Raw genomic sequence first — 59,892 nt, 5'->3', positions numbered from 1 at the left:
GAGCAAGCGGGGCTGCTCTGGGATTTGAGAAGGGGCATAGAAGACACGGTCCAGTCTTTGCTTCATACTTCTCCCTGGACTTGAGCTTTAGAAAGTAACTTTAAAAAAATTTAAACAAACCTTAGCTTTCAAGGAGCCTTTGCATGCCGGTCACACACCTGGAAACTGCCTGGTAAACACCCTGCCTGGCCGCTTCATTTCCCTCTTTTTCCCTTTCCTAAGTGGCAGCTCAGAGTAACTCAATATTTATCCCAGGTCTAGAAGAGCACATTCGGAGATGGAAGGGTAATGTAGTGGTACAAGACTAATTCCATACAGGTGTGGTTGTGATTATGCAGTCAGATGCTTCTGCAAACAGGGCTGAAGGCTCTCAATATACATCCTGGCTTCAGACAAGAGATACAACAGGAAAATAGAGCTAGGAGACCACTCATATAAATAATCCACCCTGAGCGGACATAGAAGGGGTTTTGAAAACCAGAAATATAGGACAGAAGAGAGGTTCAGCTGATGAAGAATGTCATTGCCAATGCCTGAACTTCCTCCTGCTACTGTTTTTAAGATTGCTAGAGAAATGTGTGTTATAAATACAATAACGTGTGAATCCAGAGTATGTACGTCAATATAGTTGGTACGCAGACACCATGTATGCTAACATAATCCACAGAATATATTTGTCATACTCTGGGATGATATACACTTTGTGTCTATAAAATAACGTGATGTCTTTTCCATGCAGTTTTTAAAATGTGGCTATATTAATATCTGGATGCATTTTCCATATAATGATTTCATGTGTCCTTTGGAGTGTACACACCCATGTAGCTAAATGGATGCAGGATTGTATCTTCCCTGTGTAGGGTATATGCAAGTGTACTGTTTATATATGTAAATGAATTTTTACATGTGATGGGTATGCATGCCATGTGCAATCTTTTCTCAGGAAGCTGCTTTCTCATACAATAGACAAAAGTGTCTCCGTATGTATATTTTCTAGAGAAATGTATTTTCCATGTCCAGAATGTATATGTAATATCAATCTCTGTGCATTTTAGACTGTTTCAATATATTGGTTATATCGGCAGTATGGCCAAGCGTGCATTTTGGGGCACATTTTTTCCATGCTCCGAATGTGGACTATACATCTTTCACAGGGAGCTTTTCTGGCAAGAACTGCTGGTGTGTTCCATCCACACAGATGGGTCCCTGAAGGAAGTTCTCCACTCCGGGTCAGGGCAACCAACGAACTGAAGGCTTATCTCGGAGTCCCCTGGAAGCGACTCCCGCTCAGAGAGGCAAAATCACCTCCAGACAACCGGCTGGGTCACACTGGCTAAAGGTCCGCAGCGTTTGGTCTGGTCTCGACCAAGCCCAGTTCCTCGGCTCCGGTGCCAGGCTCCTTCGGGCGGCACCGGCGTTAGGAACCTGGGACAGAGCCGCTGGCGGTGAGGAGCCCGGCGACAGAGCGGCCGAGCCCGAGCGCTGTGGGGACGTCGCATGCCCAGCAGTGGGAGGGCGCTTAGGAGAAAGGCCTGATTCCCGCAGCCCGGCTGTGTCTCCGACTTGGGCCGTTCTTCGAGGTCACCCACAAACCCACGGGGCGTCCCCCAGGGCTGGGACTCAAGGCGGAGCGGCTGGGCGGGTCCAGGTCTCGGCAGCCTCCGCGGCTCCGGCCAGCAGGGGTCATCCGGTCCTTCGCGGGGGCCGGCAGCCCTCGGGCGGCGACCTAGAGCTGCTGGCGCCTTTGGGCAGGCGACTACGCGGGGCGGCGGGGCCGGGGCTGGGAGGGGCGCCGGGTTTCCTCTCCCCAGGACCCTGGAGCACCGGAGCGGGGACCGGACCGGGCGGGCGGGGAACTGGACCGAGGCCTCGGAACCCTGTCCACCCGGCCCGGGCACGGAGCTCTCCAGGCGCGGGTGCTCGGGGAGGGAGCGGACAGGCGCCGGCTTCGCCACCAGCGGCCAGCGGGCCTTTGTCTCGGGGCCTCCCCTGAGCGGCTCGATCGCGAGCTTAGTGCCGGCCGCCGCGGTGCGGGACGGCCGGTGACGGCGGGCCCCGGCCGCACGCTTCGCAGCTCGGTCTCCACGGAGGCAGACACGGAAGGACAGCCGCTGTGGGCGAACGCTCGGCGTATGCGCGGCTGCGGGATCCCGGGTGTGCAGCCCACCTCACGCTTAATTAGACCAGAATCTTCGGCGCTTCCGTGTGCCTGACGCGCAGAGAGGGTTAGGGGCTCCAAGGTGCATTTCCCGCACGGGTCCGGGGACTTAAAAGCCCTCCTGTTTTCCTGGTAACGGCGGGGAGGATGGGCGGGAGCTCCGGCCGGTCCGGAACCCAAGGTCCCGGGGGTTTGCTTTGTTAGAAGATCGGGGCCGACCGTCCCTGCTCCGCTCTGGTTTGAGCCATCGATCGCGCCGGGTTTCCGGCTGCATTAGCATCCACAGAACCCGGGCTGCCTAGCCCACCTCTCGCCCTCTCGATAGCGGCTTTAAATACCAATAGCTGTGTCTATGCAGGTAAAGTGGAGTAGAACTGGGTGGATAATCAGGGCCAACCAAATACACAACTCATCTGAATGGTGTAAGTTTATAAATATTATTTTCTACCTGAATTCTCCACATAACCCTCTCTTTTTCTTGTCGCTTGAAACCCAGTTAGAGACACTTTGTGCTTTGTCTTAAATCAGGGGAATAAATTGTAGTTTGGGGGCTTAAACCAGACAAATAATTGCAAAATAGATGCAATCTTTGCCCAGATCCAGAGCTCAGCTGTGCCCTGGATATTTGGGCTTGTGGCTCCAACTGTGACCTTCTCTTTGGCCAGGAGACCCAAGGACTTGCTATTCAGCCACTGAGAGGAAATTGTTTTTTCTTCTCCGACAGTTTCTCCAGTTTTTGAGTCTCAGGGCCTGCATAGGCAACACCCCAAAAGGAACTTTCTCTCTCAGATCTGCAGTGTCTCTGGGAATAAATCAAGAGAATAAATTAAAGGCCAGTTATTCCTGACCTCCTTAAATTCCCTCTTTCCTATTTAGCCAGAAATGCCTTCACTGTTAACTCTTCCTGTATAGATGCAGTTCAAGAAGAGGGTAGTCTCTTGCCTGGATTCACTGGGATTCATACTCTCCCCCCACCCCTTTATTCAGACTCCGGCACAGCCACCCAGTCCCTCCCCCCACTCAACACTGCCAGAAACTATCCAGTCCCCAGCCTCCCCTGCACTCTGTGGTCCCTTTAAATGAGTACCCTCAAATCTTGAGCTCTCCTTCCTGCTGAACCCCTCAGCTGGGGATTGGGGACAAAGGGAGGATAGGAATTGATCTAAATTGGCTACTTTTTCTAGTTGCAGGAGTAAGAAAAGGAGGGGAGAAAGAAAGCTTTCAGGGCAGTAGGCGTGGCTGGGAGGCTGGGCTTGGAGACTGCACTCAGTGGGGGCTCCTGCAATTCTTGGAGCAGGCCCAGGAGAGGGGGGGGGAGCTTGGAGGAGAGCCCTTGATTGGAGCCAGGCTGGCAGAAAGGGAAACTCCTTGGGGACCAGAAGCACAGGGGTGGATAGAGAGGAAGGCATCCCATCCCGAAAGAAGGGGTGAGGTGGAGGCGCAGAGAGCTCATGGGCTCAGCAGGGACTAGACTCTGGCCTGGGCCTGGACCTGGGCCTCTCTCTGGAACTGCCTGGAGTGGGTTGCTGGCTGACAGAGATGGAGCCTATTTCACCAAGTTCAAGTGGTTTTTAGTACCCTGTCTGGCCATCTTGCAGTGCCCAAAATGTACTCTTAGAGTGAAGCCACAGAGTTAGGGGGAAGTGTAGACCCACCAACCCCTGCCCCCTACCCCATGACATCACTGTCCCAGCAACAACTGGCTCTTGCTCCTCCCCCTCCCCTGGCTTCACTTCTTGGAGATCCACAGCTCAGACTTCCTTTTGGTGGTCGCAAAGGTAGTTTCAGTACCCCCCTCCTCCAGGCTGTCCACAGTATTTTTACAAGCCCACGACTCCTCAGATATCCCTCTCCTCCCACCCAATCTAACCTCCCCCAGTTTCCTCTCTGCTAGTAATTGCATGGGACTGGAGATGGCAGCTCATCAACAGATCTAGGTTGCTCATATATTTTTGTTGCCCCTGCAACCGCTCTTCCTTTATTATTATACATTTATTATTTTTATTATTCACCTGAGTTGGAGAAAATAAAGTGGGAAACAGCAAGGAGGCTGAGGAATCCTACTCTTTCTGGGTGGAAGAGACCATGTGTAGGGACCCAGTTTTAAAATTTTCTCTCAAAAAAATCACATCCTCATACAGTCATGTTTTAATTATTATTATTATTATTATTATTAATATGATGAAGCAACTCTGTACAAGAGCTATATAAAGGGAAAACGTGCTGAAGACAGACATTTAACTAGGAGGGCACACTGCAGAGAGCTGGGGAGGGAGGACGGGAAGGGCATCTACCCACAGGGATTACATGGGGTACTAGCTACAGACACAGAGAACAGAACAGATTGACAGAGAAGCTCACGGAAGTCAAGTTTAAAGCGACAGAAGAGAATATTGCATATCTTTGTCCCCTCACCCCATTTTGGAGTGTTCTGGTCTCTTCTCCATTAAGCTGTGAGAGTCAGGCTGGAGTGATGGAGCTCAAATCCAGCACCCCAGATCCCAAGAGGTCATAGGAGGGGCATTATGAAGGGGTATATGGGTGATCAGGCACAGAGGGGAGTGCCTTACACCCAGGGCCAGCCCACAGGAGAGTGTGCAGACAGCTGGCATGGTTGTGGTTTCTGCAAACTTGAAACAAGTTTATGTGGAGAGGGAAGTGTGGGAAGAGGGAAGAGTGTCAGGTGCCCAGTGGGAAATGGGGGCGTGTGATTGTACGGCCACTCTGCAGGGCAGTATTTGGGACCATGAGGCTGCCTGCTTGAAAGTACAGTCAGGAGAGCGGTGTGGGCCCAGTGGTGTACTGGGCAGCTGTGCCTTTATGTTTGCTCATGCCTCTGCACAATCTTATACAAGGACTTGAAGCTGCTGAGAGAGTTGGGGGGCTCTGGATCGCCTTTCCGGGGCGTGTAAAGAGAGACTCTCTCCAGGTGGGAAGAACTCCAAGCTAGGGGGCCAGTTTCACTCTGTCAACAGGCTGGGTTTAACTCCCATCAGTTCTGTTTCTCACCCTCCTGCTCCTGGCTAAGGTGGGTCAGCAGATGGGAGGTTGGAGGGCTCTCACCAAGAGGGATAAAAACATGTACAAGAAAGCAGACAGGCTCCATCACTGCTTCTCTTCAGAAGCCAGGCCGGGATCTACTGAGCTGGAGCTGGGGCCTGAAGGGGGCTTGTGAATAAAAGGCCCTCGGCTGGAGAATCCACTTTCAGGCCTCTGCTGTGGTCCTTGAATCGGGCAGCTCCCCAGCCTGGGGGCAGAGGCGGGGGATCCTGAGACAAAGGGTGACGTTGGGGAGCGGGTGGAGTGGAGGTGGGTAAAAGAGAGAAAGAAGTTGGGTGAGGGGGCCGATGCACTCCCCTCCTTCATTGTCACCAGCCTGGGAAACCCCGGGCTGAGCGGGGCTTGGGGGGGGGGTGCTCCGCGGCCGGTAGCCCCTTTAGGGGCAGATTCTGCTCCTGCCTCATAAATTATGCCGGTCCAGCCTCCGTTGGCCGGCCGTGACCATGAACGCCAGCAGGGAAGGGAGAATCTGCTGCGGCTGCCAGAAACCCCCGGGCCAGTCAATACCGAGCTTCGTAGCTCCTTTCACAGCTTCTTGGGCTTTCCCGAGGGCTGGGGGGTGGGGGTGGGGTCCCTGGGGTGGCTACTGAACCTGAGCATCGTCCACTCAGTGCTCCATTCCCCACTTGCGGCTTCCGGTCCGTGAGCTACGGCAGCAGGAAGAGGGGCTGCCAGCACACCTGTGAGCAAATGGCCTGGGCGTGGGGGTGCTGGGAAGAGGGCTGGGGACCAGGAGACCCTTTTGCGTAGCCCGCCCTAGAGGGGACCTTGGCTGATGATCGCCTTGTCCACAGCCGGCTCTGCCAATGCCTATGCCCATGCCTCTGCCCGCTCTGTGTCCAGGCCTGGAGGACCCAGACCCCAGAGGGCTTGGGCATTGGCGTTCACTCTGTTCTCCCAAACCACACTTCCCCCTAGGTCCCCCACTCCCTCCTGCCTTCCCAGAGCTACCCTGACCCCTTCAGCTCTCTCCGCCAATCCTCCACTCTGGCTCCCTCCTTTCAGCCTCTTCTAACCTCAACTGCTGCAAGTTTGGGGAGCCTTATTTCCACTGTCCTCACCCTTGCCTACTCCGACAGGCAGACAGACTTAAGACCATGGAAGGAAAGTGGTGGAGGGGGGGTGTCTGGGTCCCCTTTCCTCCAGATCCTCAGGCGGGAGGCCCGACACCCCAGTCCCATGTCCAACTAGCCCCTCCCCAGCCCCTCCCCGCTGCCTGCCGCTGTGGGCATCCTTTCTCCCTGGCTGGGTTCTGCCCTTCTCTCTGGGACCTGGCAGGGTCTGCTGAGGGTGTGTGGGAGGGAACCACAAACAAAACAGACAAGAGGACGTCCAGGGAGGACCTGCCAGAGATGCCTGGCGTTCTAAGCGGGGACTGTATCCCAGGCAGCGCCCCCTCTTGCTCTCTGCCAGGGACAGGCTCAGTCTGGGGCTGGCGCCCACATCTTGCTCCCCTAAAAGAAGGAGAGAGCTTGCTCCCTCAACAGAAGTCTTTTCTTTTTCATTCTGCGGTTCTGAAACCAGATCTTGACCTGCTGGTCACTAAGATTCAAGCGGTCTGAGAGTTCCCTCCGGCGCTGCCGTGTGATGAACTCGTTCACCAGAAACTCGCCCTCCAGCTCCGCCAGCTGCAACTTCGAATAGGGCTTGCGCTTCTTCCGTGAGCGGCTGTGGATCGGGTACCAGGGCGCGCCTGGGTGGAGATGAACCAGCAGGGTTGGCCAGAGGACCAAGAGGTGACAAGCTCAGCACCCTCGGTTCTTCCCCAGCCCCTTTCACCCTGGCCTAATGCCGGCCCCCAGACTCTTCCTCTCCTGTCTCCTGTCTTGGGAAGCCTCCCATCCCCACCAACGCCTCTGCCGCCTTCATCAATCTCTTTTCCCCCTTTCACTCTTTCTCCTTACCTCCCCATCCCTACCTCTCAGGGCAGTATCCCTGACCCTTCTATCTTCCTATCCTCTCACTTCTCCCCAATCCTCTTTTCCAACATACCCTGGCCCCTTCCTCTCACGCTCTCTAGGACGGGGAATCAGTTGGAACAGGCACGAGTGAGTGGCAAGAATAAACCGCATCCACTGGCCTTTCTTTACAAAAAAAAAAAAAAAATTGTAGGTAATGGGAGCCTGTGGGAAGGTGGAGGGAGAGGCCTGGGGAGGACAGGGACCAGACTCTCCATCTCCACCTCCCAGGCCTTGGGGAAGTCTGTCAGACTCCCGTTTCTCCGGAGCGCCCTGCCCCCTCCAGCTGCAGGCCTAGGAAAAAAGGAAATCTCACTAGTTCTTTTATGGGGATATTTACATGTTTATAGGGCGCCCCCCCCCTCCTTTTTTAAAAGAAGCGCTTCCTCACCACACAGTCTGTCCCCCCCGCAGGCGGCCCTAGCTCAGTCCTACACTGTCCGCCCGGGTCAGACGTCCCCGTCCTGAGAAGCCTCGCGAGTGGGCCGGGGTCCTTACCGCTGGCCGCGAGCCCGCCGCCGGGGTTTAAAGGCGATACCAAGCTGCCGGGGTCGCCCGCGCCGGCTCCCTTGTTGCCCTCGTTGAGCAGGGACGAACTGGAGTCGGATTCCAGCGACTGGCACGAGGGCGGGTCGTGCGGGGGTCCCGCGCCCCCGTCGCCACCGCCGCCGCCCGCCGCGTAGTCGTACTTGAAACCGAGCGCGGGCGGCCCCGACGGCTCCAGCGGCAGCAGCGCTGCCCCGGGCCCGACTCCCGGGCCGGGATCTCGCCCGCGCTCCTCACGCTTCAGGCCCCCGCCGCCGCCTTCGGCGCACGGCTCGCGGTAGTAACCCTTGCTGTCCTCCACGCGCGCCAGCTCGCACGTGCGGCCGAAGGGCGGGTTGAGCGACACCGGGCTGCCGAGATAGGGCTGCGGGTAGCCATTGCACGGCTCCGCCGACGGCCACGGCAGCGAGCACACGTTGTCGCGGCGCGGATAGGACAGCGAAGGCAGCCCGGGCAGCTGCGCCCCGGACGCGCGGAAGTTGGGGAAGTAGAAGGTGTCTCCCGTGTGGATGTTCACCAGCGGCCCCACAAACCCGGGATTCAGGAGATTATGCTCGCCCATTTCCGCGGGGCCCGACCGGCGGCTTCTACTTTATTGCTATCTGACATTAAACATAGTTAAACCTGCACCGGCTACCCATTGGCCGTCCAGCTCACGTGGGCGCCGCCGCCAGGGGGATGGGTGGGGACAGCGAATCCCCCCCACCCTGCACCAACTCCAACTTCCCCCTTCCCCAATCTGGGGGTGGGGTGGGAGAGCAGCAACGGCGGGGGCAGATTTATTCGCTCGCTTCTGGTTTTTAAAAAAATCGTATAAAACCTAACGCAGAGAGCGAGGCAATCGCCTGACACGGGGCAAGAGAGGAAAAAAAAAATCCACGGCAAAAATACCCGCACATACAGGCTTCTGCACTCTGCACACATACCCCCCCCCCAGATGTATAATCTTCTCACCAACAGCTGGCCGAGCAGCGCCCATCCCTCTTTAATTAGCTCCTTTATTAACTAAAACCGTTGGAATTTACAATATCTCCCCAATAAATTACTATTAGATATTGTGTCATATAAAGTTTACTGGCTGTTTAAGGAGACGGATGAGCCCTTTGGCTCGGGGTTTATTTACAGTAGAGGCGAAGTGGGGGTAAAGACAGGTTTCCCTGTCGCTGTCTCTCCCAGCCCTGCCGCTGCCACCGTGCCCCCCCTCCTCAGCTCTTTCTCTTCAGGAATTTGGGGCTCTCTCCTCCAGGAAGGACTCAGGGAGGATAACTAATGCCAGGTCATCCCCACTCTCCAGATGAAAGCCCCCCAGCTTCATACCTTCACTCACCATTACAGGAGGGATGCGGAAGGGAGGCAGAAGTAGCCGAAATAGGAAGCGCCCAGCTCAAGGAGGACTTGCCTGCCTGCTCTGAAAACTCTGGGGGCTGAACTACTCTTTCCCATGACTTCCGTAGGTCGGAGGGGCTTTTGGGCGAGGTGTCTTCCTGGAGTCTTTGCAGCAAGAGGCTAAGCTTCCAGCAGCACTTGGCTGGCGGGAGAGGCTCCTGATTCCCACTGCGGAGGAGTCACCCACGCCCCAGAACCAGCCCAGCCTGCCACTGGGACCATCAGATAACAGCACCCAGCCCAGCAGGTGTGCTGGCATTGAGGGAAAGAACTTCAGAGAATTATCTTGTTGAGGGGTTAAAATTATATTTATGGTGCTAACCTCAGAAGCTCTTTCCGCAGAAGGCTTGAGAACCCAACGCTCGCCATTGGTGAAATTAATCGACATCTGGAAACCACAATCCAATCTCAACCAAGCCCGCAGACAAAGCCAAGCAGATTAAAATGACAAAAGGAAACAAAAACCTTCAAAACAAGGTGTATTCTACTGGGGTTCAGAAGACAAAATACTCAGATTTCTATGTGATTATCTCAGGCTCCTATGCAAACCACGGCTTTAAGTAACACCAGGTGAGAGAAACGGTTCGGCCGAAGTCTAAATATGAGAACACACCAGAAGATTAGAGAAAATTAGAGACAAGAGAATCCGAGAGAATATGGGAGAAAGAAACCCATGTAGGTGAAAGTTAAATATCTGAGAATGAGCGGAAGCTACAAAAGCAGATCAAAGCAGGAGATTCTCATCTCCTTCTTTTTCTCTCTTCTGCAGGACACGGCAGAGAGAAATGCAGATTCTTTGAATTCCACAGCTCCCCCCGGCGATTTCATATCCCAAACCATAGCTGCTCATGCGGACAGATATGTGTCTGCGCGGGCGGCGCCCGGCCCAGCACAGCTCGCTGCTTGCAGCTCGTCACCCGCACCCCTCAGCCGTTTCCCTTTCCCAGCCCTGGCCAGCCAGGCTGCCTGGCCAGGTCCCTCCCGCCCCGGGAGCCTGGCCCCTCGCAGGGCCCGCTTGCCGAACGAACCAAGACCGAGCGGTGGGATGCCTGCTCTCCTGCAGTCATCCTCCAGTCAGAACCGTGAGAGCCCAGGCGCCAAGGAGCGAGCAGGGGACCGCCTGAAGTGGCCTTTTTTGTGCCTAATTGATTAAGGGGCTGCACGGCTACAGAGAGGAGCATCCCTCAGCTGCAAATTCCACGTCACATCATCTCCAATGTCTTCTTTATGCCCTCCTTTTCAAGATGCATTAATAAGCGTTACTGAAAATTTAATTTTTTATAAAATTTATTTGGGGTTGCTTTAGTCATTAAGATAAAGAGGGTGTGACTTTAATACTGTGGCTGTTTTCAGCCAGAACACTGGCGAGGTCTCCAAGGCCTCTTCGGCCGCTATTGTTGGTGTAGGAGATGCCGAGCTGAGTTTTGCCTTTGCCAGGGAATCCCTAGCCTTTTGGGGGTGGAGGCTCTCTTTCCCTCCCCATGACTCCAATCTCTGGACTTGGAAAGCTGGGAAGAAGGTCTTAGCCTTTCCCCATCCGTCCCTAGCTCAAAAGGCTCAGGCTCCGAGCTCTGCTCCCTGCCCTCCCAGCCAGGCCGCTGAGCATGCAGAGCGGCGGCCACGGAGCGGCAGATGCAACGCCGGGAAAATGAGGGTGGAGTGAGGGCTTCCTTCTTCCAGACATTCAGTTTCTCCCAGTCCAGTCTGGCCCCATCAAAAAAAAAAAAAAAAAAAAAAAAAAAAAGGTAGGGTGCTATTTTCCCCAGGTTTCCGACTCAGGACACTGGCGAACGCACAAACCCCTCTTCCTTCGATGCAGCCGACCTTGATTCCTCTCAGCGGGAGCTGCCGAGGACCTTCGGCCACATTCACATCACCAGTGTCCTGCTCCTCGAGGCTCACTATGAACCTAGGGGTTTTCAGGACCGAGGCAATCTAGGCGCCCAGCCTCCTCATGCACCACTGCGGTTCTGTGCGCCTTTAAGGCACCCGGTCCTTACCCCGACTCAGACTAACAGGCCACCCGCACTGCTCCCAGCCTGGGTCCCCGGGGCCGGCGGGAGGCTCGGGTGCAAAGCTTCAGATCGAAATCCAGCCTTGGCCAGAGCTGCTAGCCGGGAGCCAACTGGAACTAAGCGAGGAGAGTGAGTGGTACTCGCAGCAGCCGAAGGCGGTGGGCAGCCGCTTCCAGCCAGATTTAATCCGCCGGCACTTTGCAGCCCACAAGCAAAACTACGACGATGGCCAGACTCAGTCGCTGGAGCTTCAGAGCGAGCTGTGAGCCCACTCCTCCGCACATTCAACACATCACCAGGTTAGGAGAGGTGGACTGTCAGCTGGCCCCAGGGCCACAGCTTTCTCCTGAAGCCGGCCTGGCTCAACCATGCCCCACTCATTAACTCGGGGGAGGGGGGGGGGATTTAAAACTGAAGGCCAGGATGTGGTCCAAGCCTTTCCTTGAAGACCCACGGCAACCCTCCTGCTTCCTCGCATCCACCAGCTGGATGCACTGCCGCCTCTCTCCCGCACTGTCACAGCCCCGGTCCCTCCTGCATCTCGGCATCTTTGCAGCCTCTGTGCGTCACCGTCACCACCGAGCCAGGCAAAAGGAGTTATTGTAAATTCTACACCGGCCCTCAGGGGCAAAGCGGCTGTGGGTGGAGGCTTAAGCCACCTCGGAATGCCTGTGAGGGGCTGTGTTCAGGCTCCTCTGCCAACCTGAGGTTGAAATTGCTCCCCACAGTGTTTCTCCCTAGTCAGTCCAGAGGCCAAGGCGTCCCAGTTCAAGGTCACTGCCTAGTTTGCACTAAGCGGTTCGGCCAAATATGCAAATGAGGTAGGGCCTGGGCTCCTGCAAGGAGGTGATGGGAGCCAGATGGGCCGGTAGAAAAGCGCCCGACCTCTCCGCTCTACGTCGCTGCAAGCATTTCGGGCTCAGGGCAGGATTTTGTCGAGTTCAGACAAGGCTGATGGGTGGAGGAGGTAGGGGGCTCAGACTCCCGCTTCACCAGCTGATCCAGGGGTCAGAGCCCACCTGGCTCCCAGGCTTCTATTTCACAGGTGCCCAGGACTTAAGGAGAAGTCCTCACCCTGGTGCTGCCCTCCAGGGCTCTGCAGTCTGCAGCCTCAGGAGGGGGCTTATGAGAGGAATCTTGGGTGAGGGGGGCCAAGGCAGGCTTTCAGGCTCACACAGCAACTTGGGCTCAGGAGCATCCTTACCTCCTCCAAACCTTCTGTGGCTCCTCTGGCCCCCCTCCCACCCCAAGATCCCAGCCGACTGCCGCCCAGGAAATGGGGAAGGGGTAGGGGGTTCCCAGGTGGGAACATCTGGGAGACCGTCTCTCCACCACGGGTCACCCGAGCATCCCTAAATGAGCTATCTGCCCCCATGTTCACTATCTTTTCGGCGCGCTAATAGTTAAAAAGTTTCGCAGCTCTGACATTTTTCCCCTCCGCCAGCAGAGGATCTCCTCCGCCTAGTGAATTACTGAGTGTCAGGAAAGGTGTGGGGACCAAGTTTAACAACAACAACAAAAAGCACCCTCTCATCAAACGCCACACCTACCGCCCCTAGCAACGTAAGGGGAGCCCAGGGCCTCCTCTCCGTGGGCCTGGAAACTCAGTATGGGGTGAGGACTACCCAGAGTGCCCTCTGCCCCACAGCCAGCCGCTCCTTGTGACCAGGGCCTCTGGCCAGGCCTCGCTTTGGGGAGGGGCTGAGATCTGCTTGGGGTCTGCTCTGCCCAGCTACCCAACTGCTTCCCAAATCCAAGCCTCCAGTTTGAGGCACTGGGGGTGGGGGTGTGGAGGAGGAGGTGGGCGGATTGCGTGGGTGGGGGCAACAGCACCCCCCCACCCGAGGTGAGTGGGGGTGGGAGGATACACGCCAACCGCTAATCCGAGGCGGGGCTGGTAAGGTGGCAGTCCGCTTACCTTTGGAGGCAGACAAGGTTCAGAAGGGTGCAGGGTGTTCTCAGGCTCTGGGTCTCCCCCTCCCCAAGGCGGCTCGCAGACCCAGCCGAGGTATCCGAGGTATCCGTGGAGGGCGGGGTGGAGGAGGCGGAGGCAGCGACCAGCGGTAGGCGCGCGGGAGCCCGGCTGCCGAGCATCTCTGGAGAGGCCGCCTTTTATGGGCGTTATTAGCGCCCCTGTCTAGACTGGAGACGACACCTCTGTGTGTAAACAGAGGCGGTGGCTCTGGCGGGAAGGGGCATGGCGCGTCAAGGGGGCGAGCGGCCCTCCCCTTCTCTGGCCACCGGAAGATCAAGGCCTCTTCCACCCTCCCCCCTTGCCTGTGCTCCCTGTGATGTCAAGGTCAGAAAGACCTAGTCACGGTCAAGGCTAAAAGAGGAAGAGCCTGGTTGGTTGAGAAAAGGCTCTGGCCCCCTCCTCCTCCTCCCAGAAGCCCCTGGCTCCCCAGGGCCCCTCAGTCCTTCACCAGCCAGCGCAGGTCTGGATACACATCTGCCTGAACCAGCTACTTGGAGTTTTTTGAGGAGTGGGCTCCCGACACCATCCAAGTCAGACCCGGGGGGTAGTTCTCTTCTGAACAGAGCGGGGGCTGCCGCAGGGTCCCCAGCTCCAATTCTCCTCCCAGAGATGGAGATTGTCCCCAGGGCCGCCCCCGGCTTACACCCCCCCCACCCCCGGGCCTGCTGACCCAGCCGCCTGTGGATCAGCTTCAGGAGCAGATGGTCTGGGGACAGCCGTGGAGGGGTCTCCGGAGAACCCTCGCTCCCTCGGGTGGGTTCCCGGCTGTGGGACTGACTACCAGCTGAAAGGCCCCTTCTACTGGCCCTAGGTCTTAGGACTAAGATGTGGGCGAGGAATTGGACTCCCCCCCCAGCCTCCAGAAAAGATCTAACTGAGCGCTCCCCGGCCGCCTGGTAGAGGGACCTCCTCCAGATGGAGAGTCCTATGAAGAAGCTCCAGCTCACCCAGGGCTCCCAGCCCTGGCCATGGGGGCGGGGGTGGCAGGGGGACCCAGGAGTGCCGCTGGATCAGGAAAAAGATGTCGGAGGCCTCGGTCCCAGAAGAGAAGGGCTGTCCAATTCCGGGGGATGCCTCTGTGCTCACAGCCCTTCAGACCTTTTCTGTTCCCTTGCACCCGCATTTATTGCATCCCCTCTCTCACACAGACGCTAGGAGATGGGCCTCCGAAAGACAGGGGTTTTGTAGATTTGAATAAAGAAAAAAAAAACATACTTTACACCTGAGATGAGTGCCAGGTGACAACATTGCTACACATGCACATACACAAGCAGTAAATGATCTCCATAGGTCAGAGGCTCTACACACACACACACACACACACACACACACACACACACACACACACACCCCTTTACAGGAATACAGGAATGTCTCAGAGTTAGTTCCCCAATGAGAATGCAAACTCTTGGAGGAAGGAAAGATAAGGAACCAACACAATCAGGGAAAGAATCATACTTTGTCCAAGAATTGTCCCCCCCAAACACACACTCACACAGGCTTGTCCCCCTAAACACACACTCACCCGGGAGTTTCCATTCTCACGCTTGCTTACTTTTATGGGAGAGGCAGCTCCAAAATTGGTCCAGGCATGAGAATCCTCTGAAATCCATCCAGGTATATTTAATTCTGAGCACGAGGAACATCTTAAACTCCCTGGCACACCGGGGCTCACAGGGACTCAGAGGGACTGCAGTGCTTGCCCCAGTCACTGGTGTCCCAGTGCAACCCCAATGAGCCTGTACAAGCTTTCTTCTCTTTTCCACAGCTCCCTTCTGGGGCCTTAGGGGGGGTTCCTCCGGGTGGGGGTGGGAAAACTCCCACTCATTTGACTCCCTGTGGGCTTGGGGGTGGACATGGAAGGATGCCTCAGAGAACTCTAGAATCTTTCCGCACTGAGTCGCCAACTTCCACTGTGTCTCCAGCTGTGTCATAGGCTACTCCATGTACCCTCAAGTCAAGAGGAGTAGGGGTCCCTATCAAGGGAGGCCTGGGGCTCTTATCTACTCAGTTCCTTTATCTGACCAAACACACACATTTAATTTTCAGTTCTTTTCATCTCAGGGGAGACCCTGACTTAGAGAGAAGTTGGGGTGATGGTGAGTGGGGAGAGGGAGGGGAGTTGGAATTAAGAATAAGTTTTAATTCCTGGGAGATTCATCTAGTCCTTCCTAAATCTGTACCACCCAGCGTGTGATTCTTTGGTAGTTAACCCAGAAATGAAATGGAGTAGAACAGGACTCGTCCACATCAGTAGCAGAGCCTCAGCAGAGGGTGAAGTCCTCAGGCTCTTTGTCCCTCAGATTCTGTGTGTGTGTGGGTGTGTGTGTGGTACGTTGCATGTGTGCGTTGTGTTGCACACACCCCCAAACATTTCTTTAAACAAAATTTTAGGAACCTCGCATCAGGCAAAGGGAGAGCGGAGAACTCTGATTTCCAATCCAGTGCCTCCAGTCTTTGTCTCAGGAGAGGAAAAATATTATATATAAATAAAAATTGCTGCAGTAAAGATCTAATCTGAGATAACATTGTCTTAGGCTATATTGCTTTTTAAAAGTCTCTTAACCTGACAATTTAACGACCTCATTAACTCTGCCAGATAGGAAGATAGGCACAGGCAGATGCGACAGGGAAAACAAATTAGTGGCAGAGTCTACAGGGCTCCTGATTACTGGTGTTCCCAAGAATGCTGGAGAACAGAGGTGAGCTTGGCTTAGAATACTGGGGGCTCACGGGGTCCTAGCAGCCCCACGTCTTGCACGGGTTGGTGGGGAAAGAAAAGGCAGTTTGGGAATGTGGAGCTTGCAGTGAGTGGTCACCCAGAAGGGCAGGTTGTGGGGACCCCTTCCTAGTTCCAGTTCTGAAATGCCTGGAGGGATTTAGGACCCTCTGGAGGCAGTAAGGCCCCCCCGGAGTCGAAGGTTAGCACCTGCCACCACCCTCACCACTGCATCCAGCTCCCAGTAGGCACTCTGCTTCCTCAGCACCAGATCTGAGCCCTGACTGTGAACTGAAATGAACTCACTCACCTGCTCCTGGGCCTTTTCAGTCGATGGTTACCTCCTTCTTTCCCCAACATACACTCATCTATTTTGGGCATCAGGATGGGAAAAAGTTTTCTCCTGTCTAGAGAGTATCAACAATCGGAATAACTCACTGAAAAAACTTAAGTGGAGCAAAACATGAGTTTGGGATCTATGCAGCTGGTGGGGGGGGATGCTTCTCCTCTTCCCTGACCCATTCTGGCTGAGTCGGGGTGACAGAACCTGCCCTGAAGAGCCAGTGGATAGAAGGAGTTTCAGAAGGAATCAGAACAAAAAAATCAAGGCAAAAAAAAAAGAATTTTATTTTAAAAACAGGTCTGTGGGGTGTTATTTTTTTTTCCTTTTTGCATTCAGTACATTGTCATTCAGACATCACAATACTATATACAGATACACAATATTTTTTAAAAAGCCTATTTCTGATGACTTTCAAAAGAACACTGATTTGTAATGCGCCAGCAGGAAAGGAGAAGGTGACCCCAACTCCCCAGCACCAAGTTGGCCTTTGAGCAGGGAAATGCTGGGCAGCATCTACATTAGCTGGCTACTTGGGAGCCAGTTATTTTGGCCTCCTGGAGGAAAACTGCCTTCCTCTGGACAATGAGTAAAAGTGAAAGTGTGAGGCCTTCTCAGCTGCTGCCTGGATGGAGAAGCGGCTGGAGAGGGAATCTGCTGGGGGACCCGCTCTCCATCCCCTTGGAAGAGAAGCTCATCCTTTCCCTAGGAAAAACAAAAAACAAAACAAAACAAAACAAAACCACTCCGCTTCTGTGCCTGGCCTGATCCTCAGCCTCACTATAGAGAGAGAAAGAGAGAAGACGTATTTAGCAGCGTGGTGGGAGTTTCTGTCTTCCCGGGATTTCCGCATGTTGACTGAGAAGCAGAACCAACTGCTGGAGGAGGCCAGCACTGGCTCCAGAGAAACTCAGTCTCTTGGTTGAGAGAGGGGGCAGGGGTAGGTAGCTCCTTGGCCAGTTCCAGCTTTTGTTGAAACGGATAGGAAAGAAAGAAAACCTAAGCGCTGTCCGGTCTGTACTCCAATCACGATGCCAGATCCCTAATACTTATCATTCATATTAATGTGACTTTTAAAATATGCACAGAAAATCTTAACTGGGAAATCTTGCCTAACTAAGGAGTGCCAGGGACAGGGAGCAGAGGAGGGACTGGGAGGAAAGTAGGAGCTCGCCAGGTCCTGCACCTGGCCGCACCCTCAGAAGGGTCGTGTACCTGCCTGTGTAAAGGATGAGGCAAGAATGGGGTCCTTCAGCGTTCCCCAACTCTGCTTTGGCTGGAATCAGGCTCTTCGCTGCCACTGGGCTTTCTGGCAAGGCAGGTGGGTGTGGAGGGGGTTGAGGGTCAGAGGGAGAGGAGGCCACCGCCTGCCTCCCGCAGTCCACCCGGACCCACCTCCAAAGCAGTTGAGGGCGGCAGGTCCCATGTGCACAGGGGTGGTGGGGGGTTGAGGAGGGGGGTGGGGAGTAGAGGGCGACAGAGCGCACCCTCTGGTATTCTCAGCCTCCGGGAGCAGTTCCTCTTTCTGGTTAATATTAAATATTTGTCTGCACCCGAGGAGCGTCCTTCGGTGGGTTTGGATATGTTACAAATCGGCGACATAAATAGACGGGGCGGGCGGCCCAGGGGTGAGTCAGGTCGAGTGGAGATGAGGCGCTTTCGATTTGCTGACCACCTTCTTCTCTTTGACCCGCCGGTTCTGGAACCAAATGGTGACCTGGCGCTCCGAGAGGTTCGTGGTGGCCGAGATGCGCCGGCGCTTCTCTTTGGTGATGAACTTGCTGGCCGCATACTCCTTCTCTAGCTCCTTCAGCTGCACCTTGGTGTAGGGCACGCGTTTCTTGCGCCCGCGCCGGTAGCTGTTCACCTCGGGCTGTAGGGGGACCACGTCTGCGGGAAGAGACAGAAGGCGAGAGGTAGGAAGTGAGTCGCGCAAGGCGGGACCCAGGACCGGCGGACGAGGGGCCGTGAGGCTGCGCGGCTGCAGAGGCGCAAGGTTCTAGCAGGGACTCAAAGCGGGAGCGTGGACGGTCCCCAAATCCTTTGCACCCCTGTTATTAGCAAGGCCATGGCTAAGGTGAGGACGCTGGGGTATTGCTTCTGATGCAAATTTTAAAAGTCAGCAATCAAATTATATATGAATGCAATGTTTAAATATATATATGCAAAAAAACCCTCCCATGATGAAAATATCAAAATTTTAAATAAATATTTAAAATACATTCCATTTTTCCTTTGGCCTCAGCCTCCAATGTGGCTCTGCACAGCACTCCTTATTAGACTCCTCATTCCCTTAGAGGGGTCCCTCCAAATTCCACCTCGGTTTGCCAGCCTGCAAGACTGCAGGTATTCAGGACAATCTCTCCTTCCTGCAGTTAGATCATCTGAACATCGGTCAGTTTATACTCTGCTCCATTATCAGAGGAAGCTGTTCTTTGGTACCTTTGAGGGAGGGCAGGGCATGATGGGCAGAGAGACAGTTTCAATGAGCACAGACCACCCATGGGGGTGGGGGGGCCTCATGCCTTTGGTCACTGGCTCTACCCTAGAAGTCTGAGGCCAACAGCAACAGATAGAGAGAAGAAGAAAAGTGTCCAGGGGGAGGCAGACTGCTTGGGAGCCGATCTCTAGGAGACCCATGTTATGAGTCACTTAACAACATCCAAAGTGGGAAGTCCTAGTCCTGAGAGGTAGGGCATCAGGTCCCTAGAAGTGTGCCCACCAAGAGAGCCCTGCTTGGGTTAAAACCAGCTGTTCACATAAGTCTTCTGTAAAAAGAAATCAGCGCCCCTCCCGAGCCCCCGCCATTGTCCACTTGCCAAAATAGCAAATTCTGCTCCGATTCCCAGTCCTCTTCGTTCCTCCGAGGCTGAAGGAAACTGACTCCCTCTCACGCAGGAATCCTAATCCTAAACTCTAAATATCTTGTCATCCCACTACGAGTTCAATGTCTTTATGCTCTCAGAATATCACAGGATCTAAAGGCAGTGTGTCTCATATCCCCCCTTCCACGTCACCCTCCATGTCAATTAAAAGGGTCATAACAACACTTGCAAGGGGAAGCGGGGAACTAGGGAGAGTATCTGCATTAACTCCCTCCATTTTTTAAATGTAATTGACTTCTTCGTGCAGAAGCCCATGAGGAGCACTGACTATCTGGAGTTTCCCCTTTATCCTCACTGCCCTTCGGAAATGCAGGCACAGCCTAGAATGTCTTTGTTCACAAAGCTCTTCCGGAAATGCTTGTTCGCACCCCACCCCACCTTGATGGGACACCTTTCCTTATACCCTTTCTTTTGGGGGGCTGCTCTCTCCCAGGGACCCTCGTCTATGCAGGATGGGGAGAGGAGGGGTCACCATCAAATGCCGGGGAAAATAAAATGCACAGAAAAAAATAAGAGAGGGGGGAGGGTTCCAGTGGTCTGATTTGGCGCTCTTCATTTTCTCAGAAGAATTGTTGGCCTTGTCACTTTGCTCTGCCTGTGTAGGGATAGGCCAAGTTTTGTTTTGTTTTTAAAATCGGAAAAACAAAACCACTTCCCTTTAGCAGAACAGATCCTGGAGGTTAAAAAGGATTTTTTTGTATAAGATCATTGTTTTCAAAGTCTCTCAGTTCCCAAGTGTGTTTTTATTTTTACAGATCTAGCTGTGGTTCGAGACACTGATGATTCTAGAACAAGAGTAAAACCGAGAAGGTAAGTAAGGATACCATGAGGCTTTTTGTTTTAATCCTCAAAACTTTTTTTTTCAGTGTTATTTTATAAAACCCCATTTTACAAACTAAGGAATCTGAGGCGGAGGGTGGGTAAAATAAGTCCCAGAGCCAGATTTTAAACCCAGATTTTCTGGCTCAGCATAATGACACAGTAAAGTTCTAAAATGGAAACAGACCACCTGGTACAATTTAGCTTTAAAATACCTCCTTTCCCCTGGAAAGCAAATGGGATAAAAGTAGGTTTGGGTTCCTGAATGAACCAGATTATTCTCCCTGGGTTTTGTGGGTTTTTTTGTTTTTTTTGTTTTTTTCCCAACGTCACTTGACGGAAATGCTTACAATTACCTACCCAATTTTGGGTCTCCTAAACCTCAACTATCAATTTCCAATGAACCAACTCTAAAAAAGCAGTTTCAAAAACCAGGTAACTGGTCTAAATTGGTTATTTTTCTCTACCGGATGCCAAGGGTTGATGTGGCCAAGGATTTCGTGGATCAGACCAAACTGCTGGTTGTCGTGGCCTCCTGGGGATAGACCTTCAAAGAAGCCCCTTTTCCTTGTCTGCTTTCTTGTCTGAAAGAAAGTGGGATCTACAGATGTGGAAATATCTGGAAGCTTAGGCCTGTGCTGCCCAAAGTAAGCAGGCGACTGGGTGATTAATTTGACAATCAACCTTTCCTAAATCTCCCCTCAGAGCGCTAGAGTGCGCACGCGCGCACCCCCCCCCCCCCCATTTCATACCTGGGAACAGTAATAGGCGCTTTTGAGGAACAAGTAAAAATCAGATCAATGCTCAGCCACAGCTGTCTCTTGGGGTCCTGTGTACAGGTTCCTACTGGCCCCTCGCTCTTGACCACTGACTCTCGCACCAGGGCTCTGGGCTCTGAGGAGGACTTTGTTTATCTAGAAATCCTTGCTGCTCTTCTCAACCAAAATCCAAAGGCTTGTCAGTGGAGACTTCCAGCATGGCCCAAAGAGCCCATTATTTCCTTCTCTCTATGGCACTCTCCCCAGATCCTGTCTCTGTCTCTCCCTGTCTCCCCTCACCACCCCTGCCCCTTCTATCTGATTCTCTCTTGGAATTTTTGTCTCTCTGTGTCAAAATTAAAAAAAAAAAAATCTACACTCACTACAGGAAGGAAAAAAAAAACAAAACAAAACAGTGAAGCAAGGGTCTGTATAATTGCGTGAAGGAAGAAGCCACAACTCATCTTGGCCATAATTATCTAGATCTTTCTGAACAATTGCCTTCGTCTCCTGCACCAGCCCAGACTGCCACAGAGGAGGTTTCTCAGAGCCAGAGGCGCTGAAGAGAGACAGTAGTGTTTATGCCTAGATGCTGCCGAACAAACCACAATTGCATAGACAGAGTTATCTGGAAATCTCACTACTTCTAAAAGATCTCTGTGTGGGTAGAAAGATGGAGGGTGTCTGAAGATAATTTCTTTCTCATCTGCCTTTTGCCTGGACCTCTGCACTCACTGAGATACACTGGCCCAGATTCTGTTTCCACACAGGGAGTATGTGAGCACACAGCTGCTGAGACACACTGGGTTTTATATCCATTTCCATGCAGTAATTTGCAAGTGTATTAAATCTCAGTTGGGCTGTGTTTTTTTTGTTTTTTTTTTTTTTTTAATTTCAAAAATATTTTTCTCTAGGAGGCTGTGACCAAGAAGTATTTATTTTTAGCAAGTTTTCTTTCTGGGAACCCATTTATTTTGTTCAAAGGTATTTCTGAGCGAGCATCTCTTCAATCCCTCACTCCCACCCTGCTCCCCGCACATACATGGAGACACCAGAGCAGGTCCCTCTTGTCCCCTCTTCAGGACAAACCCACTGCCCATGGCTCTATACCTGCCCACGGTGGGCCTGGTGGGCATCTGCTCTTCTGCCCTTCAGCCCCTTAGTGTAGCCTGCTGACTGCGGGCTACTGGGCTACTAATGCTCCAGGAATTCCCGCTGGACCCCCATCCTAAGGTGCTTCCCGTTTGGGTCAGATGAGGAACTAAAGGACCATATCTCCACAGGACATTGTTGTTTATCTACATATGACTCTCCTGTCTTCTAAAGAAGTATTATTATATGTTTCATGTTAGGTAGGCAACAGAAATCATATTAACATCAAATTATTATAATCAATGCAGAGGAGGTAATGCATGATACCATGTACTAAAATTCAATCATCCATCTTCTGGCAGCCAGAAATGGGTCATCTAGTGTGGGTTCCACCTTGGTAGTCGGTTGCATTATCGTAAGTAATTTTATAACAATTACAAGAATGTTATTTGCTATACTTCTGAACATCATTTGGTATTTTTTTAATAATTAAATTTACCCCCTACCCTTGTCCCAACCCCAGATGCAGAGGAATTTTAGGCCCACCCTTAGGAGAGCTTCAGGGTCTATATTTCCCAGTGAAAATGTCTCTAGGTTCACTTGTAGAGCTGGGGGCCCTCTGGGCAGTATGGGGAGACATATAAGGCTGTTCATGCCCCTAGGACCCCGTAGGCATCAGAATGGAGCCAGTCAGCCCTCTCTCACTGAGTTCCGCTTAGAGCTGGAGCGGACTCAAGCTCTAGATTAGCTAGACCCTGAATCTTGCTTTCCCAACACAGGGCTGAATCCAAAGCTCCTGATGTGGTTTTGAGAAACCTGGAACTGATCTCTTTCCCTGGGAAGTGGTGGGGTTCCCCTCAGGTACAGAGGCACAGAGACAGCCTCAATTGGAAAGAGAACAGAATGCCCATGAATACCAGCCCTCCACCCATATACAAGACAGAAGGGTCTTCAGCCTGGGCCTGGACCTCAGATCCCCCCAAAACAGACCTTCCTTCCCCCAACCTCTTAGCCTCACTCCTCTCTTTCTGTCTCAGGCACGGGTAACTCTCCTTGTCCCCCACATTTGGTGAGGGGGTTGGCACTACGAGTACCCACAGGATTGGAGCTCAGGAAGGCAAAGAATTTTATATCCCAGGAGAGAGATGCTAATTCCCTTCTCTTCACACCCTATCCAGAGATTTTTAGCCCTCCTGCTCTTTTAACAATCAGGAAATTCATGGCCGAATTCTTAAAATAAAACAAGAAAATAAAAAAGATAACATCTTATATTTCTGTGGATTCCAGTAAATTAGACCCCAACTTAAAAAAAAAAACAAAAAAACAAAAACCGTCCACTGTCTGAAGGATCTTGGAAATTCAGGTAGATAATGTTTGGGGGTTGTCATTTTTTCCCCAGTTATTTGGGGGGGGGGGTGAGCGTTCTGTCCCTTTGGTTTTGGGTTCCAAGGCACCCGAGGCCCACTCCACCCCCATTCCTGGCCGGAAGCGGACTTAGGGGGGCCAAGCGCCGCGCATGAGCCTGGAGCCCGCTGGGGGAGGAGGAGGCGAGCTCCCGACTGGAGCGGAGCCGGCGGCCCGGCGCTCGGGCGCCTGTGATTGCTTCACTCTCCGCCCGGCAGCTCCAGGGAACGTGTCGGAGCAGATTTCTTCCCCGGCGCATTCCTCAGCGCAGCTCGCCCGGCCGGCTCCTTCGGCAGCCCAGCAGAGCCGGCGCGCCGGGGCCAGACGGCGGGGGTGGCTGGGGCGCGGAGCCCCGGGGCAGGCGGGGCGGGGAGGGATCCCTGGCGGCGGCGGCGGCGGCAACGGCGCTCAAGCCCCTTCCTTACCTGGGAAGGGAGACTTCCAGAGGTGGGCGGACTGCGACTGCTCCTTGGAGCAGTACACCTGACTGTCCCAGCCGTTGGAGAGAGCCCAGTGCTGATACCCTTCGACGGGGATGAGCGCGTCGTGACGCGGCTCCGGGTGCCCGCTGATCCCAGGCACCACCGACACGTCCAGGTAGCCAGGCATCGCCTGGTAGGAGCTTGCGAAGCTGGGATAGAAGGCGAACTCCTTGGCCCTGGAGGACAGGTCGTCACCGGGCAGGGCGCCCGACGGCTCGGGGTACTTATCGCCCGGGTGGTAGGCGCAAGGTTTTTGCTGCAGGTTCACGTTGTGCGACAGGCGGCAGCCGTAGTAGCTGCCACCGAACGGGTAGCCGTAGCCCAGGGTGGCGCTGGACGAGGTGGGGGGCGCCGGCGGCGGGGCACACTGGCGCGCCGCCTCCGGGGCCGGGATGTCCGTGTAGACTGCGCCCTGAGGGGCGCCCAGGGGAGCCGGCGGGCGGCCCAGCACCGGGTGCGGAAGTAGGTCGCGGCAGTGGCTGGCTGGGCAGCTGCTGCCCAGCCCGTCCATGCTCGGGGCTTTGCCGGGGCTCGCTCCGCTGCAGCCGCCCCCCGCTCCGCCCGCGCCGCCGCCGCTGCCGCTCTCCGCCGCGCTGTCCTCATAGACGTACATAAGGCTCTCCGGCCAGCGCGGATGCAGCAGCAGCGAAGTCGTCATGACATGATCTGCTCGAGCTTTTTAAAAACTCCACTTGCCAGAGGCTGCGAGCTAGGGAGACACCTCGCTCCCTTTTCCCCTCCCCCATCCCTCCTCCCTTCCCTCTCCACCCCTCCCCTCCTCCCTCCCTCTCCACCCCTCCCCTCCCTCTCCACCCCTCCCCTCCTCCCTTCCCTCTCCACCCCTCCCCTCCTCCCTTCCCTCTCCACCCCTCCCCTCCTCCCTTCCCTCTCCACCCCTCCCCTCCTCCTCCTCCCGGAGCTTCCACCTCGCTCCCCTCACACCCTCCACGCATGCGGGGACACTTCATTAAGAAATCACCGGCTCCATCCCTCCTCCCCTCTGCTACCCTCTCGCGCCCGAGTGACGCGGCATGCGCACGTGATGCCCCGGGTGGATCTCCTGGGGTTCCCACCCCCCAGAGGTGGGGCGGGGTGAAAGGGAAGAAGTCTTTGCTGATTGGCTCTCAGGAGGGGCAAAGAGGAGGGAGCTGGGAGATTTAAAGGGACAGGGCAACGCCCCCGGCAGGCCCGGGGGAGGGTGAGTAAGGAGGGGGAGGCTGGATTTGGCCGACGCAAAGGGGTCTGGAGCAACCTGGACAGTTACTGGGCGCCTCCCCCAAGGCTTAGGAGGTGGATGAGGCAGACCGATTCCTACCCAAAAAGATCGCTGTGACTGGATTGAGGCTTGGCGCTAAGGGTGGGGGAGACACCATCAGTTTTTTTTTTCTTAAAAAAAAAAAAAAACTAGAAAGCAGGCGGAAGCGCACAAGCAGTGCGTGCGGAGCCCTGGCTCTGGCCTTGGCTGACTCCCAGGGAGCTCTGGCTGGAAAGAACCCGACACCGAGCAGCGAGACTTTGACGCCGGGATTGTGTTTCCATTTCGACTTTCAGCCACTTTTCCCAAAGCCCTAATCGCCTGAGAGGGACACGCTTGTAGGCTCCGTGACTGCAGGTCTTCTTTCAGCGGAGCAGAGAGGGCAAAGAGAGAGGACCCAAGCACAAACACAAACATCACCGCTCGGAGAGCAGGATGCTCTCAATGAAAAAATGAGATAGAATAAAGGAGAGAAATGGGGGCAATAGCATGGACTGGTATTTCAATATACAATTAAACGCCTCGGAGGAAGGTTTTTCAAAGAAGTGGGAGGGGGGCACGGGGATTCAGTCCAAGAAAGCCTAGGACGGCTGGATGAGATCAAGAGCTCGAGCTCTCAGATCCCGGTACAAAAGGAAATGTGGGATGAAGGAGAGTTCGCAGCACTACCCGTTTGGAGGGATATTACCCAGGCGCTACCCTGGGAGACTCCAGGAGGCCCTACCCCAGCCCCACAGATCTGCCTCTGTCCTCCGCCGCCTGGGCTGAGCCTGGTCAGTGGCAGAGTCAGGAACAACCGCTGTTCCCAGCAGCTGGATAACCCCAACTTTAGCTCCCATGACATTCTTGGGATCACTTCCTTTTAATGTGAAGTGTTGTGATGCTTTGAAATTACCCGTTATTTCAAAGAAAAAAAAATTAACACCAACTTACTGATTTTCTAAAAAGCTCCACTCTTCTCTCCTCCCCATCTCCGGATTTGCCTGGCTTCCTGTGCTCAATTTGGTGCCTCAGTGGAGGCACCCCTTTCTAGGGAGCGTCTCTGGAACTGAGCCAAGTTCTCTCTCAGCACAGGGCCTCCCTGAGGAGAAGAGGTTAGAAAGAGAAAGAGAAAAAAGAGGGGAGAGGGGCTGCAGCATCTCCCTCTTTCCTGCCTCTACCACAGATTTTAAATGCTGGGTGCTCCTGTCCAGACAGCTCACAGGCCGTGGCCAGGCAATAGCCCCAGGTTTAGCCGAACCCACTGGATTTTTCCAACTCAAGAGCAAATGGCTAGGTCTGTGTGGAGATCTGGCCCACAGGCCACCTTCCTTCTTGCCGCCACCATAGAGGGAAGGTGGTACTTGACAACAGAGAGTGCCCTGGCTGGCGTGGGTGAGTTAGGGTAAGAAACGTAATCCTTATCTGTATGATCTTCATTTGGAAGGGTCAACTCAGAGATCCAGAAAGCAGGCTTCAGGCTGGGCTGGAAGTAGGAGAAAAAATACATTGGGAAGTTTGGAAACATAAGCCGTAAACCAGCAAGCTTGAGTGTGTGTGGAGGGCAATGACGGTGGAGAGAAAAGAGAGGAGCCAAGGTGGAGGTGGGTCTTTCTGGGAACTGGCTTCTGTGCCTCCGGAGTCCCAAGGTCAAGGTAAAAGGAGGAAAGCAAACATGGCCTGGCTAGGCTAGACTGGGTCTCGTGACCTTGGCCCCAAGTCAGCCTGTGTGCATCCTGGCTGGTGGGGGTAGGTGGGTGGTGAGGGGTGCTTTTTTTTCTTTTTTTCTTCCAGCTGCAGGTGTAGGGATGGTGCGGAGGCCCCAGCTTCCTCTCCTGTAAAGTGCGTGATGAGGGTACAAGTGGAGAACCCCTGAGAAGAGCACAGGGCTGTGTGGGGTATGGGGAGAAACAAAGGGCCTGAAATGGCCACCCCATTCCTGAGGCTCCTCCCGGGGTCGGGGAATAGTCTAGCCCAACACCAAATGCGTCTTCAGGAGCCAGAACCCAAAGTCACAGACGCCCGGCCTTTGGGAGGAGGGGGCAGAACAGCAGAAAGGTTCTGGGTACAGGAGACCCAGCAATAAATAAAATTAATAGCATGTTCTTTTCCAGGTTTATATAAGGGCATTAACTATTCTTACTGCAATGAGATATAGATTTAATTAACCCAGCAATTTTACAATTCCATTTATTAGGGCCGCTATGCGGCCAAAATTTAGCGATGAGAGGAAAAAGAGGGAAAAGTTTCCTTCCTCAAGAAGACCAGCAGAAGAAGATGTAGGTTCCTCCAGAGACTTGAGAGAGTGGCAAGACTGGTGGGGAAAGTTCAGGGCGTTGAAAGCCTTGGAGAAGCATCCGCAGACTCTTTTTCTAAGACCTTCTGCGTCTGAAACGACCGGCTCCAGGACTGGGGCGCGCCCGGAGCCGGAGCCTTGGGGGAGAGGCGGCGAGGCGAGAGCCTGCGGGCGGGCGGCAGCTCAACGTAGAGCCTTGTTGGTGAATTAACTTGAAGCCTGGGGTCGCTTCTCTCTCCTCCCCCGGAAAAAAAAAAAAAAAAGTGGATCTCGCTGAGACACAAATAAAAGCAAATGAAACACTCCAGGAGAATCTGCACTCCTGGAAACGTAGTAATTACATCTCCGAGGCGATGAGACGATCCTGCCCCTGAAAGCCGGGCGCTGAAACCCTCGGCTTCCGACGCTCACCCCTCGCCACTCGGCCACACCTCGGCTCGCCCGGGGCTTGGCGGATGGGGCGATGGATCTGGAAGACAGAGCTAGTTGAGAGGAAATCAAGAGAAATGAATAGGAATGCGACCCTGTGGTGTCTAGCTGTGCTGCAAGGACGGAACAAGTCATCACACCAAAGAAAAATGGAAAAAGGCCCCTCCAGCCTGGTGGAGAAGCCCTTGGCTCCCCTCTGCTCTTTTCTCCGAAGGAAACGTTTGTGATGGCGAGGCCTCCGAAGCCCCTCTGCCCCCAGCTTCTTCTGCTGGACTGAATTCCCAGCTAAGTTCAGTTACGAAATTGTTTTTTTCAAAGGCTCCAACATATAAAGGAGATATTCAGTGTGGCTTCTCGCTGGAAGTGGGCAAGCGCGTGTTTGCACCTTGTATGTGCATGCGTCTGGCCTGTGGGCTTGGGACCGTGGGCAGGCTCCATGCACTGTTCCACTTGCCCCTGTGGACACGGCCCAAATATATTCCTGAAGATGCCTAAGCCCTCTCCGAAACCCTCTCGCTTCAAATAAAGATCTCTGCTGGTCTGTTTATTTCTCTGGATGCACAATTTATACGCTCATCCTGCTCTCTGCTTAGATAGCCCCCAGGAAAATAACCAGGAAAATGAAAAGGTAGATGCCTGTGTCTTTCTAAAGTTGAGGGGTGGAATTTCTGGCCCCGTGTGGTAGAGACCAAGTCTGAGGGGTAAGTTAGCAGAATTTGCTGCAGGAGCTGCAAGCTTGCCACACACACGTGAAAGCTGGGTAGAGCTTGAATACCAGGCTAGGAAGAAGGGTGAGAAGGATGAGGTTGCTGTGCTCCTTATTCAGTGTCCCAGATTGCTTTCTCCCTTCTCCAGAAATTAAGCATCAATTAATTTCCCTCCCCCCTGCCCGCCCGCATTTTGTTTCCTCCATATTCCCCAGGGGGGAAAAAAAAAAAAGAGCTTGAAGCTCTGAAGCTCCTGCCCCCCCCCTTTTATAGGAGAAATTCCAGTTTTTTTTTTTTTTAAAGGAGGGGGTGGGTTGAGGCTGCAGAAGAACAAAGAGCCTTACCACCATGGGGTCTGGATTCTCGCCCAGACTTGGGGCCCTGGTGGTTGGGCATAGAGTTTGGGGGGCCCTTTCCTGTCCAGGACCCAGGCTGCAGGCAGGATGGAAGGGGAGATTTGTGAAGGACAGAGGACATGCGACTTGAGCTATGTAGTAAAGAAAGGGGTATTTGGGCTGGAGAGGCCACTCATAGGAAGGTTGGGGGTGGAGGGGCCATGGGAGGGACCCCGGAGATTGTGACTGCGTGGGCAGAGCCTTCAGCATGCTCAGAGGAAATTCCCAGTGGGTTGCAAAGGGTGGTAAAGGTGGGAAAGGCAGGAAAAGTGGCTGATCCTGAGGCTCCCTGGCCTTGCCCAGTCCCTTCCTCACCTCTTTCCCTCCACCTCACTGGGCTCTGAAAGGTCCAGGGTGGCCCAAGGAGTGTGCAGATGTCACCCCAAGGCTCCTGGATCCCTCTGGAACCTGCTTTCCCTTAATCTCTCCACCCTCACAGCCTGGACTCAGAGGAGGGCGACGAAGACCTCTCCTCCCAGTCTGGGACTCACCTCCTGGACAGTGGCTGCCATCCTGGCATCTTCCACCTTTATTTTTTTCTCTCCTTGGGCCCCCAGCTTGAGAGAAGATGGGACCAGGATGGACTGAAGCACCACTTTGCTCCTAGTTTCAGTTTTCCACTCTCAAACCCAAACTTGCCTGCCCCCAAGCCCTAGTCATGTCATCAGGGAAATTCACTCCCTTCTGCTGTCAATTTCGGACTGCAGTGCTGGCCGAAGTCTTGGGAAGTCACACCAAATTTCCCTCTCTGGTTCTGTAAGGATCCACATGCAGTTCCAGGCTTAGGCTACCATCGCCAATCTTTTCCTGGATTCTCCTCCAATCACAGACCCTGTCTGTGGTACTGGGCTTGAGCAGGGAGATCAGATAGCCCCTTCCATGGAGGGGTCTCTTCCAGGAGCCTTTAAGTTCCCTGCCTCAGCCCTCTTTCTCCCACTGCTTCCCAACTCTCCGCCTGGCCGCCGGAGCTCTTCACAGAGACCCTTCCCAGCTCTCCTCACCCTCTCCTTCCCCAGCTCCATCTCTTTCCTAAGCCTCATCCCTCCTATTCCCTTTTCTTTTTGGCAGCATAGCCTGTCACTGGCACTCCTCCACCCCCCTCTGATAGAAGTAGTTCTGGGAATAAACACAGAGTTAAGAAATTAACAAAGCATCTCTTCCCCTTCTTGCTGCTCCAGAACCCCTACCCCTACCCCCACCCCATCTCTGTAGTGGGAGAGGGTCCTTCCCCCCATCAACACCTCCTCCTTTTAGAAAGCCCTCGAAAAACAGACAAATAAAATCTCTCCTGGTTTTAGGGCCTGTCTGAGAGGGAAGTCCAAGTTCATTTTCAAGTTAGACAGGGAGCTGAGGGGGGCTGGGGAAGAGGTGGAAGACTGTTTGCTGGGGGCTGGATTTGGCTTCCTGGCAGAGATCTAACTACGGCAGGCCCTTTTGTTCAGAAAGCCAACAAGCCGAAAGCTTGGAAAAGGTATTTATCACTTTTGATCATTTCCTCCATCTCTTAAAGTTTAAATGTGGGGCTTCTAGAAAAGAGACAGACCAATCTCTCTCTCTCTATATCTATCTATCTATCTATCATGTATCTATCCATCTATCTACCTATCATCTATCTCTTTATCTCTATCTCTTGCTCTCTCTTTCTGTTTCTTGAAAATTTTCAGTTACTTTAAAAGAAGATAATGGAAAATAACATTTTTCTCAGAAGGGGTGGTGGACCACAATTCAGCATTCTTCTGGATCAGAATGGACTGTTTAACCCGTCCCAAAGAGTGACCAAATGCAAAAAGCATTACTGAAGGGCTGGATGTTTCATCTCTAACTAGGTGAAAGACTGCCCTCAAAGCCACTGTGATACCGGGACCTGGAATTTAGAGGCAGATGGTGGAGGATGTATGTATATTTCATCAAGAGGAAGGAGAAAAATTATTCTAATGGATTACAGCCTAGTTCTCCCCCTGATCAGATACCCTTAAGAAATCACAGCAGAAGATTCATTCTAATTTGAAAATAATTGAGCCGGACACCAGAAATTAAAGGACCTTCAGAAGATGCCTTGACAGAAGAAAGAAAATTTAATTTTCCTACCTCCAAAAAAAGAATGAAATGAAAACCCAAGACTCAACAAAAGGAGAGGAACCCCTCTTTGCTAAAATGGCCAATCTTGCTTGGGATCTATGGAGGAAAAAGGCAGGAGGGAGATTGAGTGTCTGGGTACTTGGGACGAGATTCCTGCTGGTGACAATGAATTCCATCTTCCTAAAAAGATATAATTTGGTGACATTTTACAGACTGAAGGGAAACTATTCCTATGACATCCTTAGGGAGGGAGCTGGCAGATCCTCCTTCCCTCACTGCCTCCTGTCACCCAAATTTCTCCTTCCCTAGGGAGTATTCAGAAGAATTTTTTTCTTAGTTTTGGTGTTGACTTGTACATGAAGAAAGTGGATGACATCTAAAGAACTAGAAAGGAGGATGGGGACATCCGTTTTTTCTTTTCCCAAAGATTACCACACTCCCTCATATCAACAGAGAACATTTAACTCAGAAAAGAAGAAATATCTTTCACGGTATAGAGACCACCCCAGGCTTCTCAATTGATGGCCTTCGGCCTTTCTGGGTCTTGGCTTTGGGGCACTACTGGGTAGTACACATGCTGAGGAACACGAATAGAGCATGGAGACATTTACAAGTTGGCTTGACCCTGGGGTGCTGGGGTGCTGGTGGGGGCAGGCTGATGGGGTAGAGGTGGAAGGAACGGAAACACAGTCAGGGTTTGAGCTTGGGGAAGACCCCGTGTGAATCCTTCAACTCCAGCTCTCTGCAGGGGTGACCTGTCCTTCGACTGAGCCACTCTATGCAAATGGATAGGAGAAAAAAACATCTTCAAGTCTTGCGGAGACGCTAGTCCTAAGACACTAAAGAAACCTTGTTTCCTTACAATTCCTTTCTCACCCTGAGGCCTTAGGAAAACCCTTTTCTGCTAGAATCTGCATTTGTGGTTTGAAGCACTTGTAACTCTCTTTTCAGTGCTTGGCTTATTAATGAATTTCTCTCCAAAGAAGTAATACAGATTTATTTCTCTTTCATCTATTATAGACTTATCATCTCTAGACAAATAAGTATATAATATATGCTTTATTAGATGTTAAGGGAACTTTGGATAGATATTAATGTAAGATATATGTCCTCAGATACCCATCGCCATATAATTAGGTAATTTTTGTAAAGATTTTTTAAAAATTTCCCTTGAACATGAAACACAGTCATGTTTAAATTAAAAAGACTGTAAGGCTTTCTTGTCTTCATGCCCATGCTGAGATGTGCGTGTGGGGTTTGATGGGTGTACGGTTTTGTGGGTAAGGATATATATTGACACAGACACATTTGTTAACCCACCTCCACCAGTGTTTTCTCTGATGCAGTTAGCGGTTAAGCAGAGATGCTATTCCTGCATATGTGAGGCAGAAGTGCTTTTCATTTAAACTTTTCTTTAAAAATCTGATTTTCGAGAATAGAAACACCCTGTCTGGGGTTATCCGGGAGTAACTATGCAGCATATAATTCCTAGACCCATTTTCTCCCCCAGCCATCACTTAGCGGAATCATGCGCCTGCCAGAAACCAAATTGCCATCTCGCCAAACTTGGCAGATTCCCGGCATTGGCACTGTTCTTTCAGTGCCATGTTTTCCCCCCTCTACTTAGATTTTCGGAGATTCGGGTCACTTCTGGAGCCTGGATTGGCGAGTCCCCTCAGCCCGCGCAGCCTCGGCTGCCTGGCTCCGTTGGAAATGTGGCGCCAACATCAAATTCCTTTCTCTTTTCTTTCTGGATTGCTCCCAAGCCTTAGTTCTTTCATTTAGTTTAATAGGCTGATTTTGTTGTTGTTGTTTTTATGTGTAATAATTATTTAGCATTCGACTTCACTAACTCCGACCAAGCTTAAGCTTGGCGAAAAGCCGCATCCACACAGGACACTACATGGCCGACCCGGGAGGACAGCAGGATGTGTGTCTGCTTCGGGAAGCTCCCCTCCCGGGCAACAGAGTCAAACCGGCGAGCCAGGCACGATCCCTCCCATAATCCTGACTGATGCACTTACCCGCACTCTATGGGCACTGAGAGCTGAGCACACAGGTGGGTACATTATTCGTGGGGCACAGCAGACTCTTATGAGATCCCAGAGAGCTCTGGGCGTGTGGTGAAGCACGGGCTGACGTGGGTGCCTGGCATTCAGGGGCTGGCTGGTGCAAACCGATCTGGCGGTTGTGGAAGTTGGGTCCTTTTGCCCCTAGGAACTCCTGTGCTTATCTACTAGGACATATCCTGACTGCAGATTTTTGTCAATAACCACCGCTGCCAAGTCCAAGAATCAGCCAGCTTTCCCTTCATTCTTTCAGCCTGTCTGTCTGTTCCTGTGGAAAGGGTACCTCCTAAATGGGGAAAGACAACCCCCCCATTTTCTATTCCCTATGGCCAGTCTTGGGAAAAGGAAATGAATTTTAAAAAGCATACGCTTATAAAGATTTTTCCCAAAAAGTCAAGAGAGTCCTTTGTTCCCCCCAAAAAAAGTGGGGAGAAATGGGTGGGTGGGTGGAAGGGCTAGAGGCCAGAGGCAGAAAAGCTATGAGAGCTGCTGCAAAGCTGGGTAAATCTTAGTTAGTAAAGGAGGAAAGCAAATTATTCAGATGTATCTCAGTATTCATTTCTGGGTGGCTATGTGTTGCCATTTGCTCATATAATACATACGAAATATTTCATGTAGAAAGTCATGATGACGATATCACTATAACTGCTGGGCATATTTCAGTTGTATTTTTGAACCTGGTGCACTGTAGGTCTACAGATTTTTGATATTAAGTTTTTTCTCTAGACTGCTCTGTGCTTTAAATAGTAGGGACAGGCACATAAATCGTGGTGAATTTCTCTCTTCAAACATTGCCAGTAAGAAACATGGGCTCACTACCTTTTAAAACTTAGCCCCATCTTTGAGGAAAAAAAAAAAAACTTTCCCAAATGTGATTTGTTCTAGGAAGAAGAAAGCCCAATCCCATCCCTTGTCTCCCCAAAAGTGAGTGACTGCTCATCTAGTCTCAGGGTTCTGGGTGCAAAGAGGAGCACCTCTAGTGAGGTCCAGAGACACCCCTCTTGACTCCATGCTGGCCTCTCAGGGCTCATTCCTTAGGATCTGAACCCGGCAAGGATCTCTCAAATGCTCTGCCCAGCTTCGAATATGGATGTGAATCTGCCACTCAAGTGGAGTGGGGCGATGCCCCCAAATTCACTCTGCAAGTGCACATTCAGCCTAAGGATTATGTGGAGGGGGGGTGGTCCTACCCAGCTTCAGTCATCCTGAAGGGGGAAGAAAACAACTGGAGAGCTGAGAAATTTGTTTTCTATTGACATAAGGGAAAAAACCTGTGCTCTCTTTTTCTCTCTCTTCATAGATAGATAGATAGATGGATAGATGATAGATAGATAGATAGATAGATAGATAGATAGGTAGATAGATAGATAGACAGATGACAGATAACTGTATCTAGCTCTATGCTTTTTATCGAAGCAGAAGCAGTATCCTTGGAGGAACTGATGCCCCAGAAAAGCAGACTCTGTTCTTCTAAACCAGGAAAAATGCAAGAGGACCTGTTCCACCTTCTGCGGGCACACTGCACCTGTCTCTCTTAGATTTTCCTTCCTCCCACCCCGCCTCATCTTTTTCCTCTCCAGGGATGCTGAGTCTCCATAAGCAAGCAGAATTCTCTTCTTCCTGAATTACACAATCCAAACGTGTAGGAATTTTTCACGATTTCGCTATGATGATGTTTTCCAGTATTGTCCCCAATCCCACGCCCACTCCCACAGAGAACCTTCCGGCTGTGACCCGTTGCGGCTGGACTGGAGTGACCCTGGAGAATGAGGTCCACGCTCTTTGAACAGGAAAAGTATCTGTAATAACTCCAAAATCTACCTTGGTTGGTTACAGGGTAGCTTCAGTTTCAACAATCTAAAGCTGCGGGGGAGGGTCCCCCTTCTCGTGGCGAAAAGGCCCCTTTTTCTGCCCTCCAGGACAGAGCAAGCCAGGCGGTACAGGCTAATAGAGAGAATCCTCAGCAGAAAAGCCAGTGGGGTCATAATCTCACTCTAGCTCTGTATTTTAGACTTCAGTCGCATTATTTAATTTTCTTCTCTCCCAAGGCCGTTCACATTGCTTGGGAATATTGCTGAGGGAAGCTGTAAGGATTAGGGAATCAAACAGCGATCTAATTCCCCGGGAGCTTCGTCTGCCCGTGAGAACGTCACCTCCCCCAGCCAAAATCAGGCGAAGGAAATGGCAGAAACTGAGTACGGAGCTGTGGGCTGAGAACTTGACCGCTCCTTCCCACCCTGCAGCCGCGTGCATCCGCCGGTGCTTTCGCCGCCGCGACTTCGAGGGGTGCGGGCTGTGGCGTCCTGGGCTTTTTCCCCCCCGTGCTGCCCCCACAGTGATCGGGGGTCCAGAGGTCCCGACGCCGCCTCCAAGGAACCTTCAGAGGCTTTGGGCAGCTGGGGGAGCGCGCCCCTCCCCGAAGGAACCCCAGACGGTTTGCACAGGTCAAGACAACGCCCCTACGCTCCCAGCCGGGGTCCTGGAGATCCTCCTATTCTCAACCCAAACCAAACGAAGTCTGCAGGAGTCAGAACCCCAGTTCCCAGACTGGGCGGCGCCTGTCCGTTCACGTCTTTGTTTTTTTTGAAGGGAATAGATTTAAAGCGGGCGGCGGAGGAGGAACCTTCGAACGGGGAGAAATAGATTTTCAAACCTTCCTATCGAAACTTGCATGTGTTGGTGCCGCCCGAGGGCCGCGCATCCTCCCAGCCGCTTTCCCCCTGTGACGTCTCTACTTTAGGGAACCGAGACACTTTCCCGCATTCGCCCTTCCGGGCCGATCGCTCCCCAAAGCAGTTTTTTTGTTTGTTTGAAGTTTTTTTGTTTGATTTTTGTTTTTTGTTTGTTTGTTTGCAGAATTGCGGCCCCCTGTCCAGGCAGCCTCAGAGCTTCGGCCGCTGCGGGCAGGCACTCATCTCCCGCCCGCGCGGGGCGCAGCACCGGGGCCCCCCAGATCTTTGAAGCCTTCGCACCCGGCTTTCGCGTGGACGGGCAAAAGGGAACGGCGGGGAGTGAACAGAGGGTTTACTGACTCCGGAAGCCTCCAAAGGTCGCCCTTTGCAACCTCGAACCCTCCAGAGCTTCACCCACAGAGGTTCTGCTCCATTGTGGCATTGGAAGAAGCGCGAAGTGATTTCAACCCCTAAGTGTCTATACCAAAGGACGGATTCTTTCTTCCCCAAGTCCCTTTCCCTTTACTTAGGAAGCCTTGGCTGATCTTTGCTTTGAGATTTGACAGACCTCCTCCCTTCCCCAGTGTGTTTTTCCAACCTTCGTTCCAGCTCATCTCAAGAAATCCGGCAGGGAAAGTGCTTAATGTAAAAATAAAACTCCAGTGAAACTAGGGGAACAGGGGAAAAACAAAAACAAAAACGCTCTTTGCACATACATAAATAAGGTAGGGGGTGTCGCTGCAGAATAACACATCTGGGGAAGAATGAATTTGCCCTTTTATTTTTAATAGCGAGCCGGAGGCCTGAAATATAGGTAACAGACGGGATCAAGTTGCTGGAAACTTTGCCTTCAGTGAACCATCCTGCGATGCTCTTTGCTTTCACCACGAGTGAGACACTGAGAGAGGCGGGTGTTGCTTGTTTATTAATTGTAACTATTCAAACTCTTTTTGTGATGCCAGATGTGCCTTCTGATTCTACCAGAATGAAGGATTTTTAAAAAATTAATTTCATTAAAATGAACGAAATAACCAGCATTTTTAGCAACATGGACCATATGGACCTAGAAATTATCATGCTAAGTGAAGTCAGCCATACAATGAGACACCAACATCAAATGCTTTCACTGACATGTGGAATCTGAAAAAAGGACAGACTGAACTTCTTTGCAGAACAGATGCTGACTCACAGACATTGAAAAACTTATGGTCTCCAGTCTCCAGAGGAGACAGTTTGGGGGGTGGGGGGATGTGCTCGGGTTATGGGATGGAAATCCTGTGAAAGTGGATTGTTATGATCATTAAACAACTACAGATGTGGGAAAAAATATTTAAGACCCCAAAAAATTAATTTCAGTTTTGAATTAATCTAACATAAAATATGATTTTGTTTAGGACAGTTCTGCTTTCACTGGATTTTTCTGGCCTCTGTGTCCAGTAGTAAAAATCTACTGGATTCTTTTCAATAATAAAAAAAAAAAAAGCTTTTTAGGATTGTGTCCACTTCCAAGCTCCCCAAGACCAAGGGGTTTCAGGCGCATCTTCATTACACAAGAGGCCAGAAGTTCCATGGGAGTAGAAAGCAGGAGTTCCCATTGTGGATCAGTGGTTAACAAATCCAACTAGGAACCATGAGGTTGCGGGTTCGATTCCTGGCCTTGCTCAGTGGGTTAAGGATCTGGCGTTGCTGTGAGCTGTGGTGGAGGTTGCAGAAGTGGCTCAGATCTCAGGTTGCTGTGGCTCTGCCATAGGCCAGCGGCTACACCTCCGATTAGACCCCTAGCCTGGGAATCTCCATATGCCCAGGAGTGGCCCTAGAAAAGGCAAAAAGACAAAAAAAAAAGGAAAAAAAGAAAAAGAAAAAAAAAAGAAAAGAAAGCAGTCTCTTGCAAGTGGACAGTCTCAGTAGGCAAGATGCAGGAGTTGCTCCATCTTCATGGCCACCTGATTGTGGTCACCTTTGTTCTTTCACAAGAGTCTTCTCTTTTTGTCCCATCTTCCACCTTGCTCTCCCCTGTTCATCAACATATAACCATCTGGAGAAATGTCTCTTTGGGGAGTGATGATCTTCCTTTTGAAGAAAGAAATAGTCTCACAAATATGCTCTCTACAATAGTGAAACCATTGGTTCTTCAAGAGAATTTTCTGGGTTGATCTCTATAGCAATTGTTTTTCCCAAATCTGGTAGCTCTTCACAGCTGAACTACATTCCCCAGCTTCCTTTGCGGTTTGATGTGGCCATGTGACTAAGTTTTAGTCAATGGAATGGATATGCCATTTCCTGGCCAAAGCTTTTAACGAGTAGCTGTGTCCCCATCCCCTCCCCTGTGCTGTCTCCTTCCTCTGTTTGATGCTGACTTTGAGGTCCTAGGGAATAGTGGAGACTCACATGGGAAGAGGAGAGGAGAGCTGCCCAGTAACAAGAATTATTTGCTCAGGACTTTAACTGAGGGAGAATAACCTTCTATTGTGTTTGATTCACTGTACTTTTGAGACTTTATTCTTGTCTAACACTCTTTACGGAAAAAAGAGTACAACTTGATTTCTGTCTTCCCTTATTCTTTACAAATGTCAGGGGACGTTAGGTAATCTTTCTTGGCCCTTGGATTAAAACTCTAGGAGGCTCCAACACTCTTCCGCCTCTTCTTCCAATAACAACTTCAAGTCATATACACAATTTGAAATCTGTAGTTAGAATGTCCAGTCCAATGTATCTTCAGGACTCTGAGTTTGATTTAATGTGAAATTTTCTCCTCTCCCTAATTCAGGATTGCTTCAGCCTAGATGCCTGTTGAGGGAAAGGGGGGGTGATTTTAGCTTATTTCTTAAACTTGTATTTCTTTTCCTTCCCCTATCCTACTGTTTTAGACAAATTGGCGGTTCAAGAAATGAAGAATGGGGGGGTTGATTTGAACAAGGTTTAGTGATTTTGAGTTATAGAGATAAACTAACTAGACAGGGGCTACTGTGGTGGAAACTACATAGCACAAAATGAAGCAGAACTTAGCTGCTTAATTTGATGTATAGATAAGAGAGTATGGATCTAGACAATTTAGAATTTTAAGTAGATTTTCTGAATTATTGATTCAATATATTAACAGATCAAAGTACAGAATCACTGTTCATTTTGTGTGGAAATGGCCTCAGTTGGTCCCCTGTAAAAGAGGCTGGTATAGAAAGCTTTTCTCCAAAGGTCATGAGAATACATTGCTTTGAACTGGTTCACCCCAATTTCCCCATCATCTTCCTCATATTGTAAACCAGACTCACTCTCAGGAAATTATTTCCTATTTTTTGCCCTTTCCAACACTAAGAACTGGGCTGTCTCCTTCCTACAATTCTGTTTTGCATTCTGCTTCTTCTCTTATGGAAATCACAGCAGCTGTCTGATAGTCAGAATGCCTGCCAGACACTCTGGCACTTTTATTTATTTATTTATTTTTTGTCTTTTTGGTATTTCTTGGGCCGCTCCTGCAGCATATGGAGGTTCCCAGGCTAGGGGTCCAATCGGAGCTGTAGCTACCGGCCTACACCAGAGCCACAGCAACAAGGGATCCGAGCCGCGTCTGCGACCTACACCACAGCTCACGGCAACGCCGGATCGTTAACCCACTGAGCAAGGGCAGGGACCGAACCCGCAACCTCATGGTTCCTAGTCGGATTCGTTAACCACTGCGCCACGACGGGAACTTCACATTCTTTTATTTATTTATTTATTTTTGTCTTAGACACTCTGGCACTTTTGAGACATTGGCATCTCCCTTTATAATCAGTGCCAAGCCATTCAGGGCAGACTTGGGGTCACCAGGTGGTGAGAAAGCCTGTCCAGCCACAGCATGCCAAGTGCAAAAGTGTTAATGATGCAGTTAACTTTGTCCGTGGATACTGCCCAACCAAAAGATTTTAGGGCTGTCTACATGCTGATAAGGGAAAGTTTCAAGCCTTGGTTGGGTTATTCCCAAATAGCTAGATACATGGTAGTGGGTGGATCGATTAGCCAGAGGACATTTTCCTCTTGCTTATAAACAGCTGCTTGGCATCACACAGACCCTTATTATTATTATTATTTGTCTTTTTGCCTTTTCTAGGGCCGCTCCCTCGGCATATGGAGGTTCCTAGGCTAGGGGTCTAATCAGAGCTGTAGCCACTGGCTTACACCAGAACCACAGCAACGTGGGATCCGAGCCTTGTCTGCGACCTACACCACAGCTCATGGCAACGCTGGATCCTTAGCCCACCGAGCAAGGCCAGGGTTGCTAGTCGGATTCGTTAACCACTGCGCCACGACGGGAACTCCCACAGAGACCCTCATTAAGTGTGCATGTTATTGAGTGGACCAGCAGTCTCTGAGCCTGCTCTGGGGGAAGAGCTGTACATCGGGATGTGAGTGGACAAAAGCATTGAAATCTAAGGGGTGAGACTTGTCAAAACATTAAAACCTGCTTTCCATTGTGAGTCAGGAGGGATTTGGTTTGTCCACAGATAGCAACTAAATCAGTCTGGAAATTACCCTGGTCTTTGGAAAGAATGGTAGATGGGGTTAAAGACTGAATTATCCATTATGGAGGACCACTTGGCCCACTGTCTTTGTTCGTTTGGATTTTTTTTTTTTTTTTTGGTCTTTTCTAGGGCTGCAGCCACAACATACTGAGGTTCCCAGGCTAGGGGTCAAATCGGAGCTGTAGCCACCGTCTTATACCACATCATGGCAACTCGGGATCTGAGCTGCGTCTGCAACCTACACCACAGCTCACGGCAATGCCAGATACTTAACCCGATGAGCGAGGCCAGGGATAGAACCCGAAAACTCATGGTCCCTAGTCAGATTCCTTAACCCCTGAGCCACGATGGGAACGCCTGGCCCACATTCTTTGAATTGTGTCCAATCTTCTAATTCACTTTTCACGTGTACAGTAGGTGTACACATTCACCAACATGGGAGGTGGGATCAAGACGGCAGAGGAGGAGGACCTGGAGCTCACCTTTTCCCACAAACACATCAAAAAAAACCCCATCTACCTGTAGAACAGTTCACACAGTCATGTACTTTCTGGGGATAAAGGAGAAAGGACCTTACAGGCAAAAGAAGAGATTGTACGTCTCTTTAATGAACCGTGCTATTCTAACAGTGAGGGTTGTTAGACATCGGAATGGGACTAGAAGAATGTGACATTCATTTCCCTTGTGTAGCACTTGGAGTACTAGATCTTTTCTTTTTCTTCTTCTTTTTTTTTGTCTTTTTGCCTTTTCTAGGGCCGCTCCCTCGGCATATGGAAGTTCCCTGGCTAGGGGTCAAATTGGAGCTGTAACCACTGGCCAGAGCCAGAGACACAGCAACGCCAGATCCGAGCCGCGTCTGCGACCTACACCACAGCTCACGGCAACGCCAGATCTTAACCCACTGAGCAAGGCCAGGGATTGAACCCACAACCTCATGGATCCTAGTCGGATTCATTAACCACTGCGCCACGATGGGAACTCCTAGATCTTTTCTAACTTACCTAAGCTTAAAGGATGAGGACTAGGCTAAAGACAGGGGCATGTCCAAGATGACCTCCCAAGGCCTCTTCCCCCCACTCCTTTTTTTTTTTTTTTGCCTTTGGCTTCTATAATTTTCTGACAATGACTGTACCTGTAAAATGTGTCAGACTCAGTAGCAGGGTCAGGGGCGGCTGTCACTTGGCAGACTTCAACAACATGACCCTGGCAAAGACTTTGGAATAAAAACATCAGGAAAATAAACACTCAATGCTCCATCGCCAGAGGACCGGCTGGGAGCTGTCACGTTGAAATACTAGTCTATTTGGGAAGGGAAAGACTAGGAGCAAGGCCTCCGACCCTCCCCTCTTCCTAGAAAATACTCAGCAAGCAGCAGAACTGATACCAAACACATCAGATTAATTAAGAAAAGAGACAGAAGACGTTTTAAGGCTGAGCTTCTATCCTAGCCAGTGTGTCAATCAACCACCCATCAGGAACAAGGCACTGCCCTCTGGGGGGTGGGGGACACCACCAAACAAGAGATGAGGCCTTCCCCTGCACACAGGATGCCGTATCCTGTTTATGCGGGGAGATGAAACATAGATTCAGCACCCAGAAAAAAACATGAGCAGACTGAGAGACGGGAGAAGCAAGGGACATCGCTGAGAGAGGAGGAGGAGGAGGAGTGGGCGTGCGGAGAGGCTGGGGGAATCAGACAAGGAGGGGAGAGGGCTCAGAATTGGGGAGGAGAACTGAAATGGGGCTGAGGGCAGAAGTGAGCAAAGACGCGTGTCCCGGGCTGGGCAATGGCTTGTGCGGTTTAGAGACTGGCGAGGACAAGGTATGTGTTGGTGCAGGGAAAGCAGGAGGCTGGGCGACCTGGAATCCTGCATCAGGGAGTCATGGGAGAAGAGGATGGGAAGCCGTTGAATTAGAAAGCTGGCAGGATAAGAGGAGCAAACATGGATTTTGGGGTAAAAGGGTTTGTGACAATAATGCCGACAGGGGAAGAAGCTTTTGCTCTGGCTACCTTTAGAAAAGTAAAATGGGAGTTCCTGTCGTGGTGCAGTGGTTAAGGAATCCGACTAGGAACCATGAGGTTGTGGGTTCGGTCCCTGCGCTTGCTCAGTGGGTTAACGATCCAGCGTTGCCGTGAGCTGTGGTGTAGGTTGCAGACGCGGCTCGGATCCTGTGTTGCTGTGGCTCTGGCGTAGGCCGGAGACTACAGCTCCTATTAGACCCCTAGCCTGGGAACCTCCATATGCCGCGAGAGCGGCCCAAGAAATAGCAAAAAGACCAAAAAAAAAAAAAAAAAAAAAAAGAAAGAAAAGAAAAGAAAAGAAAAAGAAAAAGAAAATGAAAGCAAATAGGGGAGTTCCCGTTGTGGCTCAGCAGAAACGGATCCGACTAGGAACCATGAGGTTGCGGGTTCCATCCCTGGCCTCGCTCAGTGGGTTAAGGATCTGGCGTTTCGGTGAGCTGTGATGTAGGTCACAGATGTGGCTCAAATCCTGTGTTGCTGTGGCTGTGGTGTAGGCTGGCAGCTGTAGCTCCAATTTGACCCCTAGCCTGGGAACCTCCATATGCTAGGTGTGGCCCTGAAAAGCAAAATAAATAAATAAATAAAATATAAATAAAAAATTTTTTAAATTAAAAATTGTTGCAATTCTCACTTAAAATTAAAAAAAAAAAAACAAATAGGGTGATGCAGTGATGCAGTCATCTCTGCTCAGCTATGTAAGGAAAAGAGAAAAAGCGGTTCCAGCCTAAAGTAGCATCTTTCAGCTATAGCAGAGGGGCCCAGGGAGGAGCCAAGGCATATGCAGTGCATGTGACTGTCAGTGTGTCTCCCTGTGCATTTAAGACTGCAGGTACATGTCTTTATGTTCTGATTGTGTTCCTTCTTTTTTTTTTTTTGGTGTGGGGGGGTGCTTTTTTGGCCCTGCCCATGGCAAGTGGAAGTATTCAGGCCAAGGATCAAACCCACACCAAGGCAATGACCACAGCCACAGCAGTGACAACACCAGATCCTTAACCAGTTGAGCCACCGGGGAACTCCTTTTTTTGTTGTTCTGAGTGTTTCTTCTTAAACACTTTAGGAAAGTTTGCAAATGATGCACCAACAAATAGATCATTAAATCAGTAGGCAGATTGATGATAGGGTAGATTTCCCATGAAGGAAAGCACAAGCCTAATCCCTCTATACACACACACCCTGAATAACATTCATATGTATATGAAATGCACATACACAGAGACACACCATTTCAGATCTGATAAAGACACAAGTGCTATTAACTGCTATCCACTTCACAGGCTATGGGAAAAAACTAAGAGAAGAGTAGACCTTTTTTTTGGTCTTTTTTTTTCAGGGCTGTACCCACAGCATATGGAAGTTCCCAGGCGAGGGGTCCAATTGGAGCTGTAGCCACCGGCCTATGCCACAGCCATACAGGATCCAAGCCGCATCTGTGACCTATACCACAGCTCACAGCAACGCAAGATCTTTAACCCACTGAGCGAGGCCAGGGATTGAACCCACAACCTCTTGGTTCCTAGTCAGATTCGGTTCCACTGCGCCACGACAGGAACTCCCATCTTATCCATTCTTTTGTCTATAAGAAAGAATACCAGGGAACCAACTACTTCAAGCACCATAATGACTTTTTATTAAAAAAAGAACTACAAAAAATTACTCCAACATCTAACCCCCAGTAGCATGGGTACTATAGAGGAAAGTGCACTGAATCCTGCAGGAATCAAAAGATATGGATCATTAGTCCACATCTGTCACCTAATAGCAGAGTATTCTTTGGTAAGCCACTTTCCCACTCATTCTATTTACCCCTTAAATGGGAAAGCTGTTTATTAAATATAAGCTTCCTTCTAGCTATAGACTTATATATGTACATATACATGCATATATACATATATGTATATATACACACACACACACACACACAAACTTGTGTGTGGGTATCAGGATGTTATCCAGGTGCCCAGCAAATGTGGTAGAAATGAAAATTAGAAGATGACCATACGCGTTCCTGTCGTGGCACAGTGGTTAACGAATCTGACTAGGAACCATGAGGTTGCAGGTTTGATCCCTGGCCTTGCTCAGTGGGTTAAGGATCCGGCGTTGCCATGAGCTGTAGTGTAGGTCGCAGACGCGGCTCAGATCTGGCATTGCTGTGGCTCTGGCATAGGCCGACAGCTATAGCTCCGATTCGACCCCTAGCCTGGGAACCTCCATATGCCGTGGGAGCAGCCCTAGAAAAGGCAAAAAAAAAAAGAAAAAAAAAATGACCATAGTTGTCTATAAAATGCCCAAATAGTTTCCCAGTTGTTTTCTAATGACAAAATTGCAATTTTTTTTGATATTGTGAGGACTGAAGGGTTAGTGACAGAAAGTTTCAGCTTTCAAGAGCTGAGCTGGTATCATACAGACAATGGATCTGAGAATGAATAGGTCTATAGTCACGTGATCTACACAAAGTTGGAGATTACGACTGTAGTTACACAAGTGAAAGTTTTAGTCGAGTCAGTGAAAAAAATCAGCAATGTTGGCCATTTGGCATTGAGTCGTCAAAACAATTTTTTAAAACTATTTTAAGCATGGAGTTCCTGTTGTGGTGCATTGGAAACGAATCCACCTAGTAACAATGAGGTTGGGGGTTCGATCCCTGGCCTTGCTCAGTGGGTTAAGGATGCGGTGTTGCTGTGGCTGTGGTGTAGGCTGGCAGCTGTAGCTCCAATTCAACGCCTAGCTTGGGAACTTCCCTATGCTGCGGGTGCAGATGTAAAAAGCAAACAAAACAAAAAAAAACTATTTTAAGCAGATCCAGTGTTTGACTGTGTTATGGATGTGTGCCCATTTCCTCCAGAATTCGTGCTCAGACCCTCTTCTCTCTGGATCTCTCTTCACCATCACCCCAATGCCCAACACCGAGATTGTGCACTGGTCTCCCAGAGCAGCCACATTCTGAAAACCTATTAGTATACCTTAATGTTCCACATACGTACGCATATTGAACATACACAACATCAAATAACAGCGTGTTCTGTTTTGAAGGCTCCTAGTAGAGCACTGGCACTTGCCATAATATTCCACTGCCAAGAAAAAAATGTCTACAGCTGGTAAACTTCAAACTGAATGTCAACAAGGGCTGATCCCATAACACTACAGTCTAAGATAACCTGTATTGCAAAGCCAAGGCTGGCTGTGATTACTTAGCATTTATAAAGCACTTTATCTGGGTCCTGTATGTCAGCATCATTAATGGGAGATAAGTCACCAGGAGTTATAGCTGAGAAAAAAATTCATGACCAAAAAGGAAGGAAGAAGGGAAAGCTTAAAGGATCCGAGTGATTCCACAGGGGCTTGCGGTGACTCAGTAATGGGGACAGGGCAAAGATGCGCTTTAAAGAAGACGAGGAAAGCTCTTTTGTCTCTCCCCTGTGAGCAGGAGTGACTGAAGGTGCAGAAGGAGACAGTGGGTTCAGACGAGAAAGAAAAGCTTTGCCAGTGAGAGTCGCTAAGCCCGAGTTTGACGAAAAGAATTTATAGTTTGTCTCCTACAGCACCTTAGATCCAGGGAAATTATCATCTCGCAAAGACTGTGAGTAATGGTTGGAGCGTGGTTCTGTCTAGAGGCAAGGGGACGGGCAATATGTCCTTTCAAAGTGGTTTCCAAGCCCAGAAGTCTATTTTTAAAAATGGAATATTCAAAAATCCATCAAAGTTTCATTGCGGCTTTTTTGCTGTTGTGCTACATTTTTTAAAAATTGAAGTGTAGTTGATATACAATGTTGTGTTAATTTTGGTATATAGTAAAGTGATTCTCTTACATATGTGTGTGTGCGTATGTATAATTTTCCATTAGAGTTTATCACAGGATATTGGATATCGTTCCCTATGCTCTACAGTAGGACAGTAGGACCTTGTTGTTTATGTATTTTATTTTATTTTATTATTATTTTTTTAAATGAGAGTTGCAACGTTTATTTCAGGTTCTCTCTTGTTTTTTTTTTTGTATTTTTTTTTTCTTTTTTGCCACACAGGCAGTATGTGGGAATTCCTGGGCCAGGGATTGAACCTACACCGCACAGCAGCAACCAGAGCCACAGCGGTGAGAACGCAGGAGCCTCAACCCGCTAGGCCATCAGAGAACTCCCTTGTTTATGTATTTTATATGTAGTAGTTTTTACCTGCTAATCCAAAATCCTTAATTTATCCCTTCCCCACCCCTTCCCTCTTTGGAAGCTCTAAGTTTGTCTTCTATGTCTGTGAGTCTGTTTCCGTTTCATAAATAAGTTCATCTGTGTCATATTTTAGATTCCACATATAAGTGAAATCACATGGTATTTGTCTTTCCCTTTCTGTCTTACTTAGTATGATAATCCCTAGGTCCGGATTGGACCCCTAGCCTGGGAACCTCCATATACCGTGGGTGCGGCCCTAGAAAAGACAAAAAAAAAAAAAAAGTGATTTCAGGGAGCTCTCCTGTAGTGCAGCAGGTTAAGGATCTGGAGTTGTCACTGCAGCAGCTCAGGGGGCTGCTGTGGGTGCAGTTTCAGCTCAGGAACTTCCCCATGCCATGGGTGCAGCCAAAGAGAGAGAGAGAGAAAGAAGCCATATGCTACCTTGTTAATAATAAAGACATAAAACATCATCTTAAAAAAAAAAAAAGTGATCCCAGGCTTGATTGCCTAGCAGAAACAAACATATAAAACCTCAACCGGGAGTTTTCGCTGTGGTTCAGTTGGTTAAGAACCCAACATAGTATCTATGAGGACATGAGTTCGATCCCTGGCCCTGCTCAGTGGGTTAAGGATTCGGCGTTGCCGTGAGCTGTGGTGTAGGTCACAGACCAGGCTTGGATCCCACGTTACTATGATTGTGGTATAGGCCAGCAGCTATAGCTCCAATTCAACCCCTAGCCTGGGAACTTCCCCACATGCTGCAGGTGCAGCTCTAAAAAAGCAAAAAAAAAAGAAAAGAACAAATGAGAACAGACACATTAAAAAGCAGATTTGGACTCTTAAGAACTGAAGATAATACATCATGAGATCCAGGTAATAAAATAATTATGTTTTTATAATTAAAGATACAAATGAATAATTTTTTAAAATAAGAAAATCTAAAAATACTATCAAAAAAGACCAAACTTGAAAAAGAACCTAGTAGAATTTTTAGATATGAAAAATATACCATATTTTATCAATTCTAAAAGAGCTTTGGTCACATTTTAGCATTTCTGAAATCAGGGTATTTCCTACAATTATTGTGGGCTCAGCAGCCTTTTTGACATTACTGCTCATATGCATCAGAATGTGCAGAAGAGGGGAGTTCCCGGCGTGGCACAGTGGAACCGAATCTGACTAGGAACCATGAGGTTGCAGGTTCGATCCCTGGCCTTGCTCAGTGGGTTAACGATCCGGCGTTGCCATGAGCTGTGGTGTAGGCTGCAGACGCGGCTCAGATCCTACATTGCTGTGGCTCTGGCGTAGGCTGGCAGCTACAGCTCCGATTCGACCTCTAGCCTGGGAAACTCCATATGCCGCGGGAGCGGCCCAAGAAATGGCAAAAAGACAACAAGACAAAACAAAACAAAACAAGAAAGTGCAGAAGAAATGACAGTGACTTTGAACAAATCCTGGAGTCTACATGGAGCACTCATGTTGTGAAATACTGTCTGAATGGCTTGATGCCACAGGGGTTGCCACTGTGTGGAAATATGTGTAATTTAAAAGACATTCACTGGGTCACCATGCTGTACAGTAGGAAAAAAAAATATATTGGGGAAATTTAAAAAATGTATACACATCAGGAGTTCCCGTCGTGGCGCAGTGGTTCACGAATCTGACTAGGAACCATGAGGTTGCAGGTTCGATCCCTGGCCTTGCTCAGTGGGTTAACGATCCGGCGTTGCCATGAGCTGTGGTGTAGGTTGCAGACACGGCTCAGATTCCGAGTTGCTGTGGCTCTGGCATAGGCTGGTAGCTACAGCTCCGACTGGACCCCTAGCCTGGGAACCTCCATATGCCGCGGGAGCGGCCCAAGAAATGGCAAAAAGACAAAAAAAAAAAAGTATACACATCAGATCTATAAAAATAAGTAAATAAAAGACAAAAGACATTCAGAAGAGCTGGACTTTGACTTGGAGAAGGTTTAGGAGGGCCCCAATTCATTTATTTCCCATATACTGTCTTTTCTAATGAATACACAATAAATTATAAAGCCTATGTCTGAAGTCTAAAATGGCTCTTTAAATAGGTAGCAAAAAATTCTAAATGTCAAGAAAGAATTTGTCTTAATTGCAGTAATGGCTTTCCTAATGTCAGTAAAATAATGGTGCTTCTTACCTTTAATATCATCCTAGCTTATGTGAAATACCATAGTCATTGTATGAGTCAGGATTCAGGATTGAAAGGAAATCTCTCTTGGTATCTTAAACAGGAGGAAATCAAGGAAGTAGGTGCTTCCGAATCGTTGAATGGGCTAGAGGATTGGAAGCCAGAAGCAATTCATTGTCTTTATCACACCTGCCTTTCACATTGACAAAGGTAAGGGCAGCACTAAAAGTAGCAGAAAGGTGGCCCCTAGCTTGCTTCTGCCTTCTAAAGCTCTCATGAACACATCTTTTGGGTGGAACCTAATTGGTGTCTAGAACCTGGGGGATGTTGGTAGTTATTTGTTTTCCTGTCTAGATCCTCTTATCTGAAAAGATAAGAGAATGAGAATGGATGTGCAGTACCAATAGACCATATTTATGAGAGTAGCTAAATATAAAAACCAAATGGAGAGATGTATTTCATTTACTTAGTTACTAGTGAAATTACCAGTTATAAATTAAAGCAACAAGGAGATACTATTATATGCCCACCAGATTGGCTCACATAAAAAATTATTCCTATAATACCAAGTATTGGGGAGGTTACTCATATATTGTTGACAGGAGTATAATTTAATACATCTAGAAGAACAGTTTGGCATTATCTGGTGAGACTAAACAGTTTGGCATTATGCATACCTTAGGACTCAGCAATTCTATTCTAAATATATAACATATAAAAATGCACATTTGGGAGTTCCCGTCGTGGCTGATCGGAAACGAATCTGACTCGAATTCATGAGGACACAGGTTCAATCCCTGCCCTCACTCAGTGGGTTGAGGATATGGCATTGCTGTGAGCTATGGTGTAGGTCACAGACATGGCTCGGATCTGGCGTTGCTGTGGCTCTGGTGTAGGCCTACAACGACAGCTCCGATTGAACCCCTAGCCTGGGAACCTCCATATGCTCGGGTGTGGCCCTAAAATAAAAGACACACACACAAAAATGCAGATTTGTATATACCAATATATGAACCGTAACGTTCATAGCAATATTGCGCATAATAGCACCAAATTGGAAACAACAAAATGATCATGGCAGTAGAATGGTTAAATATTTGGTATATTAGACAGTGAAATAATACATAAACACACACACAAATGAGTGAGCTACAGATGAACACAATAATATAGGTGGATTTTTTTTTTGTCTTTTTGTCTTTTTAGCTATTTCTTGGGCCACTCCCACGGCATATGGAGGTTCCCAGGCTAGGGGTCGAATCAGAGCTGTAGCCACCGGCCTACGCCAGAGCCACGGCAACTCGGGATCCGAGCCGGGTCTGCAACCTACACCACAGTTCACCCGGATCGTTAACCCACTGAGCAAGGGCAGGGACCGAACCCGCAACCTCATGGTTCCTAGTCGGATTCGTTAACCACTGCGCCACGACGGGAACTCCTAGGTGGATATTTAATACATGATATTGGTCCAAAGACAAGGACACAAACATTTATGTACAATATTTATTTTATAGAGTTTAAAAACAAAGGAGACAAACCTATATTGTTTAGAAATGCACACTTAGGTGGTAGAGGTCTTTTTTTTTTTTTTTGGCTTTTTGTCTTTTCTAGGGCCACACCCGTGGCAGGAGGTTCCCAGGCTAGGGGTGTAGCTGCTGGCCTACACCATAGCCACAGCAACTCGGGATCCGAGCCGTGTCTGCGACCTACACCACAGCTCATGGCAATGCCAGATCCTTAACCTACTGAGCGAGGCCAGGGATCGAACCCACAACCTCATGGTCCCTAGCTGGATTCGTTAACCACTGAGCCACGACGGGAACGCCAAGGTTTTTTTTTTTTAATTTTAGTACTACACCTACAGCATATGGAAGTTCTCAGGCTAGGGGTTGAATCAGAACTGTAGCTGCCAGCCTATGCCACAGCCACAGCAATGTGGGATCCGAGCCATGTCTGCAACCTACACCACAGCTCACGGCAACACCAGATCCTTAACCCACTGAAGGAGGAAATGAGATAAAAATAAGAATTGTGAGAATAGTTTTGATGAATAAAGTAACTGGAAAACATGTAGGTAGGTCTAAACAAACACTGACTAGGCAATTTGGGGGTATTAAATAAAGTGGTATTGTAATACTGGACAACAATACATATAAAATGAGAGAGAGATGATCAGAAAAGTATTTCAAGGTTCTTGCATTATTGGGAGGATAGCAGGGATATTTATTAAGGCAGTAAGATTATTTTTTAAAAATTAGAGTAATCATGGGAGTTCCCGTCGTGGCTCAGCAGTAACAAATCTGACTAGCATCCACGAAGACATGGGTTCGATCCCTGGCCTCATTCAGTGGGTTAAGGATCAAGCGTTGCCATGAGCTGTGGCATAGGTCACAGATATGGCTCAGATCCCGAGTCCCTGTGGCTGTAGCATAGACTGGCAGCTACAGCTCTGATTTGACCCCTAGCCTGGGAACTTAAATATGCAGCAGGCATGGCCCTAAAAAGACCAATAAATAAATAAATAAATAAAATTAGAGTAATCATGAAAATAATAGAAATAGAATATTCAACTTTAAAATTAGCAAAGAAGCAGAATTTTTAAAATTATCAATTTAATAGAAAGCAAGAAGAGAGATACATGGGAAAATATAAGCACAAAATAATATGGTACATATAAAACAAAAATTATCAGTAAACTCATTAAATATAAATGGACCAAACTCACCAGTTAACAGATTGATATTGTCAGACTGGACTTTAAAATTCTGTTAAGTGTTGCTACGTGTCATAATGACATAGAATGCTTGAAATTAAAAAAATAGTAAAAGGAGTTCCCGTCGTGGCGCAGTGGTTAACGAATCCAACTAGGAACCATGAGGTTGCGGGTTCGGTCCCTGCCCTTGCTCAGTGGGTTAACGATCTGGCGTTGCCGTGAACTGTGGTGTAGGTTGCAGACGCGGCTCGGATCCTGTGTTGCTGTGGCTCTGGCGTAGGCCGGTGGCTACAGCTCCGATTCGACCCCTAGCCTGGGAACCTCCATATGCCGAGGGAGCGGCCCAAGAAATAGCTAAAAAAAAAAAAAAGGAAAAAACACCAAATAAACTGGTACTGCTATATTAGTATGGGACAAAATAGACTTTAAGATACATAGAAAATGGTAACCATGGACAAGGGGGAGAGGTTAATGGGAAGTTATTGGTTAATGGGTACAAAGTTTCAGTTTGGGATGCTGAAAAAGTTCTGGAGACAGACAGTGGTCATGGTTGCACAACAACGCGAATGTACTTAGTGCCACTGAACTTACACTTAAAAATGGTTAAAATGGTAAATGTTATGGTGTGTATATTTTACCACAATAAAAAAATTAGACCTTAAGACGTTTTTTTTTTGTTTGTTTGTTTGTTTGTCTTTTTGCCTTTTCTAGGGCCGCTCCCGTGGCATATGGAGGTTCCCAGGCTAGGGGTCTAATCAGAGCTGTAGCCGCTGGCCTACGCCAGAGCCACAGCAACGTGGGATCTGAGCCGCATCTTCGACCTACACCACAGCTCACGGCAACGCTGGATCCTTAACCGGTGAGCAAGGTTAAGGGTCAAACCCGCATCCTCATGGATACTAGTCAGGATCATTACCGCTGAGCCACAACAGGAACTCCACAGCAATTATTTACTTTTATGTGATCATTTCAAGTACATAAAACAAAGTTATTAGGTGAAATTAATAAATTCACCATAAGAGAGATTTAAAAAGTTATAACTCTGTGGTAATTGGTACATTGGTAGACAAAAATTAGTAAAGACATAGGAGATTTGAATAACACAATTAACAAGCATTCTTTAATGAATATATGTAGAAACCCTTATGCAACAATTAGAGAAAATACATTTGTTTTAAGAACATACAGGAGTTATCACTGTGGCACAGTGGGTTAAGGGATTCAAATCCCCGGACTGGGAACTTCCATATGTCAAGGGTATGGCTCAAAAAGAAAAAGAAGAAAAAACAAAAGAACATTTCAAGAGTTGACCATACACTGGGACACAAAACAAATCTCAACAAATAAAAAGAATCAATGTTATACAGACCATACTTCACTGAACACAAGCAATTTAGATAGCAATAACAGATTAAAGTCTCAAATAGTTGGACATTTGTGAAAAGTTTGAAACATAATAATGGAAATTAGATAATATGTAGACTGGAATAAATATTTGACTAAGAAAGTTATAAATGGCAACTGCAGCCTTGTTCTCAGAAGCTTTGGGGAGGGGCTGACAGCTTTGACGAGGGAGCAGCAGCTTCCTGGCCTCTTGATCACAACCTTGGCAGTATGTTCTTCAACTAACAAGTTTAGTGGCACCTTCCACTCCTGTTCTCTCAGCTCTTCCAACAATTTCTTTAATTCTTTCTCTGATTTAATGGTAAATTCCTTTCTGCCTAAGCTATCCAGAGTTATTTCTTTTCTTGCACCAAGCCCTGACTAAATCAGATAATAATTAAGATATTGAGGTATTTGCATAGAGCTGGTCAGAGGGACCAATTTAAAAGAACAGAGAACCCAGAAACAGACCAATCCTATTTAAATCTGGTATCTGATCTTTCAAACCAGTAGCAAAAAGGCTGGAGAAAACTAATTCCAACTAGAGTAAAGATTTAAATGTGAAAAGAAAACGTGCAACACTTCAGAGGAAGATATGTGGGAATTTAAGGCAAGAATCATTATCATGCTAATGAATTTTAAATTTACATCTCTAGTTTATACTTATCCCCTAAACATCACACTCATATATCCAACTTCTAATTCAAAATTTCTACTCAGGTGTCTAATAAGCGTCTCAAAATTAAAATCTTTGAAACCAAGTATGCATTTTCCCCCCAAACCTCTCTCAAGATTTCCCCATTTAAATGAAAATGGCACTATCATTCATCCATGTGCCCAGGCAAAAAGCTTGGTATTATCCTTGACTTCTCTTTCATATGATCCTCACCAAATCCATAGGAAAGTCTTATTAGGTCTAAATTCAAAATACATTCTGATTCTGATCACTTCTCTCCGTTTTCTTTTCCCTTCTTTTTTTTTTTTTTTTTGGCCACACCAGCAGCATGCAGATGTTCCAGGGCTAGGGTCTAACCCATGCCACAGCAAGGACCATCCAAGATTCTTAACCTGCTGTGCCACCTGGGAACTCCTCTCACCATTTTCCTGAAATATTAACCTGAAATAGCTAATAATAAAATTAAATCAGATGATAGGGACCAGCATGTGATAATAGTCGATATTTATATAGAGCCAGGTTTGAGTAAGGTACTGTTTGTTCTAAGGGCTTTATATACGACAGTTCATTTAAATTCTCACAACCCTTTGAAGTAAGTACTATTATTATCTTCTCAGGAAACTAAAGATGAGGACATGGAGACACAGAAAAGGTAGGTAACTTGTTCAAGACCAGATGGTGGAAGAAAAGTAGTTTGGCTCTGATTTTTAACCATTATACCAAATTGCCTCATAGTCCTATCAAACACACAGTAGGTTCTTCATATTCAGTTGAAACGTATGAGACTACCATTTTTGGAGGCCAAAATGGTCAAATATGTCAACAATTGCATATGGTGCAACCAGCAAACGGCAAGTAAATGCAAAGAAAGCTAAAATTCTCACATGACAAGGCTCTATGATAACTCTGCCATTGCTTTTATTTATTTTTTATTTTTATTTTTTTGCTTTTTAGGGCCACACTCATGGCACATGGGAGCTCCCAGGCTAGGGGCTGAATCAGAGCTGTAGCCGCTGGCCTACGCCACAGCCACAGCCACATCAGATCCGAGCGCGTCTGCAACCTACACCACAGCTCATGGCAATGCTGGATCCTTAACTCACTGAGCGAGGCCAGGGATCGAACCTGTGTCCTCGTGGATGCTAATCAGATTCATTTCTGCTGAGCCACAAAGGGAACTCCTGCCATCACTTTTAAACATATTAAAAGCTTTTGCATGCATGTCCTAGAAATTACCACTGAGGCAGGATGCCAGTAAAATGAAAATGCAGAAAGGTCCTTCCCAGCCATTAACACTGAAATCAAATGAAGAAAGGAAGGTTTTCAGGAAAGAGTGGTGAAGATCAGCATAGGGAGGTGTAAGAGCCAGGCACGGTGGGGCAGCGTGGTGGGGGAAATGGCTGAACTGCCTTCTCCAAAGCCCAAGTCTCGCTTCCCCTTTGCCTCTCTAAGAGGCTGCTTCATGCCAGCCAGGACTTTGCCATAGATTTGGCTCAGAAGCCCTTGTCTACAGGCCTCTGAGTGAGCTCCTGAGAAACCCAGACAGGGCGGCAGCCTCCCTCATTAGAGCTCGCAAGGGCATGAGATCAAAGCTCCCTCTCCCCCAGCTCTTGGCTGCACCCTGACTCCCAGGAAACTGAAATTAGAATGAGGGAGAGAGGAGACAGGTACCTGCTACCCCAGGTTCAATCTGTCTGGTCTTGGTAGTTACAGTCCTAAGTTTCCATCTGAAGTTTCTGAGACTCATCGTCTCCTTCTCAGTCTCCATTTCTAGTGAATCAAAATTTAATTCCCTCTTATAAACAGTTAACAAAATAACTTGCGTGAAACACTTCTTTCTTCCTCCTGTCCTTCCTTGAGTACAATCATTTACCACATTCAATTTAAAGTCCTTAAAAACAGAAATAAAAGCAGGAGTTTCCTTCATGGCTCAGGGATTAATGAACCCAACTAGGATCCAAGAGGATGCGGGTTCGATCCCTGGCCTCCCTCAGTGGGTTAAGGATCCGGCATGGCCGTGAGCTGTGGTGTAGGTTGCAGACATGGCTCAGATCTGGTGTTGCTGTGGCTGTTCTGTAGGCTGGCAGCTGTAGCTCCAATTCGACCCCTAGCATAGGAACTTCCATATGCCTTGAGTACAGCCCTAAAAAGCAATGATGATGATAATAATAATAATAAATAAAATCCTTAGTGTGGATTTCTGAAGCTCCTCATCGCCTCTACAGGTGCCCCTCTCAAGCCATGTTAACCCAAATAAAACCCATATCGGTGGTGGTGGTGGGGTCTAGCCCAGAGCAGGTAGAAATAGAAAAAAATGGATGGGGTTACAGCTGAAAAGTACAGGGACACTATTAAGGACAACATAATATGTACATACTCTTTCTATGGGTGTGAATGTTTGTGTATGCACGTGGAGAGGGTGCATATGCGAGTGCACAAATGTAATTGCTAAGTGTGCCCCAAGGTGGTGTGAGCATTTTCTAGAGCCTTATGCTTGAAGTTTCACTCCATAAATCTCTTTTACTGGCGGGACTCTGAAAGCCAAGGGCTGTGTAATAACTCACACTGCATTGTCCTTCCTCTCTTGCTCCCCTTCGCTTGGTGGGGACGAAAAACTAAAGATTGATGGTGATGTCCCTTTGGAGGAGCCAGAAGTGTCATTCATCTGCTGTCAGCCTACCTCTCTAGAGCTTTTCTTCTCCATCCACCCCTTCTGCTCTGTTCTAGAGGATGGTTTTTCTGTCTCTTCTTCTTCCCCAAACCTTGTCCACTGACTCCTAAAATGTTCTCCTCTTGGGGGCAGCCACCCTGGGTTAAGTAGTAGAACGACTTTTCAGCTGATCTAATCATGAGACCAGGAAAAAAAAAAGTGTGTGTGGGGGGGCTCTGTAGGGATCTAAATAGCTCCAGCGGTTTCCTCCTTCCTCCACTAAAATTATTACTATTTTAGTCCAATTTTCAAAGGCTCCAGGGAAGATGAATCTACATATCCATTGCTCCTCAAGAAGAGTATGTCTCTCAAAGCTTTACCTTCTATCTTCTCCACTGTGCTTTTGACCGTATTCTCTCGAGATTGTTTTATTTTCACCAGATAGAAAGTTCCAGGTGAAGGATAAGGGGTACAAAGGGCAGCAGAGACAGAGCTGGATAGAGTGGCATACACTTATTTTCGGTTGGTGCCTTGCAGCCTGTTAGTGATATATTTAGGCTCACCAAGAAATGGGGAATCATTTTGCCCGACTCTTGACTCTTCCTCTCTCCTCTTTAGTTGAGCTGTAACTGCTCTAGTGTTTGATAACCCCCAAGCAACCACCCCCTGCTCCCAAAGTGAAAGAGACATCATCGCTTCAGTAAGCCAATGAAACTTTGCAAAGTCTGAGTAATTTTGGCCGGCTTTAGGCTATAGAAATGGTTCTCTAGTTGCCTGGTATCTGGCCTTAGGATGATTAAAGCAGAAGAATATTGCCTCCCGGGGTTCACTGGCTAGACAGAAGAGATATGACTCTGAAGTGGTTAGTTTGCATATCAAAGGCACGCTTCCAGCTGGGCTCTTTGTTTTCTCGAAAAATTGGCTACCTAGCAGGTGAGGCCCCCCTCAAATCAAACCTGTGTCACATCAGTGACCTGAGCCACATCAGTGACAACAATACATCCTTAACCTGCTGAGCCATCAGGGAACTCCCAGAAAGGTTTTTTAAGATGTCAAATCATAATATAGAGAAATTTAAAAAATATATATGTATATACACATACACAATGCATTTATTCCTAAGTAATTTATTATTTTAATATTATTGTAAATAGGATTCTTTTTTTTTTTCCTCTTCTTTTTAGGACTACACCTGCAGTATATGCAAGTTCCCAGGCTAGAGGTTGAATCGGAGCTGCAGCTGCCAGCCTGTGCCACAGCCACAGCAACGAGAGATCTGAGCTGCATCTGCAACCTACACCACAGCTCAAGGCAACACCTAATCCTTAACCCGCTGAACAAGACCAGGAGTTGAACCCACATCCTCATGGTTACTAGTTTGGTTTGTAACCACTGAACCACAATGGGAACGCCAGGATTATTTTCTTAATTTCCTTTTTGAATCATTTGTTGTTAGTGTATAGAAAAGCAACTGATTTTTGTGTGATGATTTTGTATCCTGCCACTTTGCTGAATTTGTTTATTCTTTCTAACAGGTTTCCTTGTGTATTTGGAGTCTTTACGGTTTTCTCCAAGATCATGTCATCTATGAACAGAGAAAGCTTTACTTCTTCCTATTTGGATAATTTTCGTTTCTTTTTCTTGTCTAATTGCTCTGGCTAGGACTTCTGGTACTAGGTTGAAGAGGAGTGGTGAGAGTGGGCATCCTTGCCTTCCTTCTGATCCTAGAGAGAGAGCTTTTGGTTGTGCACCATTGAGTATGATGTTATCTGTGGCCAGTAGTTCTATTCTTAAATATATAGCCTAGAAAAAATTCTGCACGTGCATTCCTGCAGACATATAAAACAAAACAATGCTTATAAGAGTATTTCTTGTAAAAACAAAGGCCTGAAAACAACTCAGCTATTATTGACAAGAGAATGAGCTAAATCAGTTGTGCTATATTCACTTACTTAACTACAATACAGCAGTTAAGATGAACTAAAAATATATGCTGCTATGGAATGACCCTCATAACTAAAATGTTGAGAGGTGAAAGTCACCAAAGAATCCATACGTTATAACAGAATTTTTACAAAAGTTCAAACACGTAAATCTAAATAATATATTGTTAAAGGACCTATATGTAGTAAAACATAATGAAATGTAAGGAAAGGTAAACACAAAATTTGGAAGAGAGGTTTCCTCCAGAGGAAGAGAAAAGGAACACAGTCAGATAGAGATACAAAGGATGTTTCCCTAATATTAAAAATAATCTATTTCTTGGGGTTCCCGCCGTGGCAGAGCTGGTTAAGGACCCACATGTTCTCTGCAGCTGTATGGGTTAGATTCGTGGCCCTGGAACTTCCATATGCCATGGCTTCGGCCCCACACAAAATAAAGTATTTCTTAAGCTGGGGAGGAAGTACATGGGTGTCTGCTTTGTTTCTTTAAGGTTATATTTAAGTTATAAATATTTTTATATTTATGACACAGCTGAGAAAAATAGAATGCATTCAATCATTCAACAAATATTTATCAGACACCTACTGTGTGCCAGTCACTATTCCAAGTGCTTGAGACATAGAAAAGAAAAAGGATTTCAGAGTTAGAACATAAAAACAGTAAACACTGAAAATAAGTCTTTCAGGTAGGAAAAAGGGAAGTCAATCTATATCGAACTCTGCTAAATATGACTCACAATAGGCCAGGAGAGAGCGGCCAAATCTACTCTCCCAGAATGAGGCACTATTTATACCTAACTCCCAATTATTTGTCCTGGGCAAGAGATACAGTGAGGTGGAGAATCTAAGAAAAGGATTTATACACTCAACCGGATCAATTACAGGAAGGAGGAAGAGGCAGACTTCATCCAAAATAGCAGTTGTTAATTTAAACATCAGTTAATTCAAAAATCAGTTAATCCAAGTAATAAAAAAGAACAAATATCATTTGCATTTGAGGGCTATCACACTGCAGTTATAGTATATTCACTCAATGCACTCTCTCTCACACGTTTGTTTGTTTTTTTGTTTCTTGTTTTTTTGTCTTTTTGCCTTTTCTAGGGCTGCTCCCGCGGCACATGGAGGTTCCCAGGCTAGGGGTCAAATCGGAACTGTAGCCTCCGGCCTACGCCAGAGCCACAGCAACTCGGGATCCGAGCTGCATCTGCGACCTACACCACACCTCATGGCAATGCCAGATCCTTAACCCACTGAGCAAGGCCAGGGATCAAACCCATAACCTCATCGTTCCTAATCGGATTCGTTAACCACTGAATCATGACAGGAACTCCCCTCGCACATTCTAAGTAGTGTTGTTAACTTCACACCAGCTGCCCGCGACTGCCCAGCAGAAAACTGCTGCTGGTTCAGTCATTCACTCAACACATGTTTGTTGGCCTCTACTAGGTGTCGGTTATTGCTCTGGGCACAGCAGATATAAGACAAGTGAATTTGGTTCCTGTCCTGAATGAGTTTAATTTATAGAGAGGTGGTAGAAGAAAGGAGATTTTTTTCCCCAAAAAAACCCCCTTTAAAACAGCATTATAAATGTTAACATAGAAAGATAAACAAAATACTATGGGAACACAGAGGAGGGGCCATCCAGCTCTTCAGAGGGGAATGCAGCCCTCTCAGAAGTGGTGATATTTAAATTGCATTGAAGGACAAGTAAACATTTTCCAGAAGGAGAAGGCATTTCAGACAGAAGGATCAACGTATGAAGAAGCACGTGGCCTCACAGGGCACAGGACAATGGGAGGGTCCATGTGGCAGCAGCCGAGGGTACGTGATGGGGAGTTGGATGAACAATTAGTGCCACATCCAAGTGTGTGGCATCTATCCCATAGGCAATGGAGAGCCAAAGTCTGAGCAGAGGAGACGACCCACTTGGGTTCACATTTTAGAAAGATAATTCTGGTGGTGGGGTGGAAGTTGGGCTGGAGAATGGAAGATGTCTGGTAGAAAAAAAAAAGTCTATGGCGGTTGTTGCAGCCGTTCAGAGTAATGATGATCAGAGTCCGAACCAAAACAGGGCAGAGAAGAGACAGAGGAGAAAAGTATTCAAAAGAGATTTCTGAAAAGCCGTTCGATGGGTCGCAAGCCTGGGTGATTAACCTGATATGGAAGAGCAGGAGTTGAAGATGATTGCAAAGTCGTTAGCTTGAGAGACTGAG

General features: G+C 48.8%; 2 protein-coding genes and 1 long non-coding RNA gene across 3 annotated transcripts; 1 reads left to right on the top strand and 2 right to left on the bottom strand.

The window, feature by feature from the left end:
- Positions 1–6,672: 6,672 nt before the first annotated feature.
- On the bottom strand, positions 6,673–8,284 carry HOXC12 (homeobox C12). Its single transcript, XM_047785697.1, has 2 exons — positions 7,675–8,284; positions 6,673–6,911 (listed from the first exon to the last, which is right to left on the bottom strand). Exons 1-2 carry the CDS (start codon positions 8,282–8,284, stop codon positions 6,673–6,675), a joined length of 849 nt encoding a protein of 282 aa, XP_047641653.1.
- Positions 8,285–16,467: 8,183 nt separating this feature from the next.
- HOXC13 (homeobox C13) lies at positions 16,468–24,255 on the bottom strand. Its single transcript, XM_047786794.1, has 2 exons — positions 23,541–24,255; positions 16,468–18,047 (listed from the first exon to the last, which is right to left on the bottom strand). The coding sequence occupies exons 1-2, from the start codon at positions 24,253–24,255 to the stop codon at positions 17,791–17,793; spliced, it is 972 nt and encodes a 323-aa protein (XP_047642750.1). The 3' UTR covers positions 16,468–17,790.
- On the top strand, positions 23,504–36,506 carry LOC125130891 (uncharacterized). Its single transcript, XR_007135822.1, has 3 exons — positions 23,504–23,712; positions 32,574–32,796; positions 35,663–36,506. It is a non-coding gene; the product is annotated as an uncharacterized LOC125130891 (long non-coding RNA).
- The last annotated feature ends 23,386 nt before the right edge of the window (positions 36,507–59,892 follow it).

The sequence above is a fragment of the Phacochoerus africanus genome, chromosome 7, assembly GCF_016906955.1.
Source record: "Phacochoerus africanus isolate WHEZ1 chromosome 7, ROS_Pafr_v1, whole genome shotgun sequence".
Taxonomy (NCBI): Eukaryota; Metazoa; Chordata; class Mammalia; order Artiodactyla; family Suidae; genus Phacochoerus; species Phacochoerus africanus.
The sequence above is the reverse complement of the archived record's forward strand: the minus strand, read 5'-3'. Positions and strand labels throughout refer to the sequence as shown.

Excerpts from the sequence above, each read along its gene's own strand:
- HOXC13 (XM_047786794.1), bottom strand. The coding sequence starts at position 24,255 with ATGACGACTTCGCTGCTGCTGCATCCGCGCTGGCCGGAGAGCCTTATG. Across the intron at positions 18,048-23,540 it reads CTGGAAGTCTCCCTTCCCAG|ACGTGGTCCCCCTACAGCCC; the intron begins GTAAGGAAGGGG and ends CTCTTCCCGCAG.
- HOXC12 (XM_047785697.1), bottom strand. The coding sequence starts at position 8,284 with ATGGGCGAGCATAATCTCCTGAATCCCGGGTTTGTGGGGCCGCTGGTG. Across the intron at positions 6,912-7,674 it reads CGGCGGGCTCGCGGCCAGCG|GCGCGCCCTGGTACCCGATC; the intron begins GTAAGGACCCCG and ends ATCTCCACCCAG.